The 72,089-nt window shown below is 36.2% G+C and overlaps 1 pseudogene; it reads right to left on the bottom strand.

The window, feature by feature from the left end:
- Positions 1 to 16,290: 16,290 nt before the first annotated feature.
- Positions 16,291 to 42,790, bottom strand: LOC149239117 (uncharacterized; annotated as a pseudogene).
- Between the last annotated feature and the right edge of the window lie 29,299 nt (positions 42,791 to 72,089).

The following is a 72,089-nucleotide window of genomic DNA, read 5'->3' on the forward strand; positions in this document are numbered from 1 at the left end:
TCCATCAAAATCCATATACACATTAGTACATTTTCACAAGAAAATCAAGGGAATGAATTTTTTCATTAATAAATGCAATGAACTAAGTGGTGATGGGACTACCATGTTCCACCCAACCATAGATTGGCTGAGCCAAGTCTCTCTTTAACCAATCACCCCTACACCATATTCCAAGCATGAATGTGGGATCTCATAGAACACATCAATCAAAACTCATCAAGGGCTTCCAGAGGCCACCCACCTCAACCCATCAAATAGTGATTCCACCTCACGGTCGAACATCACAAAAAACCATCATCAGATTGCTCTACATCCAAGCCTTCCATGGCTTCCAAAGTGTTTGTCCAACCAAGGCTTCCAGAACTAGTAACTCAACCCATAACTTATACAGGCCTTCCAGAGAATTTGTCCAACCAAGGCTTCCAGGACTAGTAACTCAACCCGCCAAGGGCTTCTAGAGCATTTTTCCAACCAGGGCTTCCAGGACTAGTAAGTCAACCCAAGTTGTTACAAGGCTTCCAGAGCGTTTGTTCAGCCAAGGCTTCCAAGACTAGTAACTCAACCCAAGCTATGGAAAAATGAGAACCAACCAAAACAAAGAAATGAAAGTAAACCCACAATTACCATGGTTATCTAGGAAATGGAAAGGCTAGGCAATCCGCTGTCAATATAGGCAATCCTCCATGTGAATGATAGATCACAACCAACAAACCACATGCATGTGCCATGCATGTCAAAACTAGTGAATAAATCATACATGCAACTCGATACCTGCAAGAAAATCTAATGTAGTTGTTGATGTCGATGCCTTCTTGTGCTTTCATGTTCTTCCTTTGCCTTCTTGCTCCAAGAATCAAAGTATGCCACACCCTCCAAGAGTGTTCCAAGAAAAATCTAAATCTCCAAGAGTATGAGAGAGAGAGAGAGAGAGAACACTGAGAGAGCTCCAAATCTAAACTGACCAAGTCCTGCTCACTAATCCTCATAAGACTTTTTATTAATGAGGCCTCTATTTTCTTCATTTTCCATTATTTTCCTTCATTTTCCTCCTCACATGCAACCTGTGACCTTTCACCAACTTTTTCTCCTAATTTCCATTGTTTTCATAAATAAATGTGCCAAAATACCTTTTTGCCTCTTTAATGACTTAGCCATTGCCTTTGCCAATTAGCCATAAACAACCAAGTGAACACCCCCTAGGATGTCCTTCCCACCATCCATCTTGGAATACGTGTCCCATCATCCGTGGTATTTATATATTTTTAAATGGAATTTTCACCAGGGATGTTACACTACTGATCGCAGCATGCACGTCTTCTTCATATGATCCATTTAGTGTTGCAGAGCCTTTCCCTGTTTAGCATGGCTTCTCTGGTTGTTCTACCTTCCCTCCCACCCACTTTTTGAGGGAAGGGTAATTATATCTCATGTACTCAGATATTATTATATTCAGTCCTAGCTCATATTTTTCCAGGTGCATTATGTATATGGGACACATTGTTTTATTTTCTAGCTCTGTTATGCCAGCATGTCATGTACCATTCAGCATGTACTTCATTGCTTAGTTTTATGTTTCTAGGCGCACCATTATTTTTGTAATAAGTTATCTCGACGAGTATGGGTATGCCTCCCCTGCCTCATTGAAGTCCTAAACCACGACATAAAAAGGAGACTTGCATTAGTCTCATCCCCTCTATCCCTATCCTCTTCCACTTCAACTTTATTGGTCTCTCTCTCTCTCTCTCTCTCTCTCTCTCTCTCTCTTTGTCTCTTTCTGACTCCCCAATGTTGTCTAGTGATTGTGTCTTTACAACATACTTTAGTCATACGTTTTTCTCCTAACACTTGTACGTTGGGGGGCAATCTGTTATCACCAAAAAATTTATCATCTAGCCTAATTTACTAGATGGATCGAAATGCACCATGTAAAACCAATTTTAACATAGTAAAATAGCTTTCACTATGAGAAATTACTTAATCAGTCACCTTTGTTAAGTAATTTATAGTTAAATACATGAAGAATAAATAAATAAATCACTATTTATTTGATTTTCTTCTAGGAATAATTAATTAAACCATTGTTCAATTATTATTCCTTGTCGTATTTGACCCAATCATGAAAAATAAACAGATAAATCATTAATTATCTTATTTTTCTCTAAGAATAATTAATTAATCACTAATTAATTATTATTCTTTGTCAAATTTGACTATATCCCTTAGGAATAATTAAAGAAATCCTCATTTGTTTATTGTTCCTTAACTAATTCCTTGAGATCATAAATGAATCATTTATTTATTTATTATTTCTAAATAAAAGTTTAAATACTTTTTCCCTCCTAACCAAATATAATAAAATATTCCAAGTGGTTATTCCAAGAATGGGATCAATAATATTTTATTATTTCTCATTATTGAAGGATAACTCAATATTTTGTTATAAATAGAAGGGTTTTTCATTCATTAATTCACTTTTGATTATTTTTATTGTTGCACTCACTGTTGTAACTCTGATTATTTTCATTGTCGCACACCATATTTGTGTTGAGTTTACACATTATAGAGGAGAGAGACTCTACACAAGCTGAAGACATTTGAGGATAACCAAGAACCCATCCCATAGAGGGGACTGGTAACATTTATTTGTTCCCTTCACAGGTGTTATAATAAAACTATTCTTTGTATATATGGTTTCCATTAGACAATTGGAGTTACTACTATTTCTTTTTTCTATTTAACTATGATTGTGGCATAGATCAAAATTTTGGTAGGTTTTGCTTCTATCAATTGTTGCATATCTACAACGTTTAGTAGCCATTTATATTGTTGAGATTGTTTGTCATCTGCAATCTTAAGTGGGTTCTTTTCGTACATCTTTGAGAAGAAAACACTACAACAATGGTTAGGATGAGTTAGGTCAGGTCCTTGTTAAATTTTTGCATTACAGGCATTTTATTCTTGTTATTTATCATTTTTTTATCATTTCATCAAGTTTTGGGTAGAGGCCTAGGTCCTAGCCCTTAAAAAGTGGCTTAGAATTTGGGATCGCTGGCACATAATTTCCTGAAAAAGATTGTAATCGCATGGAGGCATTGTTGTGGGAGAAAATGGATGGTTGTTCTCGCGTCGAGGGGTTTTCATGGGAGCAACTAGAAGGTTTTAGTTGCATGGAGGGGTTTTCATGGGAGTGATTGGGGCTATAGTTCAGTCAAAATGAAAGTTAACTCAGGGGTTGGCCACCTGGAGTGGTTGGTTAGCCTTTGGGGTTCCTGTAGATCCCGAGGAAGGTTAGCTTCATTTTGGTTTGTTGATTGCACTTCCTTAATTGTACTTGGGGAGTTGAATCATATCATAGCAATTTTTTATCACATGTTTACCCCGATGGACCAGTAAGCTTGGGTAAATTTGGGAGGAGGGGGGTTAAATATATTATAACATAGCATGTTACAACATAACCATAACTATAGTTCATAATATAACTATATAATTATATATATTTAACTAAATTATAACTTAGTTATAACATCACATAGCTATGTATTACAGTTCTATATATACATATATATATAGTGTAATAGAGCATAACGTAATATATTGTAACATGTATTGTGCTTAACTATAACATAATATCACTATAACTATAACATTTAACATAGCATAATTATTTAAAATATAACACACACACACATCATTTAACATATAACTATATATAATAATAAAACTATATATATAAGTTCATGTTTCAACAATGCATCATTGATAGATACATCAATTCCATCATGAAACATGCATTTGGTCTATTTATTAGATTATTTTCTAATTTGGTACCATATTGTTTCATTATGCAGTGTATTGTACATGAAAAATTGTCTTCATTTGCTTGTGCCTAGTACATGTCATGTGTCAAAGTCAAACTTTAAGAACTTAAAGTCTATTGTAGTATTTGGCTTACATGAAATTTTATTAGTTTTGTAAATAGGTTTATTTCAATTTTCTACATATATATTTACATATTTATGTGCTATGAATAAAATGCATTATTTAGAAGCAAGAAAAAGTTTGAAAGTAGATTTGATCACTTCTTTCAATTGTGTTTACATGGAACTCAATACTTTGGTTGATAAATTAGTAAAATCTGGATTCTAAGGTTTAGGACTTCAAGCTATATTATTGTGCTTGAGTTTCAAAATGATTTTTTTGTCAACATTTTTTTCTTGGATTAGTTTACATGTATTATATGTATTATATGTAATATGTTGAGGCATCCCATATACATGCCCCAACTGTAGGCCATCACAATGTGATGGAATCTGTTATAAGTGGCCAGGCTCGTGATAGATCATGTAACCCACTAAGAGTTCATGTTCCACTCGTAGATTTTGCCTCTGACACCAGTCAAAGTGTCAAAGGCAGTGTTTCTATCTCCGTTGATGATCATGCTACATCTAGTGGACCTCCTTTTCCTATTTCAGGTAAACCTCCTGCATTTTGAAATCCTCTTTAAACTTTGTGTTTATGTCTTGAAATTTTATTTAATTTTTAAATTGTCTTCAACTAATGTGTTTGAATTTAATGTATATGTTTTTTTTTTGTAAGCTTCGGTAGGACCCACTCATTTTACACTTTTTTACAACTTCTCATTTTCCACTTTTTACAACCTCGCAGGATTCGAACTTGGGTGGGGGGTGTGAAAGCCATCCGCCCCAGCCATTACATCATGCACGTCATGTGCAATTTAATGTATATGTTATTATGCTTCTAGTTTGTTAATTTTATATATGTTAAATTATGTATATGATTTATAGTCCCTCAACAGGCTGAAGTTGAGGATTAAAGTGTAGCATCGATCCCTCTATGTGATGATTCTACAACTCATATCACATTAGAGGATGATATGACACGCCATATGCAGATCACAAAAAAGATAGGGAATACCCCTACATATTCATTGACCCATCTTGCATTGTATTTGATGCTAGATAGCATCAATAGGTTGGTCAAGACATACAAGAGGTCACGCCCACATAGGCACATATTACAATCCATAAAGAGGACTAGGAGGCATGATGTTAGAGGCCCAAATTCTTCGGACGTGGTGAAATCTGCCACCAAGGACATTGATGTTCATGGGGAGTTGTTTGACATCCCTCAAAATCACCCTACTAGACATAAAGGGGGAAAATTAGAATGACATGTGTCACCACTCACAAGGTGGCATGTGGTAGTGATGACATCATGATCAGAGTGCACAAGTCAGAGGTTGAAGGATATCAACGCTTTGTAATATTGGCCACTTGAAAAAGTTTCGATAAAGGGGCTTCAATATAGGGGTTGGCAAGCAGTTGTTAAGGTTTAAATAACTCAAGAGGTAAAAACAATTGACAAAGGAAAAAAATCCCTAGCATTGAATAAAAGTCTTAGCTCCTCAGAGCTAAGCCAAAGGTCACAACCCTCGGTCCTATGTGAAGAAATACAGAGAGGGACTAAAATAAAAGGATCTAGGACAAATCGAAATTCACATTACATTTATGTTATAAAGGGGCTCTTATGGTACTAAGCCTATAATCATTGGCTCAGTTATATAACGAAATAAAGGCCTAAGGAGCTAGCAGCAAGGGTATAATGAGTAATTGTGAATAAATAAGGCTGAAAAAAGGTGGAAACTTCTCTGATTGACCATGAAATTTTTTTAATAGATGTATGGATCAAAAACTACTAAAACACAAGAAAATATGGGTTGTAGTTTGGAAAGGGCAGATCACAAGTTGGTGCAAAAACAACTATAACCACTCCATATTTAAAGGCTAGATATTTTCTTAGTAGTTCTAGATTTCTTATGGTTTCCATTGATTGTTTTTATTTTTAGTGTATTGTTAAGTTATTTCTTCCAGAAATATATAGCCATAGTCAACAACAATTTCCTCTAAAGATTCAAAAAAACAACCAAATTGGACCAAAATTCCTATTTTCTAGTCATTTTTCAAGAAATATCTATATCTTCGTTAGATATTATTTTGTAATGTGTTTTGATTTGAAGTTTGAATTTATTTGAGACAGTGTATAAACACTTTGTAATAAGACTTAGAAAGGGTTGGAATGTGTTGGATTATGTTGGAACGTGTATGTCGAAAAGGGCTCTACATTGCTCTACATTGATGTAAGCCATGTATTGGGCTCAAAGTGATCAATTTACAAAAACACAGAGTGTTTTTTCTAGGATTCATGTGTCAAACAATTGGTGATGTTCTTTCTTATGTTAAATTGTTTCTTTTCTTAGTTTCCATATGTCTTTCCCTCGTTATTGTTGCAAGAAGATTAAGGGTTGAATTTACTTAAGTGTACTTTTCTCTATATTTTTAACAATATCAATGGTTTCTTCTGATATTTAAGTATAGAATTCATATGTGTATGCTCTATATTTAAATTGATCTTAAATCCTATTCATCCTATTCACCCCACAAAAACCCTATAAGATCCAAACGTTTGCCTATCCTGCCCTGTTGCAGCAACTCTTTCATTTTTTGATCGATTACCCAAAGGTTCATGACTCCATGTCCAATGGACTTTTCTAGCAACTTTCAACCAATGTTTTGAAAAAACCCATCTCAAATTCAATAGCTAGCCTAAAATATGAAGCATAAATCGAAATCATATAGAGAGACCCCTCTCTAAATCTAGAAGGGTTAGATCCTAGCTTTAAAACTGGTTTTGTGGTTACCTCTGAGTTTCTCTCCTCGGCCTAGGTAAATTATGGAGTGATAACAAAAATGACCTTTGAGCTTCCTCATGACTCTTTAACTTCTATGATTATTCATATTTTATACATGATGCATTACATTCCATACGTGTCTATTCACATTCCACATGTGTCCCTTGGACTTCATTACATAACATTTATTACAAAAGACAAACTACATATGAGACAATGGTTGTATAAGAAAACACTGATAATAGGACAAAATATTATAAAATTAAGAAGTATTTTCTTCCTCATGGATCTCATTTGTGATGTATGTGTGCCATACACTCAACTTTGTTGAGATGTCTTTGACCCAAACTGGCAAGTCCCCTACATAATGCATCTTCACCTCTAGTGTCTCCATCAATATGTTCTTGGAGCTTAACTGTAGATTATTCCATAGCCATGAAATTTTCATGTGAGCTTTGACTGAGGCAATGACATATTTTAGAATAATGTCTTTTGTGATCTCCAAGACTTCCTATTCCAATGCTTGCTTTATATGTTCTATGTACTTCCTAATCTCCTAGAAGGTGATTTCCCTGTCTTTGATTATTCATGTGATCCTACTGAAGGCATCCCATGCTTCCCTGTTAGAGACTCAAAAACATTGTGCAGACAACCATAAGCGATAATGGTGTTTGTTGACTGTTCTCCAAGATGGTTGTAGTTATAATGGTGGAGTCTCAGTTGCAAATGGCTCATCTCGGTGGAAATCCTATCCTTTCTAACGAACTGTGGTGGAAAATTCAGATACTTGGTAGCCCATTCCTAAAGATGGTCAACTTCTTTTCTTGCCACTTTCAGGAGCTTCAATATTTCTTTCACTTTCTTCTAAATGCCAACGAGAGGAGCCACCACTTGTTGTAGAAGTATCATCTCATCATATAACTGTGACATGGTGTCCTCTATTGGTCATAGTTCCTCCTTCATGGTTGAATACCATTCTATTGTGTTTAAGATCTACAAAGATAACCATTTATTCTCTGCAACAAGGTCTTCTGCTTGTTGCTTCACTGCAATTAAATCTCTTCTCAATCTAGCATTCTCATTCGACCAATATTCAGCGTTTTCATGCACTTCTACAACAAAAAAACATTTTCTGCCATTATTGCCTTAGGATTCCTTCTAGTATAGGTAGTTATCACCTTCTTTATAGATAATAAGATTGGGCTTTAAGGATCATTTGAGAAGTATCTTTTTATTTGCTACATGGTCCTCTTATTATGTTGATCAAACGTGGCATTGCACACATCCATGACTCTATCCTTAGGTGGATGTTTGATTCCCATTTCTCCAAATGGATGATGACCACCTATGGGTGGGGGTTCTTCTAGAGAACCTGGTTCATCATCCATGGGTTGGATGGTATCCTCTTCTTCCAACTCTTCCTCTATCTTCTAAGTCAAATTTTCTTCTTCCATTCTCCACACTGTTTCTTCCTCCTAGGACTTCCTTTTTTGTTCCTCTTATATTCTTCTCCTTTCCTCTTCTTCTTTCTATTGCTTCCTAATAAAATAATATTTCTTCCTCTATTCTCCTCTTCTTCTACTTCTCTCCTCTCTTGTTCTTATTGAATAGCTCCTGTGTTCAAAGGATCAACTTTCCATTTCATCCTGCTTTCTCTTGTCAAATCATACTTTATCCCTTTCCTGGGAGCTACACTCTATGTTTGAGAGGTTATTTGTTCTACCTCTTGATCATGCATATCTTGAGCTAGTAGATCTTGGGGAGAACTAGTATCCATCCCTAGATGTGTCTTTATAATTGCATTGCACCATTTATTCACCTTCTCGTCTTCTACTGTAGACATTAATGAATGTCCACAATTAAAACCAATCCTTTCACAATGTTGTCTACACACTCTCTTAGATTCATATCCATGAAAGTATTTAGTTACGAAGTGCAAGCAATCCAACTCTTGTATTTGTGTAGTTTCCACCTTATGGCTCTTTAGTTCATACAATCCGATACTCAAAGGGAAGGTGGAACAAGGGGCTTTCTTCCTCTTCTCAAGAACTCCTGACAATCCCTTGTCCAACTAATATCTTACTTCCTTCATGAACAACTTATTAGTCACATATTGTGGCATGCGATGAGGGCAAATATGACATCCAAAATGTCGAATGTATGTGCACTCAGGAAATGCAAACCAATTTTCCATATCCTGCGGTGACTCCTTCACCTGATCGGTCATGTAAGGAGGATCAATCTCAAATATAATATGGAATGTAAATGCAAAGATGTGCTCAAACAATCTATCATATACACCTCTAAAGCTTGACTCTTTCGACACTTTGTAGTGGAAATAAACTGGGAACTTGTTTTGTGGGGTCATTCTCTAGTACACTCCTAGGAAATCATATTGTGCACGGATTCCATCTAAACTAAATGCATACATATAGAATTATAGTGCTTGATTTTCCATCAAATATTCTTTTTCCTACCCCACATGATGTAGAAACTCAAATGAAAATACATTTTCCTAATTGAAATCTTTACCACATGTAACCACCATAATAAACATATATATCTAGTTCTCCTCAAACACCTCAGCATTCTTCCACCCATGCAACTGAAAACACATGGAAATAAGATATTGATATACATCTCTGAGAAACCTAGTCAGATAAACTGCATAATATGGGTGGTGATGAAACTTAGCAGGCTCTTGACACCAAGATTTGATGATGTCACTTTTGTTGAGGTCATCCCATTTGATGTAAAAGTCATTATTTTCATATTCTATAGACTTAAGCATCTTTTAGTAAGTCTGCATGTCTTCTCCATAATAGGTGGTGATCTGACCACTGCTTTCACTACAAAGCCTAAGATGGGAGTCATCCATGTGTGTAATCATCCACTCAATCACTTTCATACATGGGATGACTGGGAACTTGCATGTGATCCTATGCATCCTAGGCCACTTGATATTGATATATACTTCCAGGTCTTCCAAGTTCTCAGGAAATTTTTTGGGCATGAATGTGTCTTTTATGCCGCTCCATGTGACCTATGTAGACTTATCAATGAAGAATTGTGTGTCTGCATAGATGGGAATGGTTTTATTTTTCAGTTCAATTGCTTCCTCAGTGCTTGCTTTTAAGGCTTCTTTAGAGGCCACTTTACATGTAGCAAGAGGCATGACTCCAAGAAATGATGAAAGAGTAACAATACTTGTAGCTCAAACACCTGTTTGGGGAAGAACACTCATGATGACAAGTTTAGTTTTATGAAATATTCTAACTATAGCAACAATATCTTAGTAAATTATTTTCAAAGAGCCATTAAATATAACTAAGAATGAAAATCTATGAATGACAACATATAATTACTTGCATGCGTAAGAAAATAGGCATGCAAACAAGGAGGGTGCACTTTCAAAGCACAAAGGGGGTTCAAGGGTCATTCATGGCTTTGCAGTGCACTCGTGCACTCAAGCAAGGGAAGGAAACCTCAAGGGCACACTTCGAAGAGATGAAGAAGTGAGCCTTTAGGCCTTCAAACCTTCATGGTGCACTCATGCGCTCAAGGAGATAGAGAGGGTGCACTAGTGCACTCCAAAGGGACGAAGGAAAAACATTCGAGATTTCATGGTCCACTCAAGGACAAGGAGGGTGAATAGGATATGCCAAAAGGACGAAGGAAAAACATTCAAGCCTTCAGGGTGCACTCACGCGCTCAAGGAGGGCACAATTATTCATGATGAAGGAGTCCACTCAAGAGAAAAACATGTTTATTATGGGCATAGATTTCAAGGTTGATCATGCTTTGGGTTCTAGAAGTGTGCTCTTCTCGAGAATGGCTCAAGAAAAAATATAGTAGTAGGGTTTCGTGATAGAAATGTGAAGAAGAAAGATCCACAAGATTTTATGGATTTTGTCGCAATCATGGTCACAATGTGTGTTGGGTGATTTAGTTGTCTGCTAAATCCCTGTCATTTAATTTATCAATCCGGGGAATCGTAAACTTAGAAGCAAACCAATATATATGGGACCTTAGATGAAACAGGTGTAAGAAGTTTTTTTAGAATGGAAATGCATATTACAAATCTAAACTATCAGATCTATTCTATGAAAGCATAAAAATAATGTTTGATCAATGGAATTATTTTACTTTAGAAGATGGAGAAGAGTCTCTTGTTCAAGAGTCCTGGTTGTCCTTCTACCATCTTTCTATAATAACATTGCCAAACACCTAAGAAAGCAGGAAAGAAAGCATGTAAATGAAAGCAAGTAAATATTGTTTCCAATTCAATTCTTATCTTATGGAGAAGAGTCTCCTAACTTAGGAGGGCTTGATCTCTAGATACTGAAAGGGAATCAATATTCACATAAATGTAATCTAGAAAAGCATATGAGAAAGTAAATCTTATTTCAATTTAATCTAGCTCATGCAGAAGGGACTCCTAACTTAGGAGTTCCTGGTTTTCCTTCTCACATCAAAACTAGCTATTGAAATGAGATGAACCTTCACACAACAAAACATGGCCACAACATGAATTCATGCTAAAATTATCTACAAGTATTTACAAGAAAGAAATAAGATGAACATCATAATTAAGATTAGTATATTCACAACATTACTTTACAACAAAGTGCACTTATCTCAGTATGGGGATCCTTCCATTCCTCAATGAGCACACATGAGCAACTATCACACCTTAAGAATCAAACAACACTCATAACTCATGATTTGGAGAAAATGATATTATTCATGTTGAATGAACAATCATAAATTTGGTGCTAATGAATAACTGATAATTGTTTTCTCTCCTTCCTCCTCCTTCATTACCTGATTTGGAGGATGCTCCTCTTATTTATACATGAATTAGGGATATCTACTCAATAAATGTAGATCCCTTAAATATCTACTAGACCCACACTTGTCTCAACTTATCCCTAAATACTAGATACAAATCCCATGACACATCAAAATCTCCATGATCTTCCTCCTTGGAATATGGTCCACCTCTTGAGTTGAAATTCGAATTTGATCTTGGGAGGCCACATAAGGGTGCCTTGGAAGCTTCCAAATGATCTACACTTGTCATCAAACTCAAGCCACTTTTAGGTATAAGTAAATACATGTTATTTCTCTAACTTTTAATCATAAATTCACTCTAAATACATGAAATTAATAACTTTGGAAAATGAGAATATAAACTCATATGGTAATGGAAATATAGGGTTATGTAATGATAATATGGTGAAATGAGATGACAAAATGAGGATAAAAGGTGAAAATGGAGTGAAAATTAAGGCTAATTTGGAGGCCCAACATACTCCCCAACTTAAGTTATTGCATGTCCTCATGCAATTTATTTCATTGATCATGATTTGATATTTTGAATTGTCTTGCTTTTACATGCACCAATGTCGATTTTTTTAACTTCACATAATTTCCTTTTTGACAACTTTGTTCCTTTTTGCAAAGTCTTCTCTCTTAAAAACATTTGCTTGCAACATATTATTTTGGTTGGTTCTTGTGTGACAACCAAAATTTGTTTAGTATTGATTCTTGTGTAACAATACTTTCATTATTTTTGTGTTGCATCAAAAGACTTTGAAAACATTTAATCGAGTGCAACATATTAGTTTGGTTGGTTCTTGTGTAACAACCAAAATTTACTTAGTATTGGTTCTTGTGTAACAATACTTTCATTGTTTTTGTGTTGCATCAAAAGTCTTTGAAAACATGTAATCAACCTTTCTTTCTTTGATCATTACTTGCAAAACATGTAACATTTGAATCATAATGCAATAGTAGTTGTTTGGGAAAAGTATGTTGGTTAGAAAAAGTATGTTGGGTAGGATGATATGTGTAGAAAGGACATATATGGCATATGGAAGGTGATAATGGAGTATGAATGTGAATATGAACATGGTGAAACATTTTCCAAAAATTATAATTTTAGTATTAAAGGAATTGTATGATAAAAAGCTATGAAAGAACATACCTTTACTTACCTGAGTGGACAAGCTGTGTATATGTAGAAATGTGTAGCTCCTGCTGCTGAATCATGGAATGAAGAATACAAGAATGTGATTTGTGTCTTGGTTGCATATATGATGGATGAAGTCAAGAATGTAGATCCTTTATTACTGCTACTGAAACTGTTCCAAAGTAATCTACTCCTGAGTCATATAGTCTTCATCTCGTCCCATATCGTGGCACAATTCTTTCCATGTGAATGAATGTCTCGATGTCGAACATGGAAAGAAGTCATTGGATTACCGACCATTGATGAATGTCGTTAACCAATGCGAGGCAAACTCACCATTAATGTCAATGAGTGCCAAGGTACCCAAGTACATCTTGCGAAGTGCGAATGAATGAGCTGATGTCGAGCCACTTGCAAGATCCAACAAACAAGGGACATTAATGTATTCCCATTGTTCGTTGGTGAGAAGGCTTGCCATTAGGGCATGCAAGCCTCAAGGTACTAATAATGACTCTAGTCTTTATCCCAGATAAGGTGCTGAGGTCGATGGGTCAAGACTTGTTGAAAGGTGGGCCTTAAGGAATCCCACATCAATCAACGCGAGTTCGTACAAATGATTGGTAGGACTATAGATACAAGATGTTATGATCAAACAGTTTTTATGGCGAGGGAAACAAGGCAATGTGGAGAATGGATGGTTTATTCATGAGGCAAAAAGATGAACTGAATGGTAGGCAAAAATGTATGCGACTCACAAAAGTAGACATGTATGAAGTCATGATGGATAAGGCAATGAATCAATGGACTTTGATGAGGCTTTGAAAGAGAAGCATGGGAAACAAATCATAACAACAAAACATTTCCCTGTAGCCACAAATGTCACGACATTTGTAATTAACTCCTTCAAGCTTCAATAATGAATGTGATTTCGAAAGATCACATCTACATGGACTTGGATCATCGCGCACCTGTAAAATCTTAGTACAAATCTTGCATGAAAATTGTGAGAGCTTTATGAAGAACATAAAATTCAAGTATGAGTATGAATGCTTAGCAACCAATATAAAATGAAATGAATTTTTTACCTGTTGCCTTTGCGCGATAGTTCCTAACTCTAACAAGACAAGTTAGCATAAAACGTTTTGAGCTCTTATGAAATGTCCATTTGCAATTTTTTAATTATTTTGAATTTTTTTTTTCTATATTTTTTATTTTTTATTTTTTATTTTTTTGAATTGTTTTAATATTTTTTTTATTTTTTATTTTTTTTAATGACTTTGATTTTTTTATTTGTTTTTTTTTTTTTTATTGTTTTATTAAAATTTGTTTTGTATGGTTATTAAAATAAAAATAAAATAAAAAAATGTTTTGCATTGTTTTGATGGTTTTATTTTATTTTTATTTGAATTGTTTTATTTTTTATAAAAAACTTTAAACCTAATATTTATTTTGTAGGGTTATTAAAAACTAGAAATAAATAAAACAAAATCAAATCTAAAAAAAAATATTTTGCATTGTTTTGAAATTGTTTTAATTTTTTTTTATTATTTTGGTTTTTTTTTTAATTAAAAACTTTAAAACTATTTTATATGGTTATTAAAACCTACAAATAAATAAAAAAAATAATAAAATCAAATCTCTTAAATTTTTTTGTTTTGTTTGAAAACAAAGTGCAGTGAGCAGTATGCATGGAATTTTATTAATTAAACACAAGCACCCTGAGAATCAACCCGTGCTCTTTAATCACTTCGATGGAGAGAACTCGTCGGCCATCATCAATTCTTGTTTGTCCTCCATTGCGTGATCATTATCTCCAGCATAACAAATCAAAAGTGGAGATTTCTATCCATTCATGCCCAGCAAAGCGATAGTGAGGCAAGCAAAGAGTTAACGAAAAGAAGTTCAACTTTCTTACCCGGTACTCTGAACCATCAGCTCCCGCAAAACCAAGTTCTTTTCGGCTTCAACATTTAAAAGAGAATGTGGCTCCATATTTTCCATTTCATCGGAGAGATAAGAGCAGTGGTGAGTTTCAGATAGATCGGAAGAACTCCTTATACATTTTTGACGTAATGCAACTGCCTGTAATGCATCCTGAAGTCTGCTGCATTGGTTGCATATTCTGTGCAGGAAATGAAGATTGATGATACTCTTAAGAGAATTCAATGTATGATTGCGGCAATAAGTCCATGCTACTGGAGTCTGCAAAGTTTAGTTTAGCAGGCTCTTGTATGGAAGAGACAGTATCAAACATGGATTGAGCAGGTGAAGATACGAAAGGATGTTTATATGTGCCAGAAATACTATCAAATTTTGTGATGCTGGAGTCTCCCTTGAATGATCTTCCAGCTGGACTATCTGGCTGTACATTCAAAATGGAAATCACTAAAGCCCCTCTGCTGAATCGTTTCTTGCAGTTTCTGACACTGTTCCCTGGCCTCGTCTCTTCTCGGCAAGTTATAGGAATAATATTCAATAGTTGTCTCACGTTCTCTTCATGCCGTTTGACTTCATCTTTTGCACCTAAGCGAGTGGTTTCCAACTCCAACGTTGTGCTGATATGGAGGACGTCTCTGATTCTAAAATTACAAGTGAAATGAAAATCGATGAGCCTTTGGAAGATTCAGGTTGGACATTCTTCCGTGCTGCGTATTGCACCGCATTTTGATATGCTTTGGCGGTTAAATCGCCACTGGCGATCAATGCCATTGTGCCATTCGCTAATGTCGTTGGATAAATGAAATGCCTCTAGACCGTCTTGACTTCCAATTCAATCCCACATGCAAAGCTCCCGACTGCAGCTGCGGACTGAACCAACAATGGAGCCTCCAATTCACTCGCCAGGATCGAACTGCACCCAGCTTTATATAAGACAATTTTTTTGTTGTTGCCGATTATTTGATTCTTTACGTCCCTGACGGCCTTCAACTTCGCACCAGTGTCCACTGAATTCTCAACCAGTTCCTCCGAGCGGCACCATCCCAATGAGGAGGGCATCGTATTATCGTCTCTCTGATTTGGGAAGGTTCGATTTTGGGATTCGAACCCGCGACCTGTCGTGCGAGCAAGGCGCCTCTAAACTGGTGCAGGAGGTCAATCCTCCTCTGGCTTCGGCACATCATTTTCCGGAGGGTCGGCCAGTACCCACATGTCGTTGCCGTCCAGAACCATGCATGCCGTTGCGGTTATAACAATAACAAATTGGTGCGATCTTCTAACTGAGGAATTGGCGTGATCTTCTAACTGAACCCTGATGCTTCTCATTGATTTTGGAGGATTTTGTTCTTTCTAAATTTAGAAAATGCACACAATTTCTGGCGATTTTTTTTAAGAATCTTAATGCTCATGGCTTCTGACTCGGTGAGTCTATGCAGGCATAACTATTTATTTGCCATCAATCATGAGTCACTCCATCAATTGATTCTTTTTCAGTTTTCAAACCCTCCGTTGTTTATCTGCATAATGACTCAGACCAGGTTTCGTTTGTTTGAATAGTTCGAGTTCATTCCCTATATGCTAGAGCTGTAGATCCTTATCGAAACAATACACATGCACTCTGCTACCCAAACTCCCCGCATCAAACACAACTGTGTACTTCCTAGATCTGTCATCCGACGGGAAACTCTCGGGATGGAAAATTTCTCCATCGTGCAACATGGAGTTCATCTCGAGGGGCATGAGAAGCAACACGAACGACATGAGAAGAAGAGGAACAGAGACCACAAAGATAACGCCCCTGTACCTGTACATCTTCCTCTGTCACCGTCTCCTGCCGCATTTTCTTCATCTTCTCCTCGAGATCGGTCTCCTCTCCGTCAGATGACAGATGCTGGTTCTCCAGCTCTATTGACGAGCTCGTACGATAACGGATCTGGGTATTCAATGGCGGCTTGAAGGCCTGCAATGCCCCCTCCGCAGACTCCAGCTCGACCGATTTAACGACAAGGGAATTAGAGTATGCGTTGCCAGACAAAAAAAATCTGGCAACATGACCCCAGATGCTTCAGTTTTTAGATTTTCCGATGATGCACTTTCTTCAAGGGCTTTTCCCACTGTTGAGAAGATTCTCCCTCAAAGGAGATAGCACCTGCAGGTTCGCAGACGTGAACTATGTTGCTCCATCCGGAAAGAAATTCTTGGAAGACGATTCTCAGTCCGACAAGGAAGGGGTCAACATTTTCACAGTTAGTGTGTTTTTTTTTTTTTTTTTTTTAATTGATTTTTTTTGTTTTGGTTTTTTTTCAAATTGAAAATTAAATTTTTTCCAAAGAAGTCTTATTAAAATCAATTCTTTTTTTTTTTTATTTTTTTTGAAACTAAAAACTATTTTATTTTGTGTTGTGTTAAAAAAATTAAATCCTATTTTTTTTTTTTTTTTTTATTTTTTTAAAATTAAAATTTCTAAAAAAAAATTTAATTTGATATTTATTTCCTAATGGTTTTTCTAACTTAAACAAAAATATAAAATTGATTTATTTTGTTTTTTTGTTTTAATTAGTAAATCAATTTTTTTTAAACTAAAAAATAATAAATAAATAAATTCTATTCCTAGTTACTAAAAAAATAAAAAGGAATTTATTCTTAAGAATTTTTATGTTAAAATCAATTTTTTTTTGTTTTTGTTTTTTTTTTTTTTTTTTTTAAATTGATTTTTGTGTTTTTTTTTGGTTTAAATTAAAAATGAAAACTAATTTTTTTCTAAATTTATTTTTATAAAAAAAAATTAAATTTATTTCTAAAGAATTTTATTTTATTCTAAAAATCAATTCTTTTTTAATAAAAGAAATTGATTTTTTTTTTTAAATCAATTTTTTTTTTTTTTTAAATTAAAATTTTATTCTAACCCTAAAAAACTTAGGATTTTTATTGATTTAAGATGATTTTTTTTAAGCAAATGGAGACAAGTATATTGCTATCCTGAAAACATCTATAAACATGCTACTTTCTGATCCTCGAGATCGTACAAAGACACAGGAGGAGAGCATACTTATTCAAACTGAAAATATGATCCTACCTACTCTATGCTAATTGAAAATTACAAACTATTACGTGTAATTAAATTTCCAATGTAACCATTCACGCAATAGTAGTAAAAATATATTCATTTTCAATTTCTCAATTTTAAAATGAAAATATACAAGGATGATCGAATCTAGTTTTTGTGAGTATGATCTAATAAAATAAAAACAAAATCGATATAACCTTGTACTTGTTTGAAACCATCGAAAACACTTGTCAATAAGGCTTTCATATGGGTGATTTCCACTCTCATTCAGATCGTGCTGCAACTTCTCTTCATCCTCCTCATTCTCCTGTTCAAATAATTGTTCATCATTAGATATACAAGATGATTCTTCAAATGTTAATTCATTGTTTTCTTCTAGAGGAGTAGTTAAGCTTTTGGCTGCTGTCAAGATCTCTTCTTCGCAAGAAGAGGAGATCCTAACACTTGCTAGGATCTGAGCGAGTTGTTCCAAACTTATACTCATAGTTTTTCCATATATACATATGGATCTTTATTGTGTTTTTGTTTTTTTAATGGGGGGGGGTTTTTAATTTGCTTTCTATTTCTATGTTTTCTATATGATAATAAACTTAAATGAAAATTCCTAAATGCAATTAACCCTAAATGATCCTAAATAAAAAATTCTTCCTAAACAATCTTCTTAACTAGCTTACATCTAAGTTTGCGTCCCCGGCAATGGCGCCAAAATGTTGGGCGATTTAGTTTTCTGCTAAATCCCTCTCATTTAATTTATCAATCCAGGGAATCGTAAACTTAGAAGCAAACCAATATATATGGGACCTTAGATGAAACAGGTGTAAGAAGTTTGTTTAGAATGGAAATGCATATTAGAAATCTAAACTATTAGATCTATTCTATGAAAGCATAAAAATAATGTTTGATCAATGGAATTATTTTAATTTAGAAGATGGAGAAGAGTCTCTTGTTCAAGAGTCCTGGTTGTCCTTCTACCATCTTTCTATAATAACATTGCCAAACACCTAAGAAAGCAGGAAAGAAAGCATGTAAATGAAAGCAAGTAAATATTGTTTCCAATTCAATTCTTATCTTATGGAGAAGAGTCTCCTAACTTAGGAGGACTTGATCTCTAGATACTGAAAGGGAATCAATATTCACATAAATGTAATCTAGAAAAGCATATGAGAAAGTAAATCTTATTTCAATTTAATCTAGCTCATGAAGAAGGGACTCCTAACTTAGGAGTTCCTGGTTTTCCTTCTCACATCAAAACTAGCTATTGAAATGAGATCAACCTTCACACAACAAAACATGGCCACAACATGAATTCATACTAAAATTATCTACAAGTATTTACAAGAAAGAAATAAGATGAACATCATAATTAAGATTAGTATATTCACAACATTACTTTACAACAAAGTGCACTTATCTTAGTATGGGGATCCTTCCATTCCTCAATGAGCACACATGAGCAACTATCACACCTTAAGAATCAAACAACACTCATAACTCATGATTTGGAGAAAATGATATTATTCATGTTGAACGAACAATCATAAATTTGGTGCTAATGAATAACTGATAATTGTTTTCTCTCCTTCCTCCTCCTTCATTACCTGATTTGGAGGATGCTCCTCTTATTTATACATGAATTAGGGATATCTACTCAATAAATGTAGATCCCTTAAATATCTACTAGACCCACACTTGTCTCAACTTATCCCTAAATACTAGATACAAATCCCATGACACATCAAAATCTCCATGATCTTCCTTGTCACACGGAATCTGTCAAGGGTGCGGACACGACTGACCTTCCTAGAAGTCTAAGACATTCTAATGACAAACAAGACAAAATGGAATGATCTTTCTCTAAATACACCTTTTACAACATGAAAACTACAAGTGTTTAGGCTTACCTTATTCCAAAACGCTGTTGTTGAAGTCCGTTCTTGACGATCCGGATGAGCTCCTCCTTCAAGTCAATTCCTGCAACCACAAACAATCAAACAATTACCAAGCACTTGCATTTCATATAATAAAACATATATTCAACATGCAGACCAAGGAACACATGAAATAACTCATTAACACAAGCTATTGAGAAAAATAAACCAGTTTGTATTAATAACGAAACAAAGAAACTCTTACAACCTGGCCTTGGTGTTGTGCAAGTTCCTCCCAGGGTCCATCAAGGGTTTTCCTCTACTTTGACAAAGCTCACCCTCTCCCAAGTAGAATCAAGTGAAGACAATCTCTCCTCACAAAGGCTCTAATGGAAGACCTAAATCCTGCAGCATTTACCCAAAGAAAATGTATAGCTCCAACCTCCTCTCCTTCTGGCTCAATGCCTTCATTTATAGTGCTGTAAAGAGGTTATTCAGGTCCACTATCAATGGGATCATCCCCCTCTATGGGTGGGATAGCTCCCTTATTGATGGGATAAGTTCCCCCTTAATAGAGATACATGAACCAACTGGAGGCGCATCCATTTCATCAAACCGACCTCTAGAATGTTCTAGAAGTAACCACAAGTAACTTTTTCAAGATAAAACTCGCGCATTTTGCCTTTTACAGAGGGACGCACCTGTCCCTTAACATACAGAGCGTCCATGGACGCATATTTTGTGAACATGGTCAGCGTCCCCGCAGGTAAGGCTAGAGAGAACCTGCGACCCCAGAGATAAACATGATTTTTACAAGACTTTCTCTCTTCTTTGAGTTTGAGATGGATAACAGAGGCATGAGACTTGCCTAAGAGGGTAGCATGACTTGTTGATTGGAGCCATACTAACTGTAAGTAGTCAAGGTGACATTTTTTAGTGTAACAGATTGCCCCCTAAAGTGCGAAGCCTGGAATAGAATAGGGTTTTGTAATTCTAGGAAGGGTGAAGCGCTTTATCATTTCAAGGATTGCCTTGTGGATGGCCTGGTTGGAACCTGCAATTTTCAACACAAAATACATGGATAAGATTATATCATCACTGAGGTAGGCATTCCCATACTCAGATTCAAAACTTTAACTAATGGACTAACTATTCTGATATAGGAATGATCTTGCAGTACATCATTTTTATAGACTTTTGTAGACACAGTATGGACGCAGCCATCTGTTTATGATTAGTCTACATAGATAATGAATACAAAACTCCTCGCAGCCTGGATGGTAGAAACTAGATCCAGGGTCTTCACTTCTACTTCCCGAATTGGTACGATTCTAGCCATGTGATTAAATGATTCGATGTCGAACATGGTAGAAACCACTTGATTACCAGTCAATGATGTAAACTGTTAACAAGCGTGAGAGAAACCACCAGTAATGTCAATGGTTCTCAAAGTACCAAGCACAACCCGTGAAATGTGAATAGATGTTTTGATGTCGAACACTTCACGGAATCCTCTGATCGAAAGTCAATGATGTAAACTGACGTCAAAGGCGAGAAACCTGCCATTGATGCATGCAGACTTCAAGGTACTGTCGATTCCTAAGTCATCTTTCTAGATAATGTGTCGATGTCGATAGAAAGCGACCCGTTGCAGGCAAGCCTGCAACACGAAATCATTGTTCAAGTTGAAGAAATGTTGCTGTAAGGACTGACTCAGGGATGGTCAATGGATGACAAGTATTTTGCAGATGAAAGTTTTGCTTGCAGACCTCTTGAACACATAACGACACAACAGATGGTTTGGTGACGAATAACTCAAAGTTGATCCCTGAACCTGGTTAAAGATTTTCAAAGTGATTTAGTCAACTGTGAGGTAAAAGATTTCCCAACCCAGGTGAATGAAAAGTGTCGTGTTCAAGAGCGGTAATAAAGTTTCTTCTGAGGCAAAAGGTGACAAATAGGTTCATTCTTCTCTTTTTTCCCCCACCATTTCTGGCAAGTACCTCTTTATTTTTAACAAGCTTGAGGAGGATAACATATGCTTGATTATAAGCTCATCCTTCGGACGAGTCCAACCTAGTTTAAATGCGAACCCTAGGAAGGAGTGGTTCGTTCCTGTTTGTAATTGAACAGGTCCTTTACTGTAAAAGTTTAACGAGCCCAGTATAGGAGAAACTCGGCGTTTTTCAATTTTAGAGAGTCTGAAAAACTTAAGGAAACTCCACGTTGAACTTTTTCGTATATTTGTGTCCCTCAAGCCCGAAAAAGTATAAAATAATACCTGGGGGAACCGCTTGATCTTTCGACCAAGGAGTACTTTCATAATAGTATCGTTGACCTGAAAAGTAAAAAGCGATCAAAGACACGTCGTTTTATTTCCTTATCGAGTTTGAAACGACAAAAACCCGGCAATCTTTTCCTGATTTTACGGTCAGAAAAGAGCTAAAAGGGGACCGTCTTTTAATTCCGTTTTAACGAGTGAAAAAGAAACACTCGGCGATCTTTTCATGTTTTAGGAGTCAGAAAAGGGCTTAAAAGATGACTCTGAAATTTTGTTTGTGAAAAATTACAATTTCCCTTGAAATCCCTTCGTCCTGCACAAAAGCGACACATTACTCATACCTGTTTAAAATAGGCAAAAATACATTTGAAAACATCTTTTCATGGTAAAAAATGAACTAATTCATCCAAAAAACCTATAAAAAGACCTTTTACCATGTCATTTTTACCGTTTCACTGTTGAGGTTGAAAAAGGAGCTTTTGACAAGAAACTTCCCGTGGTTGCTGCGGAAAATCTGACCGTCGGAATCGAACGCCGCTTCACCGAGGTATTTTACACATCCCACTCTTCATTTTTATCCGTTTAGTTTTTTGTTTTTGGTCTCTGTTTCATTTTTTGGGGGGGTTTTGGGTTCAAAATGCGCCCCTCGGCGGACGCAGGTGCCCTTCGGGTGAGCCGCGTCCCCCGACTTTTTCTCACACGGGAAAAAGGTCTGGGGACGCAGTCCGCCTTCAGGCGAACTGCGTCCGGACGCCCTGTGCTAAAAAGCCGGGGTGCGTCTTCCGCAAAGGGCGCATTTCAAAACCCTAACTCTCTCAAAAAACCACCAAATTTTCTCAAATTAATTTCTAATTGACTCTTTTGATGTGCAGGGGCCAAAACATGTTAGACTGGAGAGAGAGAGAGCACGTAGAAGACGATGAAGCTGCGATTAACCACCAACCCTCTCTGGATGCCTTAAGAACATGTGGATTGTACAAATATTGGACCATACCGGGCATGAGGGGCCAGGTAAGATTTTTGGAATGGCTAGTTGAGCGATGGAACGTTCAAGATCAATGCTTTTACATTGGAGGGCACCAGCTCGAGATAGAGCCCTCGGATGTATACTTTCTCACTGGCTTGCCAAACAGAGGTGAGCAACTCAACCTTGCGGGGACCAGGCCGGGTGGCCAATCCCTTGATGATCTCCGCGAGGAGTGGTGCAGACCAGGGACTCGCCATAAAAAGGGCGTGGAGATAAAGCACATCGCTCTGGCGGAACTTAGAGTTATTGCATTTACGGTCACTAGGATTTGTGGCGCGGCCGCCTTGCACATTGCTTCCGGATCCCAAATGCGGATGGCAGTTGACTGTTACCAAGGCACCATCTTCAACTGGTGCGAAGCTGTGTCGGCTCATATGAAGAGCCAACTAACCAAGGCAAAGAACGGACGACTAAAGACTTTTGGATATGGGCCTCTAGTCGTGAGCTTTGCCTTGGAGAGAGTTCCTATGCTGATCCCTCAGCAACTCACAGTTGATGACTTGGGTCCTCGGGAGCCAAAGCTTGTTCGATGGGTTGCGGTGATGGCCCGGCATCCTGACGAGGGTGCTGCAGTGGTTCGATTCTCTGACAGTTACTTCGACTGGCTAGAGGGCCAGCTTTTTGTGATACAAGACTTTCCATATGCCGGAATGGATTTCAGAGGTGATCCGGACATGGTTCTTCCACAGGGAGAACAATGGGATGACAGAGGTACTTTCATTTTCACAAGTTTTCTAATTATGTATTTTTTATTTTTCATATATATCGTCTCAACGTAACAGTAAAATTTTAAAAATGCAGATGTTGGACCACAGCGTCCAGCCAATCTCCGGCCTTACGACAGACGACATCCAGCTGCACCGGCACCGGCCTTACAGGATGCGACAGCAGAAGTACTAGCCGATTTGGAGCATGATCTAGAGCGTCTCACGGCAGATATACCTGAGACTACTATGGATGACATTCCAATGAGGCTTCAGCGCTTCGTGGTTGCAGTCCCTGGACCGTTTAGGAGATTTCTGCGCAAGATAGCCCGCGCAGTGGTGTCGTACAGAGAGCACCACCAGTGATTGACTAGTCACTTTTGTAGTCACATGTGACATTTTTGACTTTTTGCACTATCATTTTGCCGATCATAAGGTGTGTTAAACCTATGATCGAAGACGATGTATATATTTTTGGACACACTTCTATCTATATCTATATATCACTATTATCGGCTTATCTTGTTTAACATGTATGATGAAATGTCTTTAAATTTACTTGCATGATTATTATAAATGTCTGTCCAACACTTGAGAAGCAATTGCATCTGCTAATGTATTCAAAGACCTTGGAATATGTTGATATTCAATGTAATCAAATTCACGTTCCAAGAGACGCACTCTCAAAAACAACCTTAATAACACAGGATTTCTAATGGCATAAACTCTATTAAGCTGTAATACAACAAGTTCAGAATCTAACCTCACTATCAAACGTCGAATTCCAAATGAAATAGATTCGGATAATAATTCAACCACTGCACTGTATTCTGCAATGTTATTCGTTGTTTGACCGAGGCTTACCCCATGCATAGAAACTAACTCGTCAGAGGGCGAATAGATAACCCAAGCTGCGGAAGAGATATTCCGTGTACTACGACAAGCACCATCAGCAAATCCAATGTATGTTTGGAGAGGCGTCGACATCTACAATATCAAGAGTAAAACCAAGATGAGCCAAAATAATGACGAAAAACCACACTTGCTAAGCTAAGCACACTGACTAAACTAACACACTTGCTAGCTAGAAAGGAAATCTAACCTATCTAAAAATTTCTCCATCCACCATTTTAAGCATAATACCTCTTTAGGTAAAGTCCATTTCTGGGTTTGCCCAAAGAGTCCCCATCAAAATCAACTAACTCATAAGCCCCTTTTGCTAGCTTTCGCTTTACAATGTAGGGCCCATGCCACATGGGAACGAATTTTCCAGCACCTAGCTTATCGTTTGCTTGATCATATAATAGTACTAGGTCTCCTTCCGAAAAACTTCGAGGGGTTACATTTTTATCGTACTGAGCTTTCATTCGTTTCGCGTGAGTCTCGATAGCTAAAGTAGCGTCACGTCGAGTCTCATCTAATTTAGCTAAGTATAACAACCGTTTCTCCTCTTCGGAAGTAGCTGGAAGTAATTCGACAGCCATTTGAAGTGATGGGATTTCGCACTCAATAGGTAACACAGCTTCTAAGCCATAAACTAGCTGAAAGGGGGTGAAACCTGTTGAATTTTTCACTGAAGTTCGATATGCCCATAGTGCCGAAAATAACATGTTATGCCAATTCGTTCGATGGATACCAATGATCCGTCGAATCATGACGACTAGAACTTTGTTGATTGACTCAACCAAACCGTTGGCTTGCGGATAATAAGGTGTAGAGCTATCGTGGCGCAAACCAAGCTGGCTTGTAAGTTCAGTCATCATGACATTTCGAAAATGGCTTCCATGGTCCGTAATGATTGCTTGTGGGACACCAAACCTAGTTATGATATGATTGAATACGAAAAGTGCAGCTGTCTTGCCGCTTGCGTCGAATGTAGGCATCGCCTCGGCCCACTTAGTAAAATAATCAACCGCAAGGATGATATACGCATGCCCCCCGGCCGAGTGAGGGTTACAAGTAATAAAGTCAATGCCCCATTTGGCGAATGGACCAGCGGCAATTATAGGGTGGAGAGGAGCAGGTGGAGCGCGCATCTTGCGATCAAACACTTGACAGTTGTGGCATTTTCTGACGGCAAGGATACAATCTTTAAACATAGACGGCCAGAAATAGCCAGCGCGCAACACCTTCTGAGCTGTGGCATACCCAGACATATGACCGCCACATGCTCCAGAGTGACAATCATTCAAAACTCTCTCAGCCTCATCGTGAGTTAAACAACGTCGAAAAACTAAGTCTGCCCCCAGGCGATAAAGTGTATCTCCAATAATTCTGTATTGCTGGGATTGAAACCGAATTTTTCGACGGTTTTCCTTGGAAGTTTCAGGCCGAAAGGTTTGGGTTTGGAGATAGATGATTATATCCCCATACCACGGATCTACAGTGCTAATAAGAAACAAAGATTCGTCCGCAATGGACTCCTCTGCCACAGTCTCTGTGTCAGCACTCGGGAAATCACACATCAATTCCGCGAAGACTAAAGATTTCTTAGACTTGGACTTCTCAAACTCCAAGTCGAACTCTTGCAGGATGACAATCCATTTAGAGTACTTGCCCCCTAGCAGTTGTTTTGTCAAGATATAAATCATAGGGTTGCAATCCGAAATAACAGTAGTTTTGCGGAGAAGAATGTAGTGACGAAAACGCTGGACAGCTTGAACGGCTGCCAGGGCCAATTTCTCCACATGCGAATATTTTAACTCAGTTGGATTTAAGGTTCTGCTAAGGTAATATATCACATGCTCTGCCTTGAATTCATCTTCTTGAACTAACACCATTCCAATGGTGGAATGCGAAGCTGCGAGGTATAAGAAGTAGTCCTGGTTGTAGTTGGGAGGATGCAATAACGGTGCATGGGTCAACGCGTGTTTCAGTGCATCAAAAGATTGTTGAGCAATCTCGTCCCAAAAGAATTGTACATTCTGTTTCAACAACCGTGTAAAACCTTTAGTGACCTCGGCGTAGTTAGGGATGAATCGGCGTAAAAAGTTTGCTTTCCCTTGCAAGCTTTGGAGTTGGCGCAAACTCGAAGGAGGAGGCAATTGGATGATAGCCTCGACTTTCGAGGGATCGACGCGAATGCCGGTTTTGGAAACAACAAATCCCAGCAATCGACCTGTTTCTATACAGAAAACACACTTGTGGGGATTCAACCGAATTCGATAATGCCTACACCTCATAAAGATTGCTCGTAGGTGGACAAGGTGATCAGCTCGGTGTAAAGAATGAGCAGGCAAATCATCGAGATAGGGTTGCACAATGTGCTTGATGTCATGAAATGCATAAGACATGGCCCGTTGAAAAGTAGCACCGGCATTCTTAAGGCCAAAAGGTAATTTGCAATAAGCAAATGTCCCCCATGGACAAATGAATGCCGTTTTTGGTTGATCGGCAGGTAGAATATTGATTTGATTATAACCTGAGAAACCATCCATGAAGGAAAACATCTCACTTCCGGCACAATCATCAATAATTTGATCGATATAAGGCGTAGGATAGTTGTCTTTTGGACAAGCTCGATTGATATCCCTATAATCGATACAGATTCTTATTGTTCCTTGTTTTTTATTGACGGGAACAATATTCGATACCCAATCCGTTAACGGGATCGGATAAATGAAACCTGCTTTCAACAGCTTTTCGACTTCGGCTTTGATTGCAGCTGCTTTTCGAGGGTGAATCTGACGCAACCGTTGCCGAATGGGTTTAGCATCCGGGTAGGTTTTGATTTCATGAACAACAATGGCAGGATCGATTCCTGGCATTTCTTCGTAGGACCAGGCAAACACGTCGCGGAATTCTTGGAATAGGGCCTTGTAAGTTTCAATTTCTTCGTCAGTACATGCGGCACCTATATGAATGTTCTCCTGATTCCGGGCTTCACTGAAATGTCAATGGGAATAGTACGAGAAATATTCCCTAAATTCAGCTCTGAATCAGAATGTTTCGTTGGATCCTGAGCGTCTTTGACATATTCAGCGGTAAAGATAGATGAAAAATCATTTTCAAAGACATCATCCTTAGGTAAAAACGAAGATCTGTGATGGAGATCGTCCCATGGTAGATCATCTACACTTAGGATTTCGCGAAGTTGTTCGTCAGATGACACTTCTTCGGGAAACGTTATCCGTTCTAAGGGTGAGGTGAAAAGTGACTCTTCACTGACCACATTCATTTGGTCGGTTGAATGAAAGTCGGTAAAAGACATAAGAGCTTCATAAGCAATCTCATACGGACTCAACGGCATAACATCACCGAGTGAGTCTAGCTCAGAGTCAGAGGGAACATACCAAGGATCATCATAAATAATGTTTTCTGACGTGATCATATGAATTGTTGCGAACGAAGGGTCTGCATTGAGTGGAGGGAGAGGAAAAGTTCCCAGTAAACCGGAATCCTTAACTAAACCTACACCAATGTCCCTATAAGGGATCGTCGTTTTACCAACATGCTGGATAGTTTCTAAAGAGGTTGGGTCGGATGAAAAGTATGTCAGCTGATCAATAGTCACGATCTTACCGTTATGTGGAAACTTAATGACTCTGAAGACCGATGAAACGACCGCTGTCATAGCATATGACCAACTTCGACCCAAAAGAAGGTTGTAGTCTAGAGGGGCATCAACCACTTCCACATCCAGACTAACGGTTTTACCTTCGACCCCTATAGGCAATTCTTGTAGAATACCAAACGGACGGAACCCACGGCCATCAAAGGCCTTAAGGATGGTGGGGGATTGGTTCAACGAAGGAGAACCAAGCGATCTCCAACATTGAATCGACATAATACACGTAGAAGCTCCCTCATCAATCACAGTCCGATGAATAGGCCTGTTTTTGACTATCACTGGAATTTGGAAAGCCATTTGATGGGGGAGACGCGGTGTACTACTTTCTAGATCAAAGATCATTAGGTTCGGGTCCTGAACATCGACAGCTCCAATAGCCGACAAAAGCAATTTTCGTTGCGCTGGACATGATTGCAGCACTTCGAGTGCCGACATTGCTGAAGGTGAAACAGCTAAATCTTCAACAATGTTGTAATTCTGGGCTGCTCTCGCATGTGGATTGAAAGCAGACCTTCGAAGTACACCCTTGGCGGGCGGCTTAATCACTAAGTCTGGGTTAGGTTTTTCGATCTGTAGTGGATCGGAACCAGGAGCTGAGGTTGATGGGTTAGAGTTAGAAGATTCTGCTTCTTTACCATCAACAGGAGCCTTACTACCATAATCTTGCGATCGAGTCGCAATCCTGACATGAGACATCATCAAAATGGGTTCTTCACTGGCATTCGAAGAAGAACCTATCATCTTATTTTCCTGCTCGGGGAATGGATTCTTTAACACAGCAGGAGTCGGAGAACCTTTAACTATTTTCACTACCTCGGCCCGATGAGGGCAGTCTCTCGTAAAATGATCTTCTTCACAAATGAGACAAGGATAACGAGGTTTGCGCTTTTCGTCATTAGTTTCCGACTTTTCCGTTTTCTCCTTTGGAGCCTTGTCTGCTTTAGCCTTCTTCTTTCCTTTCTTCTTTCCACCGTTTTTGGATTTGGCCGTAGATGACTCTACAGCGTGAATGTCGGCGGTAAGTTCAGGAGGAGAAGACTCTCCTGTCGGAGAATCAGGCAAAGTGATAATTGGAGTATTGGAGGTCTTGGAAGACTTCTTCTTACTCTTCGTAGTCACGATACCGATCATACCATCAGCGGCATGAGATCCCGAAGGAGCAGCAGCGATTTGGTTTGACTTGGAAGATCCGGAATTTTCTCGTGTAACGTACCCGACTGAGTGTAAACTAAGTCAAGGTATTGTGCCTGAGCAATGACTTGCTCCTCAGTAACTACGCCGGCCTTAGCTACATCTTCAGTAATTCTTGGTAATAATGATTTTACAAACCATTCAGCTAAAATTTGGTCCGGGATAAAAACTTTCACTAATCTCCTTCGACGTCTCCACTCATGGATGTGATCAGAAATGTACGTGGATGTCGATTGTTTTAGCGAAGTTAATAATTCTGTACCATTATCGTATCTGACTGGTAACTGAAAATGAGTTAAGAATGAAGTAGCTAACTGGCTAAAGTTGTAAAAAGAAGCCCGTGGCAACTCAATGTACCACTTGGCTGCGAGACCAATGAGTGTACGCTGGAAAAGACGTAAGCGGATAGAATCATCTGAGATGGAATTTGATGCACACCAGAGGTGGTAAGTCATCACGTGATTAGACGGATCCTCTCCAGACTTACCTTCGAACTTGGGTATATCGCTGGGCAACTTATTTGGCATTGGCGGCCAGAACGGAAGATATTGAATTGGATCGTTCGTTAGGCGCGTCAAGTCGGGTAAATCTAAAGTCGCAATAAATGGTAACTGCCGGTTAGGATCTCGGAAACTCTGAGTCACAATACCAGCCCCAGGAGGAGGATATCCAGGATAACTAGGAACAGGATTCGCATTGGGGATATTATATCCTCCTGGAAAACCAGGATTAACCGGACCGTACTGGGGTTGTTGAGGTGGTTGATAATTGTACCCAGGATACGGTTGATACTGGTAAACCGGTTGTTGGGCAGCTTGACCAGGTTGATACTGTCCCTGGTACGGAGGTTGAACAAATTGAGGTTGAGTAGTAACAACCGTACTTGTACCAGGTTGACCTGCAGGCATCTGGACTGTGGTTTGAATCGTGGGTCCAGACAACGGTACAGATGTCTGAGGAACGGTTACAGGGACAGTAGAAACCGGAGCTGCCGATACTCCAGATGTAAGCATGGTAGATGAAGCGGTAGCTGCTGCAGCCGTGTGAGGTGGAGTACTCGGTGCAATTGGCGGCTGAGTAACTACAGAAGTTACAGGGGTCTGAACACTTGACTGGACAAGTTGCGGTTGCTGGGATGGACCAGGAACTGCAGGTTGTCCTGCTTGAGGTACCGACTGTATACTTGGTTGCGACATCTGTTGACCCTGTGACGGATCCCATGTTAACATTCCAGGGTATTGACTCGTAACAGGTTGAGGATACTGAGATCCATAGCCGTATTGAGGATAGGGTTGATAACTGTAAGGTGTAGTCCCATATGATTGCCCTTGAGGTGGTTGATAACCTTGACCAGGGTATTGACCCGTAGGTTGATAACCTTGAGGTAAATACGAATACTGGGGTTGACCTTGACCTTGAGGTTGGTATCCTTGAGGTTGATACCCTTGGGGTTGATACCCTTGGGGTTGCCATCCTTGAGGTTGCCATCCTTGAGGTTGATACTGATACTGAGGTTGACTTTGGGGTACGTATTGAGGCTGGGGTTGATACCCTTGGGGTTGATACCCTTGAGGTTGCCCCCCAGTCACAAATGAAGTACCTTGAGGTTGCCCCCCAGGCATTAACGAAGGTTGCCCCCCAGGCGGTAATTGGCCACCTTGAGGTTGGTTAATGGGAGTTGAACCTGACATCATATAAACTTCACCTATACTCAATGGTACATTACCACTGTTTCCAACTAATAACCCATGATCAACAGGTTGAGGAGATGCTCCCGCAAAGGTACCAGAAAGTGACTGATACCCAGTAGGAACAGAAGGACCGCCATGTAAAAATGATTCAGGACTTTGCGAAAACACAGACGACTGACCAGACATATTTACAGGAGAATGAATTCCTCTGGGTGGAACCGGAGTACGAGGTGTAGAAAAACCTACTGAGTTGTCTAAAAAATTGGTTAATGCAAGGTACCAAGACTCACTTCTAGGAGGACTGTAAAAGATGGATTCACGCTCCCTTAGATCAAGGGTAATTAGATCTTCAGAATCAGAAACGCCTATTTCTTCCTCTGGAACAAGTTCTTCTATAGCAATTAATCCAACAGGAAGATTTTCGGTGATAATTCTTTCTATTCTTGGTGAATCAGGAACACTAGGAGTTGGAGTAACAGGTTCTGAAATTTCAGGTTCTTCGCCTGTTTCACTGGCAGATGAAAAACTACCAGCAAGCTCGGAAACTGTAACAGCTTCGGGATTGTAACCTGTTTCTAATCTTTGGTAATCTGGATGGACTACCAAAGAAGATTCTCCTTCTTCAGGTGAACCTACTTTACTGCCACTAGGAGTTACAAGGACCTTTAAACCCTCTAAATAACTGGGGTCGTCTCGAGGAGGTGAACCCCTAAGTTCACGGGATCTTCTCAACAATTCGGCCACAGATACAACTTCAGGAGACTGGCCCGCAATACGACGGGACCTTCTCGGTAATTCCGCCACAATTAAAGATTTTAACTACAACACACGAAAACAAAGTAAAAAATTTCAAATCAAACCACCTAAAGTCTTCTAAAGAACCAATCAAATTTGAAGCACACGCCTAAATAATCTAGAGCGTCAAACCACACACAAACAGTAGTCTTCCGGACCAAAAGCGCTAGTTGGTGATTAGGCCCAACCTCGCAGGATTCAGTACAGAAATAGTGGGTGGAACAGTTACCCCGGCAACCTGCTTAATGAATAGACTGGACCAAGTTCCTCCACTTTAACCGTCTCGAAGTGAAGCGAACCCCCCAGAAAATCCAAGTGAGTATAACCGACGTCTGCTCCAGGTACAGTGGGACCTTCCCTCCACCGTCACCTTGGGTAGAATCCTAGATATTATGGCCACTAAGGTTACCAATCACAACAATTACACCTGGGGGAACAGTCTAAACTCCGACAGCACGCAAGGGCAGAGTAGCAAGCTCCAATCCCCTTACCGGCTCCTTGACAACAATCCAAGGTTTACCGATAAGTGACCCCTGGCTCCTCGACAATGGTTAATCCGAGGTTTACCGTTTGTAATACGTACTGCCTGGCGTCGTTCCCAACGAGGGAGGAATGATCCCCTCACTGGTTCGGACACGAGCTCGTGTTTCTCCTTTAAGAGGAGCTTTCCCAGAATGTAACTGAAACAATTGGATTTGTTCTACTCAAGATAGACTATCTGTTTGGTTTTGTAGTCTTGGAGAGTTAAGTACTCACCTACTCCAAGACCCTAGCCTAAGCTATGTTGGTGCTTCAGAGCCCTAGAAAAATAAAGATTACTAGATTGATTTTAATTTAAGCGTTACTTTTAAGGTTGTTTCTTAAGTCAAAAGGTGATGGAAGTGAAACTAGTGGTATGTTGACTCGACTCGAAACCACTACAAAATGCACCTAAAATGATTTATCCACTACTTTACTTTTTCGATGAATTGCTTAACTAAAAAGTTGAGAGAATGCAATCCTTATAAAAGCAACTTCTTAATTGAAGACAATCAAAGAAACAATTCGTTTTTCTTTTCCAAGCATAAAAACATAACTTCTCTTTACATGCACGAAAAAACTCTTTTCTTCTTTTGAAAACAAAAAGCTACTTGAAACAAGACTTTTAAGAAGATGTTTTTGTATTTTTCTTTTAATAAAGCAAATAAATCTAATATAACCAAAAATCAATCTTAACAACTCTTAAAATCTATGAAAATGCACTCATAAGCAAACTAAAGGCAAATTTACTCTAAGCAATCTTAACGAGGCCAAAACTAACAATGATTATTTCTAAGGTGTTTTACTTGATCACAATCAAATCAAGGACTAGCTTATTGCAGAACCAAAAACTAGTCAAAACAAAAATCTAATCTTTTTGTCCTTTTTGAAAATGGAAATCAATACTTTAAAAACAAGCAATTCGAAATTTGACCCAAAACAACTCAAATGACAAGTTGCTCAAACAAGGAGACTTTACGGCAGGCTCAACTTCTAAGAAGGTTGACTAACCAGAGATATCTAAGGCTGGAACAACTTTCTAAGCTCAAAGTTACTACAAAGCCTTTCCAAAAATCAAACCCTAGGTCTAAACTTCGTTGAAAACCACTAAAACACTCAAAGCTCACAAAACCAGTTCAGGTGAGAATTCTTGACAGGGTACTAAAGGATCTGGGCAGAAAACACTAAGAAAAAACAAAATCTAAAAGTAATTTAAGGCAAAAATGGAATTTTCTTAACTTTTACAGGAAGACGCAGGCCAGCCGTTTTCACAGGTGCGGCCCCGCACTGTGCAGTCGACAACAGCGCGTCCAAGGACGCACTGTGCAGCACACAGAGACTGCGTCTTTCTGGAAAAAGGAAGAAAAACTAAAGCCAACTAAAGCTACAGCTAAGCCACCCAAATACTAATTCTCACAGTCAAAAACCAGAAAATAAAAATGATTTTCTCAAAGCAAAGTTCATATAAAGGAAAAGACTCTCTCATTAATGGATTCCCCAGTGGAGTCGCCAATTTGTCACACGGAATCTGTCAAGGGTGCGGACACGACTGACCTTCCTAGAAGTCTAAGACATTCTAATGACAAACAAGACAAAATGGAATGATCTTTCTCTAAATACACCTTTTACAACATGAAAACTACAAGTGTTTAGGCTTACCTTATTCCAAAACGCTGTTGTTGAAGTCCGTTCTTGACGATCCGGATGAGCTCCTCCTTCAAGTCAATTCCTGCAACCACAAACAATCAAACAATTACCAAGCACTTGCATTTCATATAATAAAACATATATTCAACATGCAGACCAAGGAACACATGAAATAACTCATTAACACAAGCTATTGAGAAAAATAAACCAGTTTGTATTAATAACGAAACAAAGAAACTCTTACAACCTGGCCTTGGTGTTGTGCAAGTTCCTCCCAGGGTCCATCAAGGGTTTTCCTCTACTTTGACAAAGCTCACCCTCTCCCAAGTAGAATCAAGTGAAGACAATCTCTCCTCACAAAGGCTCTAATGGAAGACCTAAATCCTGCAGCATTTACCCAAAGAAAATGTATAGCTCCAACCTCCTCTCCTTCTGGCTCAATGCCTTCATTTATAGTGCTGTAAAGAGGTTATTCAGGTCCACTATCAATGGGATCATCCCCCTCTATGGGTGGGATAGCTCCCTTATTGATGGGATAAGTTCCCCCTTAATAGAGATACATGAACCAACTGGAGGCGCATCCATTTCATCAAACCGACCTCTAGAATGTTCTAGAAGTAACCACAAGTAACTTTTTCAAGATAAAACTCGCGCATTTTGCCTTTTACAGAGGGACGCACCTGTCCCTTAACATACAGAGCGTCCATGGACGCATATTTTGTGAACATGGTCAGCGTCCCCGCAGGTAAGGCTAGAGAGAACCTGCGACCCCAGAGATAAACATGATTTTTACAAGACTTTCTCTCTTCTTTGAGTTTGAGATGGATAACAGAGGCATGAGACTTGCCTAAGAGGGTAGCATGACTTGTTGATTGGAGCCATACTAACTGTAAGTAGTCAAGGTGACATTTTTTAGTGTAACATTCCTCCTTGGAATATGGTCCACCTCTTGAGTTGAAATTCGAATTTGATCTTGGGAGGCCACATAAGGGTGCCTTGGAAGCTTCCAAATGATCTACACTTGTCATCAAACTCAAGCCACTTTTAGGTATAAGTAAATACATGTTATTTCTCTAACTTTTAATCATAAATTCACTCTAAATACATGAAATTAATAACTTTGGAAAATGAGAATATAAACTCATATGGTAATGGAAATATAGGGTTATGTAATGATAATATGGTGAAATGAGATGACAAAATGAGGATAAAAGGTGAAAATGGAGTGAAAATTAAGGTTAATTTGGAGGCCCAACAATGTGAAAGGTCAAGTAACATGCATAGCTTTTTCCTGTGACAACATATTAACACTTGTAGTGGAAATATTGAATATAAACACTAGTAAATAAACTAAGAAACAAAGAAACACCAGCAAGGAAAACAAGATCGCCAATGAAATCATGAAAGCCACTTAATAGATTCAACATGCAAAACTTACTTGTGACGCAAATCGATGAAGAGTTTATTGATCCACAGATGTGTGCCCAACCCAAATTAGAATGATTATGAAAATGAATAATTATCTGGGCTAATTTGAAAGATATTACATGCAAAGCTATCTCACGCATGATCCCCACTTGTTGGAAAGTGAATGAGTTAGTTGAGAGAAGTTAATTGCACTCTTGTTTTCTAGGAGTGCACCCACGTGAAACCACTAATACAAAATGGTTAACTAGTTACTAAAACAATGAGTAAAATTTTCATATAAATGACCATTTTTTAGTTGGTGACTAGTAGTAGCTAATTTACAGTATCTTATAATGCGACCAAATTTTAGTTGTTTTTAGCTTAGTCGTTAATTGATTATCTCAATTTTATCATCTAATAGTATATTTAGTCATACATTTGATCATAAATTTAGTCATTAATACCAAAATTAAACACTAAATATACAACAAAATATATTACTATATGACCACCCAAGAAAACAAATTAATGACCAAAGAAATATGACCAAAATGTTGGTCGTGTTATAAGATACTGTAAATTAGCTACTAATAGTCAGCAAATTTTAGTCATCATTTGAAACCAATTAATGACCAAATAAATATGACTAAATATTGGTCTTGTTATAAGATATTGTAAATTAGCTACTAATAGTCGTATATATGCAAACTTTAGTCATCATTTATAATAGCACATTTATCATTTGCAGTAGTCATTTATGTTTTTTCGGTACTTTCATATGCATTATATAAAAGACTAATTTAATAGTTTATATTCATTTCATTTACTTTCATTAATAATTATTATAAACAACTAATTTAGTCGTAAATTCATTTTATTTATGTTCATCATTAACCAATACAAAATACTAATTTAGTTGTTTTAGATTGATTTTATGTGTTCATTATTACTCAACATAAATTAATTAGTATGTTTTGTGTGACTAAATTAAAAAAAATCTCATACAATGTGAATGTTCATCTAATAGGAAAACTCAAAGTTACATATTTTAATTACAATACTAAACAATATGAAGTGAAACTATAAATAATTTCAACCACAAAAATTATATTATATGAAATTTCAAGTATTAGAATATGAGTTTCCAATTTAATATTTGTTGGACTACAATTTACACATGAAATGTTGTTTCATCACTTCAAAACTTTATCATTGTGTTGCAGATGAATTCACCAACTCCTAAGACTTGACCTTCAGTTTCTATGTGTGTGTCTTATGCAAGATATTGGGTCTAAGGGTATCACTAAACCGATTCTCTTCTCTCTCTCTTTTTGCATTTGTCACTCCAATGTTATTTTTCTCATCTTTCTTCAATTCCTGCTTCTTACCATCAACACTGATTTCCTTTTCTGAAAACAAAAGAAGTTACAATGTAGAGTGTAAGACATGAAAGACGATGGACACTAGAATATAAATTAAAGTAGATTATAAAGGATTTATACAACATATACCTCAGCATTAGCAATGTCAAAGCTATTTTTCCCCATAAAAGAAAGAAACTCGAACAAGTTTTCTTCAGTTGGGAAGTAGTGGCTACTATGTGGCCAAATGACCTGTATAAACAAAGAAAATAAAACATCACCATAGAAAATAACACCTTAGTAACTTAGTATTCAACCTTTAGGGAAAGCTTAGGCATAATCATGCCAACTAGGCTACATGCTAAAAAGTTCATGCTGTAGATAACTTGTGAGAAAACATAATCTAGGTTGTGATGTCTAATCTTTGTCATTTTATTCACAACAACATTTCATTCTCTAACATATGAATTTGGTCAATTATATAAACAACATGTGCTCAAATAACAAGTTATATGCTTGAAACATATGGCTAAAATTAGATAAGGAAAATGGGAGCAATCAAGCTCCAAAATGTTATATGCATATCATTGAATGTTTCATACCTTCCTTTCCAAGACTCAAACTAGTAATTCATAAAGTATGGAAAGAAAAATTAAAAAATATGATAGAAGGCCATTCTAACATGATAAAAACAGCTTGCCAAGTAATCCAAACTTTCAAAATTCACTAGTCAAATTAATTTGAATTCTCAACAAAAGAGCTTAACCAATTACTGGGGAAGGTGACCTATCAACCTTTACAATCGAACTTCAATAATAAACATCATTCATGCTAGAAGGCTTCATGAAAAAACAATTATTGTGAAAAAGATATATCTAAAATAAAAGTTGGCTATTTACTCATCCAACTATATGAGTGGCAAACTAAATGTTTCATCTTTGCCCCCTATTCTAATTTTCATAGATATAAAACTACCTAGTTTATGCCACCATTTCCACATAAAAAATATAACCGATGCATTGCCTTCATTAAGATGATTTTACAACTCAGTTTTACCTAACTACAAATGTATAATGAAGCAGAAGTGGTGGACACCATAACAAACCTGTAAAATTGAGCTCTGAACTTCTTTAATTGCTTCACTCTTCTGACACAGATCAAAAAAATCCTTGTAAACAATTCCTTCTTTCTCAACCCAACTTTCAAGGGCTTGATGGGATGGAACAACAAGAGCCACACAGTAACTATGGAATGGATCTTCATATAACATGATATTGTCCAAATAATGGCACACTACCATAGCTGCTTCCACCCGTACAAGGGGAATGTCTTGGGATGTAGCAGCTGAAAAACAACTAGATGACTTACAAAGTTGAAATATTTTGGTAAGAATCATCAATACCTTGCCCAAAGAGATAAATTCCCCATGTTGAAGCTTAACAGACACTATTGATCTAGCACACCACACCTTAAATAATATCTATGTTTGGTAACACCTTTTTCACATTTGAAAATAATCCCTTTGTCTTGTATTCTTCAATATAGTAAATCTTAGGAATAACATTATAGCTTTACTACTATAAAATACCTCCAATTACTTATACAGGTATGTCCTATTGATAGTCTTAGACCAAAGCATGTTTCCATCATAGTGCACAATGTTGTTATAATAACAACTATTGAAATAAAATACTATTGAACCTTTTTTCCAAGGAAAACCTCATACTAGAACCCAAGGGGTGATTCCCCACATTCTATCACATTCCTATTAAACCCATCAATGAAGACTAGCACACCTCATTCGGCGGGATTCAAACCAGACACATTCTAGCTTTAAGCAAGCCATATATTCATAAGCATTAGTAACAATAGTTGAACTAAACCCTTGAATTTGTTGTTTATTTACAAGAATGAAATATGTCAAGTTTGTTTGACATTATGAACTGAAACTATATTTTATCTCTGCATAAGATACTTAAACAATATGAACTATCACAAAGAATTAAAATGCTTAAAACAAGATAATGATATCACTTAAAATCCAATGTTTTTGGATACTACAAATGAATATAATTCGATAGAGTTCCAAAAGTATCCACGACATCAAAGCTTATGACAAAATCTTCCTTTATCAGACACAAAAAAATTAAGAAATCAAAATCTAAACATCTTTAAGTTTGATAGAAAACAACCAGAGACTTGATAGTTTACAAAAATATACACATCCATAATAATTTATGATACTTATCCCAATATTGTATGCATTCTACCACACAAACGAACTAAAAAACAAACCCAAAATTGTACGTTATTGCAGTGAAAATTGTATTAAATTGAAATTATGAGAAATCAAGAGTTTTCAATACCAAATTATACAACAAGGACAAGTTGACAGTCACAGTGAACAATCCACCTAGCAAATATTTAAATTTGGAATCAGGAGGCAAGTGAAAACATAAAGTTATGAATACAGTCCTTCATTGGGATAAGAAATCATGTGTTGACCAAACGATAGATACAATTGCAAAAAATTCTAGGAGCTATATTAAAATGCAATTATGAGAAATGAAGAATTTTCAATACCAAAGATAATAAGGCGAAGTTGATAGTCACCAAGTACAATCCACCTAACAAATATCTGAAATTGGAATAAGGAAGCAAGTGAAAGCATAAATTCATGAATGCATTCCTTCACTAGGATAAGAAATTATGTGCTGACCAAATAATAGATACAATTACAAAAAAATTGAGGAACTCATATTTATCTTGACCTAGTTTATTCAGTGTAGCTGACCATTCCTTTGATGATTTTCTATAAGAAGCAAGTACTCTTTCCATCTACAATCTAGTGGAATAAAATATAAGTAAGTAATAAGCTACCCCGAGTAACATAAATAAGAACAATAGCTTATTAGAATTAAAATACAAGCATATGCGAGAGTTAAGAGTTAACAACAATGCCAACTTACAACATTCCTACAAGAATAATGCATTGACAACAACACTCTTTCTAAAACATATAAATCTACAACCTTATTTTTTGGCAATGTAGATGTGAAACTAAGGCCAAAGTCGATCAGGGCCTGTTTGAAAAACATTATAACTTACAGATATCAAATATTCATTTTCCCATAACATCATATATTGGAAAGATAGTTTAACATGCTAAACATAAAAGACAAGCTAAATTATAATGCACTATGTACATGGCATCCATTGAGAAGACTTTCCAAGCCACCAAAGACAAGTCGTATATGCATTAAGATTAAGAAGATCTAAGGAAACTTACGTTTTCATTTATAAATCTAAGAAAAATAGGAATTAACAAACTGTGCATGTCTTTGTGGTTTGAAAACATAAAGATTTACATGTAGTAAAATTTTTAATTGCATTAAACAATTTTCATAGTTTAGGATTAAAAACAAAGCCTACAACTGACACGGGTAATATTTTTCCAATCAATGTATTCATATTGGAAAAAGCCATCATTCACAATAACTTCATACCAACTGTTTGGAATCTTGATGAATTATCATATTTGATGTTGTCAGATCACCATGCACCAAACCTCCATCATGTAAAAGTCCAACAACTCTGCCTATCTATTGAACAATATCTCCTATTTGCTCCTCTATAATTACAAAGAAATCAGGGACCTTTCTTGTTTAGCTAATACAAACATAAAATTACTGGCATAGGGGATCAAAGGAAGACCAAGTAAATTGGATCTAAATCAAATTAAAAATGATTATCCCAAGCTAGCAATTACCATCCTTAAATTCAAACTGTAGATCATATTGCATTTGAATAGGACTAGAAAAACATATCACAACCAAGAAGTGATCTTGATTGCAAAAACACCTCTTTCATAGATAGAACCTCTATATATTCAAATGTAAGGGTGTGAAGCTTAGAATACAAGGCAAAAAGAGTGAGACTTACAACTCCAAGCTTTATAGCCTTCCCATGCAATGTGCTTCCTAGAATCACATTTTTATAAGGATCCCACTCACGACCACCTTAGGCAACATGCATAATATTCTATCTCCTTATAGACATGAAGTAAAGATAGAACAGAAACAAACTAATTTGTATCATACATTGAGCCCATAAATATGTTTCAAGGTAAACGTTGAATAAAAAATGGGATGCATGTACTTCTTGGAGAAACACTCTTTAATAATGGCCCTCCTTCCCAGAAAGTTGCATTCAAATATTCAATGCATACAAATAATTAGACTGCGAAATAGAAAAATAATACAAAAAGCTAACACCCTAGTAAAACTAAAGGAAACATCAAGACAACCAACTAATTTCACTCACATCCTTTGCACCCTGCTTCACTAGGATTAGAAATTATGTGTTGACCAAATAATAGATACAATTGCAACAAATTCCAAGAACTTAGATTAGCTTTACCTAGTTTATTTAGTGTAGCTAACCATTGCTTTGATGATTTTCTATAAGAAGTAAGTACTCTTTCCAACTACAATCTAGTGGAATAAAATATTAGTAAGTAATAAGCTACCCCAAGTCATAACAGAAATAAGAACAATATCTTATTGGCATTAAAATACAAGCATATGCTAGAGTTAAGAGTTAACAACCATGCCAACTTGGAACATTCCTACTAAGAGAATGCATTGACAATAACGCTCTCTCTAAAACATATAAATATACAACCTTATCTTCTCACATTGTAGATGTGAAACTAAGGCCAAAGTTGGTTAGGACCTATTTCAAAAACATTATAATTTACAAATATCTAATATTAATTTTCCCATAACATAATATATTGAAAAGATGGTTTAACATGCTAAAGATAAAAGACAAGTCAAATTATTATGCACTATATACATGTCATCAATTGAGAATACTTTCCAAGCCACTAAAGACAAGTTGTATATGCATTGAGATTGAACAGATCTAACGAAACTTACTTTTTCTTTTATAAATCCAAGAAAAATAGGAATTAACAAACTATCCATGTCTTTGTGGTTTGCAGATACAACTATTTACATGTAGTTAAAATGAAGTAAAATTTTTAATTGCATTAAACAATTTTCATAGTTTAGGATAAAAAATAAATCCTATAGTAAGAATTTTCCAATCAATTTATTCAAATTGGAAAAATGAATCATTCAAAATAACTTCATACCAATTGTTTGGAATCTTGATGAATCATCATATTGGATGTTGTCATATCACTGTGCACCAAACCTCCATCATGTAAAATTCCAACAGCTCTACCTATCTATTGAGCAATATCTCCTATTTGTTCCTCTGCAGTTACAAAGCAATCAAGGATATTTCTTGTTCAACTAAGACAAACATAAAATTATTGGAATAGGGGATCAAAGGAAGACCAAGTAAATTGGAGCTAAATCAAGTTAAAAATGATTATTCCAAGCTAGCGATGACTATCCTTAAATTCACACTATAGATCGTATTTCATTTTAATATGACTAGAAAAACATGCCATAGCCACGAAGTGATCCTGATTGAAAAATAACCTCTTTCATAGATATAACCTCTATATATTCAAATGTAAGATTGTGAAGCTCATAATCCAAGGCAAAAAGAGTGGGAGTTTCAACTCCAAGCTTTCTAGCCTTACCCATGCAACGTGCTTCCTAAAATCACATTTTTATAAGGATCCCACTCACAACCACCTTAGACAACATGAAGAATTATCTATCTCCTTATAGACATGAAGTAAAGATAGAACATAAACAAACTAATTTGTCTCATGCACTGAGCCCATAAATATGTTTCAAGGTCAATGTTGAATCCAAAATGGGATGTTTGTACTTCTTGGAGAAACACACTTTAATAATGGGCATCCTTTCGAGAAAGTTGCATTCAAATGTTCTCTGCATACAAACAATTAGACTCTGAAATAGAAAATAATACAAAAACCCAACACGCTAGCAAAAAACAAGGAAACAATAAGACAACCAACTAATTTCACTCACACCCTCTGCGCCTTGCTTCATCAACATCCCTGATGGAAATTGTTTCTCCTCACATTCAATCTCCATGGGTAATTTTTCTACAATATTTTGTGAGACAGTACAAATCACCTTGATTTGAATTGTTGGATAGATAATAGATATCTAATTTACAAGCGTTAATTTCTATTAATCCTTGCAAGCACAATGCACAACTGCGTGTTATATGGTAATAAAATGATTAATAAAATGGACATCAAAAGATCATAGATGGGCCTTAGTTGTTTTCACATATGTAGGGTTCACAAAGGTTTTGTCAATTTATACATATGGAAGTCAAGAATGGAATAGCCTAAGAATGTGGTGCCTAAGAAGAAGAATCTCAACTTCATGCATTGTGCCAAATCATTGATCAATTGCAACAAATTTTAGGAACTATATTAAATAGCAATTATGAGAAATGAAGAGTTTTCAATACCAAAGACAACAAGGAGAAGTTGACAATCACTAAGTACAACCCACCTAAAAAATATTTGAATTTAGAATAAGGAGGCAAGTGAAAACATAAATTCATGAATATAGTCCTTCACTAGGATAAGAAATTATGTGTTGACCAAATAATAGATACAATTGCAACAATTTATATAAACTGATATTTACCTTGACCTAGTTTATTCACCATAGCTGACCATTTCTTTGAAGATTTTCTATAATATGCAAGTACTCTTTCCAACTGTAATTCAGTGGAATAAAATATCAATAAGTGATAATCTACCTCAATTCATAACAGAAATAAGAACAATAGCTTATTGGCATTAAAAAACAAGCATATACTAGAGTTAAGAGTTAACACCAATGCCAACTTACAACATTCCTACTAGAAGAATGCATTGACACCAATGCTCTCTCTAAAACATATAAATCTATAGCCTTATCATGTAACAATGTAGATGTGAAACTAAGGCCTAAGTTGATTAGGACCTATTTCAAAAAAATTATAATTTACAAATATCACATAATCATTTTCCCGTAACTATTATGTGTTATAGTCAATACATACTTTTGTTAGAGAACTTGATTTACCACCTACATGAATGCAATTATTTCATGTTAAATCAAACCATTAAACTAAATTCTACAATTTTGTAGCCACAAGGGTGGCTCTTTGCTAAATATTAGGCCCGATTGGGAATTTTATTCCTACTTTACATACATTTATATGTGAGTTAGAAATGAATCAGTTTAGATTAACACAAGACTATGATCCTCTAATTTAGAGTTTGAATGAAGTTGGAGGGGTTTTCACATTAGAATTAGGATATAAACAAGCTTCAAATTTAGAAGTAAATGATGCTAAGTGGTGTTGGTCTAATCTCTATAGACAATTGCACCAACTGAAACAAAAACATTGATGTGGCATACTCTTATGGGTAAAATCCTTACTTGCAGTCAATTTCTTAAAGTGCAAAATAATGTCTGAATATGTCTCTATAGATCTAGAGAGGAAACTAATAAGAACTTATATCACGATTGTTCTTAGTCCATTCATGTAATGGTTGAGATGGAAGTTTTGATTAGGAAACTCTCATTATGGTGGGTCATTCTATAAAGTCTAAGCTCCAAAATTTGTATACAGTTAGACGTATGAAGAGATGGAGAAATCTTCCTTTTCTTATTCTTTGGGAATTTTGGATTACCAAAAACTCCATTATGTTTGAAGATAGATCACCCCCTTTCTAACAATCTCACAAATTTGGTCCTTATTATAAGTCTATTTATTTGAGGATACTACTAAAGATCTATGTGTGTTGAAAACAGTGATAATGGATAAAGGTATATCATAGGTCTAATTTGATGATGCTCGCAAGAGAAGATACACTATAGTTGGTGTGAATTTTTCACTCTACTCGAGTGAGTCTCATGTGTTACGTTTCAAAGCCAGTGGTGGTTGAGGAACCAAAAAAAAATTTGAGTTGTTGATTTACATTTCCCATCATAGGTCTAGATTTAAGATGGATATAGGTTGGTTTAATTTCTTAAATATTAGAAAAAATAAAAGATTACAAACCAAAAAATAAAACAACAGTTACAAATTTTGATTTTGCACCCCATGTTACTAAATGACACATTTATTTGGATTCTTGTTAAAAGAAAAAATGGTGGAATATTGCACTAACCTTAATCATATAAATTGTTCAGTTAGTGATAATCTTTGAAATCATCACTCCCAATGAAACAAATGACCCACCAGATGCACTGAAATAGATACATTTTTCTGGTTAAAAAGTGTTGACAACACACCACCACTGAAAACAGAGACTAGATGGAATATTCCAATCCTCGCTACATTAGAAACAATTCAAACAAGTAATTTATTAACTTTCAAATCATATTTTATATTCTTAACATTCAATAATATCAACAATACAAGTGACCACCACAATGATAGAACATAGGTATTACATAAAAATTGGTTGTATGTTTTGACTATAATAGAGACTACTTTTCTAATCTAGTTCCCACATGTATCAACAATGAACAAAGGGATATCCAAAGTATTTGAATGCATATGAATAAATCTTTGATTCCGACAAATAAACTAGATAGTGACTAGGGTGTCACACAAATATGTGAGAGAAACAGTGAAGGACATACACCTTAAAAAACTAGTGTTAAAACTAGACCCTAAATAAAATTATCACAACCCATAATTAAAGATTTATGGTTTTGTTCATCAAAATGAAAAAAATTAGAATTTTGAAATGACTGCATACTTTTTTGGCAGTGGCCTTGAAGGAATGTCTTCAACATCCTTCAAATGAAAAACAATACTCACCAGACTCGATTATTTTGTCAACTGCAATTTATGGAAATCCAAGCTCAAGAAGACCATCAAAATTGACCAGTAAGAATTTTAGACTTCACTCATGTGTTGTCTTAGAAAAAGAATCAAAATAAAAGCCATTCCCTAGGAATATGGCCAGCCTAAAGTTTAAATGAATTGTATTGACAACTATAGTGAAGTAGACTGTGACAAACTCCTGGAAATTTCACCATCATCCTCATTTTTTACCATAGAACTATAGACAAATTTTAGAGAATAATTTCATGGATCATGGAAGCCACAAATAGGCCTTAGAAAACCTAAAGTTGAGAGTTTCAATTATCATATTGGATTTAAAATCAGTGGTTGCATGCTGATCTAGGATTTTTTTTTTTGCTTATAGATGCATCCGAGTTGACATGAGTTACAACACTTAATAACCATAAAAGCATAAGCATAAAAAATGAATATAAATATATGTCATCAAAAAATATCATGACACAGAGATTTGACTACGGAGTTCATCCAATTTGGACTACATCTCTAGCCCCTCTTCAATAGTGAGGAGGCCTTCTTTTATTAAGTGGCATGAAAAGAGAGAAGTACAATAAGATTTCTACATAAACATCCTTATACCTCTAATTTGGAAGATAGATAGAAAATGGAGAGCCTATCTCTATAAACAGACAACACTACTGACTTCCCGGTGAAAAATAGTGCAAAAATGTCTATCCGAGCACCCCATTCAGATAATCGAGCCTTCTACAACTTTCTTGGAACCTCCTGAATTGTTAAGTAATGGTTCCGACTACCTTCTAGGAGCAGGTGCCACTACTTTTCTCTGCAAATCTATGCTGCTCTCTTATTCTCTCCCCTTATTCAGACCCAAACAATCATATATATATGCTAGTGTGTCTGAATCCTTCATAAATGGGCAGTTTTGAAACAAATGACAAGTTTAGGTTGAAATGATAACTTTAGGCCATTTCTTTCAACCATACGCTCTGAAGAGTGCGTGGGGAACAACCCTTTCTAAAAATAGAAAGAAAACCACTTGGATATAGTTCCATAGTCTATGTTTCCACTTGATTCCTTAACTATGATTTAATACTTCAAATGGCGGCTTTAAAGCATTAACACTAGCGAAAAAACCTTATACCTTTACATTAAGCGATGAGTGATTCTACGATAAAGGTGGATCCGACAAAGTTATTAACCAAAATACATATATTTTCGGATCTGTATAACCCCATCGTAATGACAATTGGCTGGCCAGGGATGATTCTAATATACGGGACTAATCTCATTGCGGTATCTGATTTGGCGAATCGGTAGACCCGGTAGGGATGTAAACTACAACTTGTAAGAACATCACATCTAAAAATATCACATTTCACATTTTGGCATTTTCGTGTGGACCAAACCCTGTGACCTACGAAAATAAAGGACCCATTGGTATATTAAAACAAAACATAAATGCTTTTCGCGTCCAGCAATCTAGCAGTGATCGGAATCGGTAGTTTGCATACATCATATGTTCTATGCCTCACCATCTACAATATGCGATATGCAACGCAACTTCTCCCATGGGATGGATCCTTATATGTGGAATAGTCAACATTTACGATATGCGATACACGATGATACAACATTGCACTTTCTACTGCCACCTATCCTTTGTAATCGCAAATCACATAATTCCTCTGATCTGCGATTCAGGGTTGATTCTTAAGCCGCTTCTTCCTCTTGTGCCGATATACAATATGAAAGCTCCAGTGGCAACCTACCACGTGGTGTCTCACCATTCGCTAGAACTTTTGCCATGTCATCTTCTTCCTTTCACCTGGACAAGTAAAACTTAAACTTTGACTTTCTCTAACTTTGTCATATGGACTTGGATCTTAGTGTCACTCACACTATTCGAATCAAGATGACGAGTGCTTCGATCTAATGCTAATTTTATTCATATTCTGCCACTTTGAATTTTGATCCTTTCTACCATGCCGCTGGTACTTTAGAGAGATCCACCTGGATCAATCCTTCTAGATCCTTCGGGATCAGTCCTCCTGGATCCTTCTAGATCAATTCTCATGGATCCTCTTGGATCAATCCTCCTAGATCCCCCTAGATCAATCCTCTCCACTAAGAGAAGCTTTTGGTCCTCCAAAATTGATAATTAATCTACAACTACTATGTACTATGTCTGCACTGCAAGTGTCCTAATAGGTCATCCTTCCTTCTCCTTCACCTTTGTCATTCGGAGCCACAAGCAATGAGCTGACACCTGCATCCCTTGCAAACTACATGTTTAACTTTATGACCAAAACAATGAGCCAAGTATCCCATCTATGGTCAAGTTTACGTAAAAATGAAAACAATACTCCAGCTATCAGGACAAGGCCAAACATCATTGTTGCTTCAACAAGTGATGGAAAACACATCATCACTGCAACACATGATTTACACAAAGAAGGCCAAGCACTATTGTTGCCTCAACAAGTGATGGAAAACACATCATCACTTCCACAACTTAAAATGCAACACAAAATAAGGCCAAGCATCATTGTTGCTTCAAAAATTGATGGAAAACACATCATCACTTTTACAACTTAAAATGAAACACATGAAAAAATAAGGCCATGACATTCTACCACACCTAGAAGAACCATATCTCACTTATCAAAATGAATGGATCATCTCCCTATGGCGCTTTCTTTGTTCGAACATCTTTTTCACCTAGTTCATGCTTGGATGCTCTTTTCCTTGCGATGATGCTCTGGATGGAGCCTGCAACATGTGGCTCTTTGATGACCACCTTTGTCGCAATGACTACAATGAGCCTTCACCTTTTAGATCTGCTTCCTCTTCTTCTTCTTTGCCTGCTATTTAGAGGGCCTTCTACGACTCACTTTTTTATGTGTTGTCATTCTCTTCTAGCACTCACCAAACAAATGGTTATGCAATCCAAAAACATTTCAAGTCCTTCTATGCCATGATCTATGTCTATTATTAATAATGTGATTGTAATCAAAATTAACATTAAAACACTGAGACTGGTTATACCTTTTCTGTCAATTTATGGTATGATCATGGGAATAAGATCTTGCCTCAACTCTGTCTCTGCTATGCATACTACCAAAGATTGATGGTCATGTCTCCCCATCATCCTCTTTCCTCAACAGTCTTAAAAATGTTGTGGAAGCTTCTGACAACTTTGAGTATTGTCCTTCAGTGCACCACAACCTTGTAAATAGAGGTCTTTTCTCAACCTCCAATGCCTGAGTTATCCCTTGGATTTTAACACCAATTTCTTCTTCCTTATACCTCATCCTGGTAAGGAGTCCCATATTTGTCCCTGGAATTGGTATCTTCACATGTCCAACAGAAATTAAACTATGTGAAGATGAAACTAAAGGGATTTCGACACCTTTTACCTCCACCGTCAATTTGGAAAATTATGATGAGGGATTCTCATCACCTGCCATTGATGGTTCACTGGCTGTAATAGTGCATTTCTCAGCTTCCTTCCTAACATACCCAAGTCTTGTTCGACAGGGTAATTCTTCTACTTTGATGGGATTGACAATGCCTTGGCCATTAATGCCCAAGCCTTTTCCTTCATACCCCATTCTCTTCAACGATTTATAACCTATTCTTGTGGTATGATTTTCAAAAGCAGAAAATTCAACATTAGAAATCATTTTCATAGTGGAAGAATTTACCTCACATGGATAACATTGCAACTTTTCGAAGGCTTCCTCCTTTGCTTGCAACTGTTGTAGCATCATTGTTTCTCCTCTTTCTCTTGTTGTAAGAGCCTTTTTAATTCTTAATTCTCCTCTTAAAGCCTCTAATAAATCTCCGCATTCGAGGAAGGAAATGATTGAAAAGAAACATAAGAGGTAGATGATATATCACTCTCTGATCCGTGAGTCTCCTCCTCTTTGTGCTTCTCATATGTTGTATACATAATATCCACCATCTTGGACATACACAAGAAAGTCTCACACATTCTCTTGTTGTGCTCCATGGCTACACACTTAATCATTCACACACAACTTTGTCATTTACACACACTCTAACAAAAAGTGTATCATATCTCTCCCCCATGAACCTCAATACTCGCCATGTTTCTTTTTTTAAGATATTCGTCCTCTGAAGCCTATATTTGGTTAGCGCACTCATGCAATTCGCCTCACTTAATCTGCTCTAAGACCACTTGATCCAGGATTTTATTTTGCTTATTGATGCATCGAAGTTGACATGAGTTACACCCCATTCGGATAATCATACCTTCTGCAACCTTCTCATAACCTCTTGAATTATTAAGGAACGGTTATAGCTACTTGCCAGGAGCAGGTACCACTTCTCTACTATGCAAATCAATGCCACTCACTTTCTCTCTCCCCTTCTTCAGACCCAAATAATCATATATATATGCTGGTGTGGCCGAATATTTCATAACTGGGTAGTTTTAAAACAAATGAAAAGTTTAAGCTGAAATGATAACTTTAGGCTGTTGGTTTCAACAATAGTCTCTGAATAGTGCGCAGGGAACAACCCTTTTCAAACATAATAAAGAAATTCAACGAAATATAGTTCCATAGTTTATGTTTCCGCTTGATTCCTTAACTACGTTTTAATACCTGAAATGACGACTTTAATGGATTAATACCGGCCGACAAAGCTTATACCTTTACATTAATCGATGAGAAATTCTGTGATAAAGGTATATCCAATAGAGTTATTAACTGAAATACATATATTTTCGGATCTGCAAAACCCATCACAATTTAATCCGCTGGCTAGGGGTGACTCTCATATATGGGATTGATCGCATTACTGTATGCGATCTCCCAAACTAGTGAACCATACGGGGATATAAACTGCAACCTGTAAGAATATCGCGTTCAGAAAATATCGCATTTCACATTTCAACATTTTCATGTGGATGAAACCCTGTGACCTACAGCACTAATGGACTCGTCGGTATATTAAAATACATCATAAAGGTCTTTCGCATCCGAAAATCTATCGGCAATCAAAATCGGTGGTCGACATACTCATATGTTCCATGCCTCACCATCTATGATATGCGATACATACCGCAACTTCTCCCATGGGCTGGATCCTTATATGTGGACTGCGCAAAATTTTTGATATGCGATACGCAGTGATACCGCATCACACTCTTCGTTGCCACCTGTCCTCTGTAATCGCAAATCGCATAATTCCTTCCATCTTCAATTCTGATATTGCAATCATACCCAGGATCCTGCCAGGTCGATTCTTAAGCTGCTTATTCCTCTTGCACCGATATGAAATATGTGGGACCTAGTGGCAACCTGTCGTGTGGTGTCTCCCTATTCGTTGGAACTTTTTCCATGTCATCTTCTTCCTGCCACTTGGACAAGTCAAACTCAAACTTTGACTTTCTCTAACTTTGTCATCTGGACTCGGATCTGAGTTTTGTTTGCACCATTGGAATCAGGATGATGAGTACTTCAATCTAATGCTAATATTATCCAGATTCTACCACTTTAAATTTTGATCATTTCTACCATGCCAATGGTACTTTAGAAAGATCCACCTAGATTAATCCTCTTGGATCCTGGATCAATCCTCCTGGATCCTGCTAGATCACATGTCTTCTACAATGTTTTCCTCATCAATCTCATCAACACCGTATAATAAAATTCCATCGTTAATTATAACCCTTCCCTCCTATCTTTTCTCAAAACATAGTTTAATTTTCTAGGTGACAATCATAAAGCAGAGAAATGGATCACTCTGGGCCCATCAAGAGTGTCCATTTCCATATTTTCCAAGGAAAGCCATGTAGGAAAACACAAATATGCTTCACCACATTCATGATTAGCATTACTAGTAAACCCATTGACATAAACTAATCTTCCTAAACCAGAGGGCTTTGAAACAGGCACATGTTGGCGTGAAACTAGGCTAATGCCCAGCAATATTGAAAACCACTGAATGAGCTAAATCCTTGGGAAGTATACATTTCAACTTTACTTTTAACTTTATCATGAAATGCTTTGCCATAGAAAGCCATGTTGAAATTTTCCACTTCTTTACTTTCACTAAAATTATCTTTTCATGCTTCTTATTGGACAAAATATTTTAGGCATTCATTAGACCCTGAATATAATACATTCTCAACATCAAAAATTTGTATTTCTATCCATGCAAAATCATCTTAATGATGTTGACTCAGCTACAATTTCTACGTACTTATCCTTCAATTTGGATAACTTCCTTTTCCCCTGCCCTTGATCTCTTGATCATTTTCTTTAATCGAGAATAAGATAATAAAGGTTGATTTATCCATTCCCAAATAGAGTATATAATCCCTCGGTTCTCCTTTGTCCGGTACGTTATCACTGAAAACAGAGACTAGATGGACTATTCCAATCCTTGCTACATTAGAAACAATTCAAACAAGAAATTTATTAACTTCCAGCTCATATTTTATATTCTTAAAATTCAATAATGTCAGTAATACAAGAAACCACCACAATGATAGAATGTAGGTATTACATAAAAAATGGCTATATGTTTTGACTACAACAGAGACTACATTTCCAATCTAGTTACCACTTGTATCAATAATGGACAAAGGGAAATCTTAAGTATTTTCATCCATATGCATAAATTTTTTATGCCTACAAATAAACCAAGAAGTTACTAGGGTGTCACACAAAGATGTGAGAGAAACAATCAAGGACATACACCTTACAAAACTAGTGTTAAAATTAGACCTCAAATAAAATCACCACAACCCATAATCCGATTTTTTCATTTTTCTTCATCAAAATAAAAAAATTGTTAGACTTTTCAAATGACTGCATACTTTTCTGGAAGGGGCCTTGAAGGAATCCCTTCAACTTCCTTCAAATGAAAAACAATACTCACCAGATTGGATAATTTTGTCAACTGCAATTTCTTGAAATCCAAGCTCAAGAAGACCATCAAAATTGACCAGTAAGAATGTTATACTTCACTCACATGTTGTCTTAGTAAAATAATCAAAATAGAAGCCATTCCTTAGGAATCTAGCCAGTCTAAAGTTTAAATGAACTGTATTGACCGCTGTAGTGAAGTAGACTATGAAAAACTCTTGGAAATTTCACCATCATCCTTCCTTTTTATCATAAAACTATAGATAGATTTCAAAGAAGAATTTGTTGGATCATGGAAGCCACACACAGGCCATAGAACACCTAAATTTGAGAGTTTCATTTATCATATTGGATTTTAAATCAGTGGTTGCATGCCTGCTACAATTTTCTCCTCATCAATCTCATCAACACCCTATAGTAGCATTCCATGGATAAACCTAACCCTTCCCTCTTGTCTTTTCTCAAAACATATTAGCTTAATGTTTTAGGTGAAAATCATAAAGCAGAGAATTGGATCATTGTGGGCCCATCAAGGATGTCCATTTCCTTATTTTCCAAAGGAACCCATGTAGGAAAACACAAATATACTTCCCCACATTCATGATTAGCATCACTAGTAATCCCATAGACATAGAGTAACATGCCTAAACCAAAGGGATTTGAAATAGGCACTTTCTGGCATTAGACTAGCATAATTCCCAACAACATTTACAACCACTGAATGAGCTAACTCATTGGGAAGTATACATTTACGCTTTATTTTTAACTTTATCATAAAATGCTTGGTTATAAAAAGCCATGTTGAAATGTTCTAATTCTTTAGTTTCGATATTTTCATGCTTCCTCTTGGAAAAAATATTTCAGGCATTCATTAGACCCTAAATATGATGCATGCCCAACATCAAAAAATTTGTATTTCTATCCATGAAAAAGCATCTTAATGATGCTGACTCAGCGACAATTTCTACTTACTTATCCTTCAATTTGGATAACTTCCTTTTCCCCTTGCCTTGATCTCCTGATCATTGTCTTTAATGGAGAGTCAAATAATAAAGGTTGATTTATCCATTCCCAAATAGAGGATATTATCCCCTAACTCTCCTCTGTCTAGTACACTACCACTGAAAACATAGAATAGATGGACTATTCCAATCACTGCTACATTATAAACAATTCAAACAAGAAATTTATTAACTTCCAGCTCATATTTTATATTATTAAAATTCAATAATGTCAACAATACAAGTAACCACCATAATGATAGAATGTAGGTTTTACATAAAAATTGGTTGTATGTTTTGACTACAGTAGATACTACATTTCCAATCTAGTTCGTAATTGTATCAACAATTAACAAAGGGAAATCCCAATTATTTGAATCCATATGCATAAATGTTTGATGCCTAAAAATAAACCTGGAGATGAGTATAGTGTCACACAAAGATGTGAGATAAACAATGAAGGACATACACCTTAAAAAGCTGGTGTTAAAATTAGACCCCAAATAAATAATCACAACCCATAATAAGAGCTTTGTGGTTTTCTTCATCAAAATGAAAAAAATTTAGAATTTTCAAATGACTGCATATGCTTTTGGTAGTGGCCTTGGAGTAATGCCTTCAACATCCTTCAAATGAAAAACAATACTCACTAGACTGTATAATTTTGTCAATTGCAATTTCTTGAAATCCAAGCTCAAGAAGACCATCAAAATTGGCTAGTAATAATGTTAGACTTCACTCACATGTTGTCTTAGTAAAAGAATCAAATAACAACCATTCCCTAGGAGTTTGGCCAGTATAAAGTTTAAATGGGTTGTTTTGACAACTGTAGTGGAGTAGACTGTGAAAAACCCCTGGAAATTTCACCATCATCCTTCCTTTTTGTCATAAAACTATAGACAGATTTCAGAGAAGAATTTGTTGGATCATGGAAGCCACACACAAGCCATAAAACACCTAAATTTGAGACTTTCATTTATCATATTGGATTTTAAATCAGTTTTTGCACGCCTCCTACAATTTTCTCCTCATCAATCTCATCAACACCCTATAGTAGCATTCCATGGATAAGTCTAACCCTTTCCTGCTATCTTTTCTCAAAGCATATTAGTTTAATGTTCTAGGTTACAATCACAAAGTAGAGAACTGGATCACCATGGACCCATCAAGAGTGTCCATTTCCTTATTTTCTAAGGAAAACCATGTCAGAAAATGCAAAGATGCTTCCCCACATTCATGATTAGCATCACTAGTAAACCCATTGATGTAGACTAATTTGCCTAAACCATAGGGCTTTGAGACAAGCACCTACTGGCATGAAACTAGCCTAATGCCCAACAACATTGATGACCATTGAATGAGCTAACTCATTGGGAAGTATACATCTCTTCTTTATTTTTAACTTTGTCATAAAATCCTTGGGCATAGAAAGCCACGTTGAAATTACTTTCATTAAAATGAACTTTTTATGCTTCCTCTTGGACAAAATATTTTAGGCATTCGTTAGACCCTAAATATGATGCATGCCTCACATTAGAAATTTTGTATTTATGTCCATGTAAAAGCATCTTAATGATGTCGAATCAACCGAAATTTCTACGTACTTATATTGCAATTTGGATAACTTCCTTTTCCCTTGCTCTTGATCTCCTGATCATTGTCTTTAATTTAGAATCGGATAATAAAGGTTGACTTATTTCATAAATAAAGGATATTATCCCGCGGTTTTCCTTTGTCTAATACAACAATAACCATGTGAATTCAGGCCTTTAGTTCAAAGTTTAAACAAAATAAAACCATCTCTTCATTTTTATCTTGCAAAGTCGACCTTGAATGCCATACTCAGCAATGAGGCTGGGAAATATTTTGATGTCTAGTTGAAGAATGGGCAAAGTCAAGGCATCATAAATCCCAACATTCTTTAGCCAGTATTTTGTAATTTCACTACTTATAATAATTCTTCATAACTGATAAAAATCCTACCACAATCATCACATAGTCAATTTATGCTCTTAGTGTTCTACCAACCCCAATTCCTTGCAGTCATTATTTATCAAGTTTTCTTCAGATCAATTCACAAACACACATTTACTACATTGAAGGGACTGTGATGATTCTAACAATGTAATGAACATAATTAATATAAGTAGAAAATATATAATAAATATAAATAAACTAAGTTCCCCAAAATCGTGTCCATTTAAGCTTGCCATTACTCAACTGTATTATAACATCAAGAGCAGTTGTATCAATCAACACATTCATTATTATCAATTATATTTTTTAAAGTTACCAAACTTAAATGAGGGAAAAAAATAACAAGATAAAAGACCCAAGAGTTTAACTTGGCTCAAGAAAACAAGGCAAATACAAAAAAAAAAAAAAAAAATACACATTATTCAATTTTTGTGAAAAAAAATCATTTATATCAAATTGTTATATGCCCATACACTATATAAATATTTTTCCAAAACATCATGTGTACAAAATATCTTTAAATAAAATGAGTTGATTCCAAAATAGTTTGAAACAAAACTGAGCACTAGTAAGATCTAGTATCTACCATCTACTCTATGACTAACAACAAGGTGGTTGTAGCACTAGAAGGGCACCTTCTAGGCATGAAAACAATTTGTAAAATTAAACTATTTGTAGCCCTCCCTAATCACATGTGTGTTCTTGAGTCCTCTCAGTATTATGTTGTCACATTCACTCTAGGGGAGAAAGTGCAGCAAGAAAAAACACAGGAATATGAGTTTGTGAGAGGCTTTCTGGGCACTTATAGATAGCCCAACAAATCAAACTCAGTCTAACCAAGTTTGCCTCATGTCAACATGAGTTTGACTAAAAGAAAATTCAGATGTGCTCTTTTAAGGCTAGGATGAGTCATACTTACAGACAGAAGAGCCTGGTAATGATAATACTTAATCCTTGTACATTTTTTCTATTTTCTCCTACTTAAATTGGTTGTTGTTATAGTTATCAAATAGGACTATTTGTAACATTGCTATCAGAGCCATGTTTCCTAGGAGGTTTTATGGGCATTTATAGGTAGCCAAAAAAATGAAACATACCATGATTGAGTTTGCCTCATGTCAACAGGAGCGTAATGTGTGGGTACTCGGGAGTCAAACTTGGTCAACCCAAGTTTGACTCACAATAGTTTCAGTTATGTTGTTTTAAGGCCAAGATGAGTCATATTTGGAGACTGGAAAGCCTCATAATGCTAATATTTTATCATTGTAGATTTCTCTATTTTATCCTATTTAAAAAACCTATGCCACAAAAATGACAATATAACTTTCAAAAGGCTCTGGTAACAATTAAAAGCTTAAACTTGTTGGATATTTTTGAATTTTTTTTTTTTAATATGGTCTTTCACAACAAGTTCCCTATTGTGACATCATCTTTAGAAAAATATCAAAATATTGCACCCCTTCCATACTGAATATCACAATATTCTCCTTCACAACCAATAAAAAAACTCAGATAAATTACAAAGAAATTGTTGAAATTTTCCTTATTCACTTGTTAAACTAACCAAAAGGATATATATAAAAGAGATGAAGAAGCATGTAAAATTTTGATATTCTTTAAGATTTGTAATTATAGCTAATACTGGCATATCATGACCATAATACGGGTTGTGGCATAGAACATATCCTAGCCATAATACTAACCCATATGACTTAAGAAAAAGAAACTAGTACTGGGAGGGTTTTACTCAAAACAAATTGCAAGAAAAAGGTAGAGGACAGCTACTTGATTTGAAACAAATATCTCACCCAAGAAAGAGTCTGAGGAAAATTCCACTCCTTTTGCTAAGAACATAAACACCAAAATGTTTTAATAAACCCTGGTGCTCAAAATTTCATTTCAAAGAGAAGAGAACTTTCGATGTGGAAAATAAAAATAGTGGCTAACTGCATAAAGGAGATTTGAAACAATAACCCTTTATAATAGAACCAAACTCCGTCCAACAAAAAAATTACACAAAAGAATATAAAAATATTTGATCCTCCATAATGAACCTACAAAGGCAACAAATAACTACTTAAATCATAAGCGTGATTGAATTAGAGAAAATAAAACAATTAGGAGAACCAATTATAAACACTTGACTCTATACATTATTTTTTACTAGATGGGCCACCTAGAAACTAATATTGAACTCCAATGGAGCAAGGAAAGATGTGTGGAAAGGAGAACCAATTAAAATTGGTAAACTCGCGGGTCATAACCATAACACAGATTTGAATAGTACTTTATCACTGGACTATAAAATAATGACAATGTTATGAAACCAGCTCACAAAAAGATAGAAAAGAGAGATCAATGCCTTAGAATTTAGCCTCTTCGAAGGGAAACATCCTTTACATTACACAAATGAACAATTCTTGGATGATTCAAATGACAAAACCTCCTTTCTATATATAGGAGTCTATGGAGTCACAATATAACCCAACCTACCTAACAATAATAATATAAAGCCACAAAAATAACAATAGAGGGATTCTATGGGGCACAGTAATAAAAATATGGGGACAATAGGGGCTCAACAATATTAATAAGGGATACAACTACAATATTAATGGGGTAATCACTAGTATTATAGGGACCTAACATGCCCCTCTCCTTCAAAAAAGTGTTGTCCTCAACGCTTGAGTAGTTCTGGATGCTTTTGTATAACATTCTCATCCTCCCATGTGGAATCTTCAGCAGATAAGTTCTTCCACTTGATGAGATACTCCGAAATTGATCGATTTCGTAGCTGTCGAGTTCTTGTTTCTGTGACTGCTTCCGGTTCCAATATAATTTTTCCTTCCTCGTCAAGTTCTGGTAATATTTTTTGAACTGGGATCTTGTTGCCTATAACCTTCTTTAGACAAGAAACATGGAAAACTAGGTGCACTCGAGACGCTGCAGGAAGCTCTAGTTTGTAGGCCATAGTACCAATCTTTTGCAACACCTTGTACGGACCATAATACTTTGGTGATAATTTATTATCCTTCTTAGCTTGCTTGAGGGACATTTGTTTATATGGTTGTAGCCATAGGAATACCCAATCACCTACATCAAAACTTCTTTTGCTGCGATGTTGATCTGCCTGTTGTTTCATTCTATTCTATGACAACACGAGGTTATCCTTTAAGAGTTGGAGGACTTGTTGTTGATGTTCAATGTGATGTTCCACAGCTTGAACCTTAAAATTTTCTCTTAAATATGATGTGATGGATGGTGGCTGATATCCATAAAGTGCCATAAATTGGGTCATTTTTGTCGCTGTATGGAAGGAAGTGTTATACCACCATTCAACCAGAGGCAACCATTTGACCCATTGTGTTTGTTTATCAGATACAAAGCAATGAAGATATCCTTCCAAACATTTGTTTACTATCTCAGTTTGCCCATCAGATTGAGGATGATAAGATGAGCTATGAGCTAACTGAGTATCAAGACAAGAAAATAATTCTGTCCAAAAATTTCCAGTGAAAATGGGATCTCTGTCACTTACAATAATCTTTGGGTTTCCATGTAGCTTTTGAATTGTTTCCATAAATGCATTAGAAACTATACTGGCTTTAAATGTATGTGATAATGCACAAAAGTGTGCATACATGGTAAGTCTATCAACTACCAGCATGATGACACTCTTTCCCTCAGACTTGGGTAAACCTATGATAAAATCCATTGAAACCTCCTCCCAACATTGGCTTGGAATGGATAAAGGTTGTAATAGACCCGGGGTCTTAATTGTTTCAACTTTATTTTGTTGGAAAACCAAACATTCCACCACAAACTTTTGAATATTCGATTTAAGGCCATCCCAAAAAAATTCCTTCTTAACCCTGTGGTAAGTTTTTAAAAATCCTGAGTGCTCTTCTAAGGGAGAAGTGTGCAATTCCATAAGAATTTTTTGTTTGAGTTGCGAATTCTTACAGAGGTATAAGCGATCTTTGTACCATAATGAATCATTTTTCCAGCTAAATGTATCAGATGTACTGGAATCTTGTTGTAACTTTCGAATAAGTGCCCATACTTCTTCATCATTCTTCCATTCCTCCCTTGCTTCGTTTATCCAATCTGGTTGGATAATAGAAATGGTGCACAACAATGCTTCCACATCCTCATCCTTTCTTGAGAGTGCATCTGCCACCACATTTTGCTTCCCTTTTTTGTAGATGATTTCAAAGTCATAACCCAACATCTTTGTTACCCACTTTTGTTGTTCTTCAGAGGATAATCTTTGTTCTAAAAAATATTTAAGGCTATCATGATCTGTTTTTACCTTGAAGTGTCTTCCCATTAGGTAGGGTCTCCATTTCTTAAGTGCATGTAGTATTGCCAACATTTCCTTCTCATAAATAGCTTTGTGTAAAAACTTTCACTTGATTGGACGACTTTCAAAAGAAATGGGTCTTTCATCTTGCATTAAAATAGCACCAATTCCATTTCCTGAAGCATCACATTCCACAATAAAGGCTTTTGTGAAGTCCGGTGTAGCTAAGACCGGTGGTTGGCACATTGCCTCTTTAAAATGTTCGAAGGCCTTTGTTGCTTCCGGAGTCCATGAAAATGCATCTTTCTTCAATAATGTTGTTAGAGGTGTTGCTATTCTCCCATAATTATTAGCAAACTTGCTATAATACCTTTTCAACCCGAGAAATCCTCGCAGATGCTTTATGGATGTGGGGATTTTCCATTCCTTAATGGCTTTAATTTTGCTAGGGTATACCTTAACTCCTTCATGAGATACAATATGACCCAGATATTCCACCTCTTGTACTCCAAAGAAACATTTGGATCTTTTTGCATATAATTGTTTCTCCTCCAATAGTTGTAGCACCCTGCCAACATGTTCAACATGATCCTTCCAAGACTTGCTTTAGATTAGTATATCATCAAAAAATACTAACATAAATTTTCTAAGGAAGGGTTTGAAAATGGAATTCATCAAACCTTGAAATGTAGAAGGTGCATTGGTAAGGCCAAAAGGCATGACCAAAAATTCATAATGACCCTCATGAGTTCTAAATGATGTTTTTAGAATGTCTCCATTCTTCATTCCAATTTGATGATATCCTGAATGAAGATCCAACTTGGTGAAGTAAATTGATCCATGTAATTCATACAGTAATTCATCAATGACAGGAATGAGAAACTTATCTTTAATAGTGAGCTTGTTGAGCTCCCTATAATCCGGACACATGCGCCATGTGTTAGCGCTTGAAATTTCACCTCAGGCTGAGAAAGGTAAACCTCAAGGCTACATCAAACCATTTAGCCTCGTAGCTAGCCCTACGGGGCAGGAGAAGGCTCTCTCCGGTCAATCTCGGTAGATCTGCAATGGGATGAGATGACCAACTAGGTAACACTGATATTAGGCTAGTAAACTGATCAGAAAGATTGATTTGGGGTTTTTGGGTTTTTGGTGGCAAATTGAGGAATTGCAATTTTGGGTGCGGGGATTTGACACAGTTTCTGCAGGGGGTTCTTTGGGGCGAGATAGGAGACCGTATTTATGCTTTTGATTGAGGTGGATGGTCAGGAATGAAAGGTGAAGAGCTAAAGAGAGCAAACAATAACTTTGAATTCTCTTTAGACAGTAGAAAACATTGAAATTAAACAAACTTAAAAGTAGAGCATGGCAAGCATGAATTCTTACTTTAACACTTCATTTGTTTAATGTGCAGCAGTAAAGAAAGGAAATGAATCACATAACAAATCTTACAAGAACATTGAGAAACACACCATCAACACATGAGTCCACAAGAATCCCAAAGATGACTGCAAAACCCTGGTCTTCCTTAGCCAAAAATTGCAGAGATACAGTGAAAATATACAATGATAGCTTCCCCTCAAGAGTCCAACCTTCCAACCCCTGAAAATGATTAAGAAAATACATAATATAGGCAAGCCAACCTCTTCCCTTGCCTCTAGGGGTCGAGCTCATCCTTCTAGGAGCTGTTTCAACTAATTCTAAACTGAGCACTAAAATCTAGGCAGTCAAAACAACTTGCCTCTATAAGCTAGGAAACCAATCCATTCATTAAATATTTACCCTTGACATGAATGAATCTTCTAGAAGTGTTAAACAAGAGTAAAAGTGTCTTAGAGTTACAATAATTACATCAAATATAATCATATTCAACCCCAAAAAGTCAAACCAAGTCAAACTGTGCTTTTTGAGCTGTACAGTGAAATCTGGCAAAGTCTGCTCAACGGGTCGCGCCCCCCTGCTCAACGGGTCGCGCCCCTTTGGAGCTCTGTTTGAGGCACTTCCAGGTGTCCGAATTGGGTGCAGGATAGCTCGTTGGAAAGGTATTTGAGTCTACTTTCCAACCCAGCTAGAATTTTCAATTTGGAGTTCATTGGCCCTATTAAAAATCAATTCTCCCAAGACAGCTTTCTGCAGTTCAAAAAAGTGGCAGAAAGTCAAATTTTGCATGTATTTTGACCTTCTGGAGGCCTAAAACTCCATAAAAACTCAAGTCCATCCATAGGCATATGTAATTTTACATGAAAAATCTAGAAATGCTGAGTTTTTGCCAAGAGGAGTTGCCATGACAAAGGGTCTCACCGGCGGTGAGACCCATTGAGGAGCCAAAACCTGTAAATTTCCAAAAAATGCCAAAATTACCCAAAATTCTCAAAAAAATTTGGGATTTGAGCTGTGGCTAGGCTAATGAGTGCCATGATCCTTGAGAGAAGCCTCAGCCAAGATACGGAGGGAATTTGGCTTCTTTCTCCTTTTTTGTGCCTTGGCCAACCGCCTTGGATCCGGCGATTGTAATTTTGACATTTCTCTAAAACCATGACACCTGTGCAAAAAGGGAAGGAGGTTTTTCTTCTTTGGCATGTTGTGGACAAAAACCTCTCTCAGTTTTCCAAAATTCATCTTTCATTGCTCTGGAACATCATTTGAGTGTGACTTGTCCCGATGTGTGAAACAAGGAATTTTGTCGAAATGGAGCAAAATGAAGGGGATAGGGGGCTTCTAAATTCTTGGGGAAATTTTTAGAAGTAGGGAGGGATGTTAGGAAGCAGGGGAAAGTGGAATCTCAGAGATTGAGTGAGGGGAAGGGGTCCAAAAGGGAAAAACACGGGCCAAACCTAGAAAATTGCCAGATTGTAGCTAGAAACTAGGGTTTGTGCAAAAATGAGGAATTTGGCGGATCTAAGGGATTGGAAGTGTTTGATAAGGTACTTTAAGGATAGGGGAAGGTGTATGAACATCAGGAAACAAGTTTTTCCGATTATTTAGCCGCCCAAGAGAAATTACCTTCAAAACCCTAGGAGAGGGAAATGACCTTGCCTAGGCACAACTGAAGCATGAATAAGTTGTAAAAAGACTCATTAGACACTGAGATGATAATGAAAACCCTATGAATGATGATAGACTCAGCTGAATGATGACATGGACCGCCATTTGGACAACTTTGAGAAGAGTGAAAGCAAACCCTAGACCTAATGCCTAGTGACCAAATTTTGCTTGAAGACTCACTGAAATGACAAAATTTGACCTTGACACTTCAAAATCACTTTGTAAGAGCACATTTGATCACTGGAGGAAGGCTGGAAAGACTGACACTAACACCATGATCGATCCCTTTTGTGCACCAATACTACTAGAGCAGAGAAAGAACTTTGACTAGGTTGAATTATACCAGCCTCTAGCATTTCTGAAACCATATGTTCAATTTCACTCTTTTGGGCATAGGGATATCTGTACGGCCAGTTGTTTGGAGGAACAATTCCTAGAATCAGATGAATAGCATGATCATGATCACGAATAGGTGGGATATCTTTGGGAATATCAAATACCTTGGAATGATTGTCCAAGACTTTTTGGAGATCTAGAGAAATAGATGATTCCGATGTGGAAAAATCTAGTGAAAATAATTGAGCAATTACACCTCTTTGTTCCTTTTTTAGAAGCTTTGTCATACAGTTAGAGCTGATTATCTTTCTCGATTTCCTAGCAATACCCCTTAATTCAATTTCCTTGCCTTCGGCAGAAAATTTCATGAAAATTTCTTGAAAATTAAAAGCTATTGTACCCAAGGATTGTAGCCATTGGACTCCTAGTAAAACATCAGCACCTCCCATTGGAATGGAAAGCATTGGGCTAGTCAATACATATTCTCCCATGGATAGCTTGATATTGTGGCACTTTCCCGAGCAATTTATCGTTACTCCATTTGCAATCATCACTTGACACTCTGGTGCTGGATATAGGAAGCAATTCAATTCTTTTGCTACCTTACAATGAATAAAATTGTGGGTGCTTCCTGAATCAATCAACACAATTACCTTTTTCTTCTTGATTTGTCCTTCTATCTTGATGGTTTGAGGAGTGGTAATTCCAACCAATGCATTACAAGATATGGTCGGATTCATTTCTTCTTTATCTAGGCTTTGTTCCTGGAGTATATCCTCTTCCTTTGACCTTTCTTGCTCCTTTTCTTCTTCCTCTTCACAATCTATGTAGAATAATTTCTTCTCAGCACACTTATGACCTTTAGTGTATTTGCTATCACAACTGTAACAAAGTCCTTTTGCTCTTTTTTCTTCCAATTGTTGTGGTGTCAACCTTATAGTTTGTGGAAGGCTATGGGTAACAACACTTCCATCTTTATAGTTGTGACTGGTATGCTTCCTGGTTGCCATAATTTTGCTTTCCATTTTTCTTGCTAACCTGAATGCCTTCTCTAATGAATCAGGTTCCCAAAGGCGAACATCATGTTGGATATTATCCTTTAAAGTCCCTATGAACACATCAATCCTATGCTCCTCTAGAATATTTTTTACCCTTATGTTCAATTTTTGGAACTCCTCAATATGCTCCATTATTGAACCCTTTTGTTTGAGACTTATCAATTGGCTAAAAAAAGTGTTGCTTTTTGTATCGTCATAATGTGTTGTCAATTCTTCTGTAAAAATTGCCCAAGTGATAATTTTTTTACGAGAGCAAAGCCATTGATACCATACAAACTGATTTGGTTCCAAATATAAAGTTGCAATACGTACCTTTTCTGTGTTTTGCACATTATTGAGATCAAAAAATTTATCCATCTGTAATATCCATGTTGCGGGATCCTTGCCATCAAACTTCCTCATATCGATTTTTGGAATATGGTGGGTCTTCGATCCAACACTAGAGTCTATGGAATCATGATTAACATTTTTTTTGTTCTCATCATGAGTTTCCTTTACTACCCTTTCACCATTAGTGACCATTTCTTGTAGCAATTTATTCATATTTATCTTCAATTCTTCCATCTTATCATCCATGCAATCCATTTTAGCGTCCTTGCCATTCATCTTAGCTTACATGCCTTCCATCTTAGCTTCTACACCTTTCTTTAAACAATAAATCTTAGCTTCTACACCTTTCTTTAAACCATCCATCTTAGCTTCTACATCTTTCATCTTAGATTCTGTTACTTTTTGTGCAAGTGACACTTGTTGCACTTGGTCTTGTAATTTTGATATATCATGTTGCATTTCTTCCTCTTCTTCATGAGTCATGCTAGAGCTTTCAAGTTGCTTACTAGGTGTTTGCATTTTCTTTCCTCGGGGCATCAATTACTGATAATAATGCTTTACTATGCCCTTTGAATTCCTTCAAACTAATTTTTCAAACCAAGCTTAAGCAAAAATTTAAAAAAAACTACACACCTTTTTTCACTTTGTAGCAGCTTGATATTGAATCTGATGTATCTCTGTAGTTTCAGATCATCCAGTTTTGAAATTGTGAACTATAGTAGCCCTCTAAATCCTCTTTCCAACACCACCAGTTTGATCCAAATTGAATTCTCCAAGAAAGCGTTATGCACAATATCCCAAGATGACCTGATTATAGACCTTTCCAGAAGAGCGAACTTGTATGAAGTGCCACGTGTCACTGTTTCAACCTATGGCAGTGAAAAATATATACAAGAAACTACATTCCGTCCTCTTTCTGTACCTTCTTACAAAATTTCAATCCGATGCTCAGAGAGAAAGTTATGACGATTTTCCCCAGATCACCTGTTTGGAATGTAATTCAGGAGTCTGCAAAAAGACCAACTTCCTCAGAGCATATCTCCGCAAATATAGTGTAAAAAGCTCTGAAATTTTGACCCGAGGTTCAGTATGATCTCGTCTCAAATGGGTTGTTTTTTGCTTCTGAAACGTCGCAAAAAAAAGGTTATAGCGAAAATGCCACGATGACCTATATGGAGTAGCGAAACCCTAGAATCCAAAGCTCTGATACCAAATGTTATGAAACCAACTCACAAAAAGATAGAAAAGGGAGATCAACGCCTCAGAATTCAGCCTATTTGAGGGGGTAACCTCCTTTACATTACACAAATGAACAATTCTTGGATGATTCAAATGACAAAACCTCCTTTCTATATATAGGAGTCTATGGAGTCACAATATAACCCAGCTGACCTAACAATAGTAATATAAAGCCACAAAAATAACAATAGAGGGATTCTATGGGGCACAATAATAAAAATATGGGGACAATAGGGACTCAAAAATATTAATAAGGGATACAACTACAATAGTAATGGAGTAATCACTAGTATTATAGGGACCTAACAGATAAAATACAAGAGGGGGCAAATCCATTTCGCCCAAAAGCAAGAAAAAGCAACCTAAAGTGATAACCATTGTTGATCCACCAAGAGAAATCCGAGACTATCTGATTTCCAACCCCATGGAAGGTAGTTGTGTTGGAGGCACTAGCTTTTGGAGGGAGGGAAAGCCATGTGGAAAAAGTCAAATGGGAATTGGGACCCAAGGCTCATAATATTTTTGTTCTCATGTGAAACCATAATGAGGTTATGTTCCTATCCTACACTATTACAAGACTATTGTAGCCTTACAACACCAATGTCATAAGGAGCATGAGGAATGAGGGCATGAATTGCAACATGTGAAGCAAGTACCACAAAGTGGAGAACAACTATGGCCTTTAGAGTTAAGAAATTATGCTTTGATGCCATATTGAATTTTCTATAATAGAAATTGATCTTCTAATCTAATAATTACTTTCCAATGATTGTTTGATCAAGTTAATGTATGTCACATGTATATTTAAGCAATTATACATAGAAAATCTCAACATGTATTGTTCCATACAGTGTCTAAATATGTCTACACATTGTTTCACAACTCCAATCCAACATGTCTAGGATCTGTGCACAACTTCAGACCTATTACAAGTTTATACATTGGGGGTGAATGCCTCTTATGCCCAATTTTGTGTTCGCTATGTGGCTATTTAAGACCTTTGTTCTCATTTTTTTTGCTACTATTACACACTTATATGTTGCCTATGACATATAATGCTTGTCATAACTCTTCTTTGCTCCCATATCAACTTAACTACTCTTATGTCCTTCACATGCCAATCAATTCCTTGGATATTATTTCTTGTCAATTTTCTACTATTGTTTCATTCACACCACTCTGACTTTCACCATATCTAAGATGAGGCCAACTCTTTCCATAGTTACAATATCAGTAAAAAATCATACAAGACTAGAAAAAAACCAGTGTTTCACGGAGACATGTTGGCCATGCTCTAGGGGTGGGGAGGAACCTGGGGAAACATTTTCCCACGCCACATTTTGGGGAAATGTTTCCCTAGTGAGGGGCATGAGTTTACCCAAAAGAGAGTAACTCTCATATACCCTCTTAGAAAATGGGGACAACTAGGCACCTCCAACCCAAAAAAGATGGGATGGTTGGGTGCCCCACTTTCTCCCACCGACGCCCAATTTTTTATCCAACTGATCTCAAGATAAAACAAAGATAAGGGGTAGAGTTTTAGCAAGTTTGTCACCTTGGTAATTAATGGTAATATTAAATTCTAAAATTTAAATTTTGTATTCTCCTTTATCTTGCCTTTTCTATCTGGCATGTGACAATGATTTTGGGTTTGGAAATGTGTAATAATCAACTCAAGATCCATTTTAGCCCCACTGGAAACATCAAGATGAAAATCCTCCAAAAAAACACATAATAATAAAAATATATGAAACAAAAGAAAAATATGCAATGTTTCAAAAATTGACATTAGGATAAAAGAAACAAGGGTCTGGAAAATAAAGAATCATAAAAATCGTAAAAATATCGGTAAAAATCAGGAAACATCAGCAAAATTATGATAACACATCCGTGATTTCGTGATAAAATTGGGATGTTATTGGGATGTTCACAACCCTAAAAATATGGAATCCCGAAGCCCTAACTTCTTGCCTATAACCTACCTACTCCCCCTATCATCCTAAAACACACAAATATGAACCTTTTATAGCAATGGACATTTCAGTGTTGAGAGCAATTTGGAACAAAATATATTTCGATATTTGAAATTTATGTTTTTGATTCATGATTTTTTTTCAACAATATATATGTGGGTGTTTGCATGTTGTTTCCTGGTATCTAGTTCCTGACTTCTGAAAAATCCTCGTGCACTAGTACAAAATGGATAATTAGTTACTAAAAAAATGACTAAAATTTTCATATAAATAACCATTTTTCAGTCGGCGACCAATAGTAGCTAATTTACAGTATCTTATAACGCACCCAACTTTTAGTCGTTTCTAGCTTAGCCATTAATTAGTTGTCTCAATTTTATTGTCTATTATTATATTTAGTCATAAATTTGGTCATTAATTTAGTCATTGATTTAGTCATTAATTTCCATAATTAATGACCAAATATACAACAAAATATATTACTATATTATCACCCGAAAAAACCAATTAATGGCCAATGAAATATGGCCAAAATGTTGGTCGTGTTATAAGATATTGTAAATTAGCTAGTAATAGTCATATATATGCAAATTTTAGTCATTGTTTCAAACCAATTAATGACCAAAGAAATATGACTAAATTTCATTTGTGTTATAAGATAGTGTAAATTAGCTAATAATAGTCATATATATGAGAAATTTAGTTGTCACTTGTAATCACAAATTTATCATTTGCATTAGTTGTTTATTTTGTTTTGGTAGTTTCACAATCATTATATAAATGACTGATTTAGTAGTTTATATTCATTTCATTTACTTTCACTAGTAATTTTTATAAACAACTAATTTAGTGGTTGTATATTCATTTTATTTTTGTTTATTATTAATTAATATAAACGACTAATTTAATAGTATTATATTCATTTTATTTGTGTTCATTTTTAATCAACATAAATGCATTAGTATGATTTTGCGACTATATTAAAAAAATACCATACAATATTCATACTCGTCTAATATGAAAACACGTGAATCATGTAGTCTCATAAGTTGATAACCACACAAAAAAATATGAAATACGATTGTAAATAATTTGAACCACAATTTTGTTATATGAAATGTTAAGTAGTACAATATGGGCTTCCAACTAAATATTGATTAGGCTACAATTTACACATGAAATATTGTTTAATTACTTCTAAACATTCTCACTGTGTTGCCAATGCATTGCACATCTTTCGACCTTTCAATTCATTCAATAGTTTGCCTCTAAAAACTATGTAAATGATAGAATCCACCAATCGAGAGTCATGCTAAAGACTAAAATCTCCATTCTTTGGATATTCTAAGGTTATAAGACGAATCCAAGGTCTTCGATCTGCAACAACTAAATATTCATTTATATACTAATAATGCGATCTCATCTGTTTTTTTAATTAAAATATCTATTAAAAATCTCATTACTATTTGAAATATAATGAGACTATAGAATTTCCTTTACAACACATGGAAAAGTTCACAAAAACACTAAATACAATTGCCCCACTTCAACACTTCTTCCAATGATTCTCCGCAACAAAAAAATAGAAAATGTTGAGATCTGCAAATTCATGATTGAGGTAGGACTTCATACACTTCAGAACACATTTTTATAAAAATAATGATATTTTAGTAAAATGTTCAATTAGAGCATTTAAAAAAAGTAAATAATTTCATCTTTGACATGAGGAAAATGAAAGAAAATAAAAATAAATAATATGAGAACTTACCACCAAAAATGCCAAACACTGCACCATAATATAAAAGCATTGTGTAGAATTCTTGCCATGAGGAATAAAAAGGTTAAATTTCCACTGCATGGTCACATTTGAAGCAATAATTAGACACAAATAACTAAACCAAATATTTTGAAATGCACATACACACCTAATATAAGCATGCATCTTACAACTTGTAGCTAGAAACTCGGTTTACTTTTACAAGCTATGGAATATGATTTCCTTATGTACAACAAATGCATATTATCTTTATCTCAGTGTTGACATAGTTGAATACATAAAATATTAAAAAAAATAAAACAAAAAATTTGCTCCATTGTTATTTATGTGTTTAGCTTATTTTACAGATCCATCATAATTTTGTGTCTTAGAGATTGTCCATTCTATATTTTTACAAGGTACAACATAAAATTAAGATTAACAAAAAGATGTTTCAACCAAAAACAACGAAACCATAAAATCTTCAAATGCTACATGCAAAATCTAGGAAGTCAAGGCCAAAGGGAATTTCCAAACCTTTTTTGAAAGTTAAAGGCAACATAATTTAAGATACCAAATGTGCAAACTTGTAACAATTTGGTTTAAGAAAGAAACCAAGGTATTTGAAACCCAATTCCAAGTCCTTCTGGGGAAAAGGAAAAGTATCCTCTACATGAAAGGGAGGGACCTCAAGAAATTCATAATCTAGAAGGCATGATTTTTCATTATTAATATCCATGCTTGTGGAAAGTAGGTTTTGGGGCCTAAGAATCCATGGATCTAGCTATTTCATCTACATTCTACTTTTGTAAGTTTTGTGCACATGTAGTGGTATTTAGTGGGCATCCTCTATGGTATATCACCACAACAATTCTTCTTTGTTGATTTAATCTATCCTTCTCCAAATAAGTTACAATACAGAAATACAATGCAATGAAATGTGACTAGCAATAGCAACTCTTCCTTCCAATTATTATTTCAAGTGACACATACTTGAATAACACACACTAGTTAACTGCTCGCTGCAATGATATAAGCAACAAAATCACCCTGCGGGCTTGTATGTTTTAAGTTGAAAATCATGATTTCAAGTAGATTTGAGCTGCATTAAATCGTTCATCAATATATCTTTAAACTTGAAAGAAAATCAAACAAGGAAATGGGAAAAATAAGAATTATCACTACCTAATTTTTATTATGAGCTAATGATTTTCAAAAGCAGTTGCACTTGTCGAGGAACTTGAGTTTGGAAATGAATTCAAAGTGCAAAAGATTTAACCAAAAGAAAAATTGTATGACAAGGGCAACTGAAATGTTACTCTTGCTTGATGAAATTAAGGTTGTAATTCCACATTTGGCCATGCCTGACATTATTTGTAATTTTATGCAGTGTTGATAACATCATTGATTTTTGGCAATGTGCCAAAAAATTATGAATTTTCATCCAACTGGTTTTTCAGCCTGAAAATATCACAACTTTTCCCATAAAATAAACATTGTATGGTTTACTAAAAATCATAAAAAGATTTCCAGTTTTTTATGAGCAGTTGAAGTCTCAACTTGCTCAACTATGTGGGGAGGTTACACTAGGCCTGATAGGTGTGCCAAAGTTGGCGTGATATTATGAAGCCAGGTTGTCAATGCACACAAAGAAAGTAATTGCATACCAAAAACTAAGATATGCCAAAAAACTTTTTAATAACAGCCCCAAAATGCTCTATTTCAAAGCTTTAAAAATTATAGTTGAGTTAGGCCACGATATCATCCTCTATTATCTACTCATCTTCCTCCACTCATTACCTATGTAGGAATGCAAGGGATACATTTGTTCATACATTGTTTTACTTTAGTATATCCTCCAAGGTAACTATCCTAAAAAGAAAAGGAAGACATATGTTGAGTTAAGGCTCATAGCTATTTATTCTTTATGTATATTGGTCAAATTTGTGATGTTTGTTTAAGGATCAAAGATAAATTGTTATCCTTAGGGGATTCCTCGTGATATTTGATGAATAAATTATATGAAAAATGTTTTCCCAAGGGAATTCCCTGTTGTGAAGAACTTCTCATGTGCCTAAGGTGTGGAGGTGGATTTGGAAAATTAGTACAGAGTTGTTTAGTGCATCAATGACCAACCAATAGTTGTTACTTGTAAATATTTCCATTATCTATATTTCAAAAATGACCAATCACATTGAAGTTGTGAGAGATTTCAGGTGAAAGATATGAGACCAATCTAAAAAATTTGTAGAGCAAATTGAACACTTGTATTTGGTTGTTGAATATAGGAGACATTTTAAAATGGACATGATCCCCCAGGTTTTCCGTGTAAGAAAAGGAGAAAAACTAAGTGTTAATCCTACATTAGAAGATGTATTTTCCCATCAAGATATATATTCACATCATATGCAACATAAATTACCCTACTTTGGAGTGCATAATGTTATCAATGTGGGAAGGGCTGAGAGCTAGAGTCGTAATTAGGAAAATATATTTTCTCGGATCATATTAAAGGAGTAACCATGGACTAAAAGAGAAGAGTTAATTGTAATAACTAGAGACAACATTAGATAACAGGAGTATTGTCAAGACATGAAGACCTTACAACCATTGATGTGAATTGATCCACC

This window comes from Pinus tabuliformis, chromosome 8 (assembly GCF_031772625.1).
Source record: "Pinus tabuliformis cultivar Carrire ecotype Pingquan chromosome 8, CPIR1, whole genome shotgun sequence".
Taxonomy (NCBI): Eukaryota; Viridiplantae; Streptophyta; class Pinopsida; order Pinales; family Pinaceae; genus Pinus; species Pinus tabuliformis.